The sequence below is a fragment of the Lucilia cuprina genome, chromosome 2 (genome assembly GCF_022045245.1).
Source record: "Lucilia cuprina isolate Lc7/37 chromosome 2, ASM2204524v1, whole genome shotgun sequence".
NCBI classification, from domain to species: Eukaryota; Metazoa; Arthropoda; class Insecta; order Diptera; family Calliphoridae; genus Lucilia; species Lucilia cuprina.
Window position 1 is genome coordinate 58,958,575 of NC_060950.1, and position 72,089 is coordinate 59,030,663.

The 72,089-nt window shown below is 31.1% G+C and overlaps 5 protein-coding genes across 6 annotated transcripts; 3 read left to right on the forward strand and 2 right to left on the reverse strand.

Moving 5' to 3' along the window:
- Positions 1 to 9,801: 9,801 nt before the first annotated feature.
- LOC111681732 (heterogeneous nuclear ribonucleoprotein 27C) lies at positions 9,802 to 19,882 on the reverse strand. The gene is made up of 3 exons (XM_023443625.2): positions 19,688 to 19,882; positions 13,732 to 14,376; positions 9,802 to 12,186 (listed from the first exon to the last, which is right to left on the reverse strand). Exons 2-3 carry the CDS (start codon positions 14,224 to 14,226, stop codon positions 11,413 to 11,415), a joined length of 1,269 nt encoding a protein of 422 aa, XP_023299393.1. The 5' UTR covers positions 14,227 to 14,376; positions 19,688 to 19,882; the 3' UTR covers positions 9,802 to 11,412.
- A 63-nt stretch (positions 19,883 to 19,945) lies between these two features.
- Positions 19,946 to 23,799, forward strand: LOC111681721 (putative RNA polymerase II subunit B1 CTD phosphatase RPAP2 homolog). Its single transcript, XM_023443612.2, has 4 exons — positions 19,946 to 20,283; positions 20,337 to 20,451; positions 20,527 to 20,624; positions 23,534 to 23,799. Exons 1-4 carry the CDS (start codon positions 20,240 to 20,242, stop codon positions 23,763 to 23,765), a joined length of 489 nt encoding a protein of 162 aa, XP_023299380.2. The 5' UTR covers positions 19,946 to 20,239; the 3' UTR covers positions 23,766 to 23,799.
- A 173-nt stretch (positions 23,800 to 23,972) lies between these two features.
- On the reverse strand, positions 23,973 to 28,035 carry LOC111681719 (FK506-binding protein 59). 2 transcript variants are annotated; one of them, XM_023443611.2, is made up of 8 exons: positions 27,750 to 28,035; positions 27,546 to 27,688; positions 27,365 to 27,485; positions 25,093 to 25,231; positions 24,765 to 25,024; positions 24,600 to 24,694; positions 24,284 to 24,532; positions 23,973 to 24,103 (listed from the first exon to the last, which is right to left on the reverse strand). In XM_023443611.2, exons 1-8 carry the CDS (start codon positions 27,946 to 27,948, stop codon positions 23,990 to 23,992), a joined length of 1,320 nt encoding a protein of 439 aa, XP_023299379.1. In that variant the 5' UTR covers positions 27,949 to 28,035; the 3' UTR covers positions 23,973 to 23,989. The 2 variants fall into 2 exon arrangements, with proteins under 2 accessions (XP_023299379.1, XP_023299378.1); XM_023443610.2 differs by having other exon boundaries at positions 23,973 to 24,106; positions 27,750 to 28,034.
- An 844-nt stretch (positions 28,036 to 28,879) lies between these two features.
- On the forward strand, positions 28,880 to 40,676 carry LOC111681724 (zinc finger CCHC domain-containing protein 2). Its single transcript, XM_023443616.2, has 3 exons — positions 28,880 to 30,861; positions 38,424 to 38,903; positions 38,966 to 40,676. Exons 1-3 carry the CDS (start codon positions 30,100 to 30,102, stop codon positions 40,637 to 40,639), a joined length of 2,916 nt encoding a protein of 971 aa, XP_023299384.2. The 5' UTR covers positions 28,880 to 30,099; the 3' UTR covers positions 40,640 to 40,676.
- Positions 40,677 to 60,381: 19,705 nt separating this feature from the next.
- On the forward strand, positions 60,382 to 66,522 carry LOC111688669 (protein phosphatase PHLPP-like protein). The gene is made up of 3 exons (XM_046956717.1): positions 60,382 to 61,152; positions 62,718 to 62,871; positions 63,662 to 66,522. Exons 1-3 carry the CDS (start codon positions 60,949 to 60,951, stop codon positions 66,205 to 66,207), a joined length of 2,904 nt encoding a protein of 967 aa, XP_046812673.1. The 5' UTR covers positions 60,382 to 60,948; the 3' UTR covers positions 66,208 to 66,522.
- The last annotated feature ends 5,567 nt before the right edge of the window (positions 66,523 to 72,089 follow it).

Sequence of the window (72,089 nt, forward strand, 5' to 3'; positions counted from 1 at the left end):
TCTCAAAGCAATGCAAGTCTTTATCAACCGTTACCTACGCCGAATTCTGAAAATATTTTGGCCAAACACTATCAGCAACACGCAACTCTGGGAACTAACCACACAGACACCAGTTGAACATGATATAAAAAGAGGAAAATGGCGCTGGATTGGGCACGCTCTGCGAAGAACATAATCCGACATCACCAGATACGCAATAGACTGGAATCCGCAGAAAAGGTCGTCCAAGTTACACATGGCGCAGACAACTGGACATGGAGATAATAAAGGCCAACAAGTCGTGGAGCGAGTTAAAGAATGCGGCGACAGATAAACGAGAATGGAACGCAATCGTTGAGGCCCTAGCAGCAACAAGCACAAGCCTGACCGTCCTTAAGAAACAAAAACGATGAAGTGAGAGTTGTTCCCCAACTCAAACCTGAATTACAACTGAAACGTCCGGTTTAATACTGTATACAAGTCTATGTGTAACAAATTGTAAACAATGATCAGCTGGGTTAGTAATGTCACCTTATATTCAGTACACCATGCTTTTAAAGAACGAATCCGTTCTCAAAATACTTAATTTCATTATTCGTATTGTTCTTTTTTATTGCTTTGTGTTTATAAACAAGCAAGTACCATATTATTATATGTCTGTTCCCGTATTATTATATGTCGTTTGGGTTGCAAGTTTTTACAATAAGTCCTTTCCGTACTAAAATTTCAATGTATTTTGCTGTTTTTCTGAATGTTTTTGACTAAAAACTGAAAACTTGACTAGTGCAGGAACAGGCATTATGTGTTTGTTGCTTGTTTATAATTTCTGTCTCAGTATGCACCTGAAATGTTTGATGAAATTTCAAAGGTTATTTCGGATTCTTGCCCGTTAACTATGGACAGATTTTGCTGATTTTATGTCGGAGAGAATTCAGATCTTGCAGTTTTCTGGGGTTTTCAACTTATACACAGAAAGACAGACAAACATAGTTGTATCGAATCCGATAACTTTTCGCGTTTAAAAACCAAATATATCCTTCAAATGAAAATGAGGAAAGAGATGTAGAAAAGTCATTACAAACAACATATTCGAAGTATTAGAAGTAGATCAAACTTGTTAAAAATGAACAACATCCCTCCAGTGACACGCTAATGTAAAATTCATGAGTTTTTCATCCGAATTTAAAGCACTTCAGGTTACTAGTTGTGATGAAAATACTACATCTTTTTCTGCTTTTTTTTGCTGGGTAACAAATGTGAAGGGGTATAATAATAAAGGCAAGGATTTGTAATCCTGTATACAATTACATGTACTTCCCACAAGGACATCAATCGGCATTTCATAGTTTGTATACAAACAGAGAGCTAGTACAAAGATGTTTAACTTTGTTTCTTAAGTACTTACTCTCTAAATTATTCTGGACGAAGCAGAAATTGTCTTCAATCTAGTTTACAAATACATTCATTATTCATAGCCAATCAGCTGGTTAGACGTTATTGGAAATTACTCTCTTTTTCGCATTAAGTTCTTGTCGAATTGCTGAGTGTTATTAAAAATTTAACACAGTGACACTTACAAAGAGGGAATTTCCACTTAAAGTAAATACGAATAAAGTTATTTGTAAGCCATTTTCATACAAATGGTATATAAGCAGTAGTCATTGAGAAGTAAGTTGTTGGGTAAGTACAAGTCATTAGCAAGTTTTTTCTGACATTTTTTTCAATTCGTTTGGTAAGAAGATAATAAGGATTGAATTCATTTGTAATTGAGTTGAGTTGTGGCTGCAGTCCTGTTGGGACAAGCAATATGATACATCAGCTGGTATTTGTATTATCTTTAATACTACTGTTATAATTCCAAGTGGAATTATTTCAACCAACTTTACGTCAACTTGTAGAATTTCCTAAGGATCCTGACATTTTGGTTATGTGCCTAATATAAAAATAATAAATCAACTACTTTAAATGAAATGTTAGCGGAATCGTATTTGTGTGAATGGACACTGAGATTCAATGTCGTCATTGATGGAAAAACGCACAGAAACAACATTATAGTCATTACTGGGCATAATAATCTTTAAAGAATCATATTTTTTTAAATTTTGTAATATTTAATAACTTTTAGATTTTAACACACACTTCATTTTATCACTTAAATTAATGTAACATACAATTGAAAAAAAATAGTTCCGGTTTTAAAATTCAAATAAGTTTATAGAAAATTAAAATAAAATTTTATATAAAACTTTTTTCATTTTTTAATACGAATTGTTTTATATTTATAAGTTAGTATTATATAGTAAGATATTATTATGCCTAAAGTATTAACAAGGAAATTTATTATATGTATATATTTCAAGGGTCTACTGAACGATTAACTCAATTACTTTGATTGTAAAGCACAAAAGAAAATTAAAAAAAAATCGGTATGTGATAGAATTTTATCGATTTCGATCAAACATTGTATTATTATTTTCATTCAAAATTCTGTAACTTTTATTGAAAAGAATTTATTAAAAAAATGTTGAAAAATTGCATGCCATGAACAAAAGTATAAATTTCTTAAGAATTCGGCAGCGCTGAATCCGAATCTGAGAATTTATCCATCACAGTTTTTTTATAAAGTCCACAGGCTAATCTATAAGGGCCAATCTTTAGATGAAGAATTAGGGATTAATTTAAAATTAATCCTTGAAAGTTGTTTTGAGTACTCAATTAGTAAATTTTGTTTGCTAGTTTAAGCGCCCAATGGAGGTGGTTTAAACTTGAGCAAGAAATGCAAAAGTGTAAACAGCTAATGCAAAAATATTAATAAAATTTTTTTAAAAATAAACATTAAAATGTTTAATTTATTGATTAGTATAAATTATGGAGACACCAAAATATATTTTTTTGTTTTAAATTTAAGTTTTCATTAATTTTTTTTATTACAATTACAATTGTCTTCTTCTTTTTTATAAAACATGCATCGTTTTGATAACAAACAGTGGGGTTTTTCTGTTGTTTTGTATGGCAACACTGCGAATTTTAATCTTATGCTCAAAAACATCAGATGGAATAAACATCAGATTAAATTTATTTTTAGATTAACTAATCTGATAATTAATTGGCATTTGATTGCCAACTTAAAAACCCGCTCTAAGACGACATGTTGTATATTCTTAAATATGCCAAAAGATGAAGGTTTTTCAATTTTATAACACAATAACTGTAAAATCTGATGTGATGGATAAGATTAAATTCGGATTAAGCGCAACTTAATCTTTAGTAAAAACAAACTATACCTTGGTCTATGGGTTACAATATTGTTGGTCTATGTTTTAAAAAAAAGTTGTTTTTATCGATTCGTTTAAACTAATAGTCAAAATACTTGGCTAATAGTCCAATAGTTCCAATTATTTCACTTATTATCGCTTACTATGGATAATTAATAATAAATTGGGTGTCCAGTGTATTTTTGAAAGTATTGTACCTAAACTGGGAGATTTTGTTTATTTGTTTGTTTGTTTCATTCCTTACTTGTTTGTTAAGACTGTATGTATGTATAGCTCGTTTGGTAAAAAAGTACTTAAAATATATTCGATAATTCATTAATAAAAATCAGTCCATATCATTAAAACTTAGAAACAAAATGATTTTTTTTATACTCTTTACGCAGTTAATTAAATATTCTTGTTAGTTTTTTACTTATACTGTTGTTAGAATAATTATGTTCCTTTTTTGTAATTAAATGACTTACAGATTATTATTTTTGTTTACATTATTTTAATTATTTATATTATTATAATTATTTAATAAATTAACATTCATTATGTTGCTCAGCATCAGATTTTGTTAAATTTACATTACAGTTGGAAAAACAGTGGAAAAATAAAATATTTTATATAAAAAAACTAAAAATTAAAGAAAATATATCGTAAATATGATCTCATCATTAACTGAATTATATTTTAGAAGAAATTATCTAATAAAGAACTACCACAGATTAAATTTTCTTAATACTTTTAAGAAAAGTAAATACACTTCTGATTGGAATGGAATTCTATGACTGGTACCATAATTTACCCTTGATTTACCTTTGAAGAAAGAATCAAAACAAACCGTAACCATTTTTGAGTTATATTTGTATTTTTTTGAAAAAATCTTAATTTTCTAGTTTTAATAACTGCCAAGCAGTTAGGAATTTGCCACCGAAGTGTGCTACAAGTGCGAAAAAGATAAAATATAATCACACCAGAAGTTAAGAAAGGTCGATCATGCTTGCTTTCGGAGTGAGATGCCAGAACTATGGAGTGTTTATTGACATCTAAACAGGTAAAAACACCAAGAATAGGCTCCTGTAGGCATAAATAGGACCTTAAGTGAATGGGCAGACCATGAAACTTTTTGTAGAATTGGCCTTATATTATCAGAAAAAAATGTGAAGGATGGTCTCGAATTTTGCAAGAAGCACAAAAATTGGAGTGTTAATGACTGGAAAAGGGTCCGATGAAACGAAGACTTATCGTTTTCAGTCGGATGGCAAGAAATATTACTGGCACCGCCCTGGTTTCACTTGATAGAATCTTGGTTCTTTAGTAAAATTAGATGCTGATTTTGTGGAAGAATGTGCATATACAGAATCAGAGGTTATACTCTAACAGGAAAAACGTAAAAGTTAGCTTTCAGCGCAGAATCAATGCCCGGATATCTGTCCAATTGAAAATTTATAAGCTTTGTTAAAAAAACGTCTTGCGCAATTCGATAATGCACCAAGAAATCTTAAAGAATTTTGATCGAAAGTACAAAAGGAGTGGTCTAGTATTCCGCACGCCTAAACGAATAAAAAGTGTCATAAAAGCAAAAGGACTTCGACTTCATTTATAAATAAGTTTTAATCTTTAGATTAATATTTAATTATCATGAATTTAATCTTGTTTTCTTTTTATATTGTTTTACTGAATATTTTAAATTGAAAACTCAATTATTTTTTCTTTATATCGGTCTTATTGGCTAAACATGTATCCAGTTTTGCTCGCCACTGTATATTAATTACATAAACCTAGAATGGATGTCTCGTAAACGCCGTAAGCTATTCATCGAGAAAGAAGGTTTAAATACTATGATGAAGGGCGTCCTTAGAAATCTCAATTTAAATTGCTCTAAATTGTCATAATTATCAACAAATATCTGTTCTTTAATGAGATGTCGTTGATATAAATCGGCTAGGGGACATTCCATAATGATTTCGAATGGTACATTTTCCCTTATGGGAATTTACACACAAGAAAGCAACATGGTCATCGTTACATTTCAGATCGATAAAGTATAGTGATTTTGTAGCGTAGTCAATGTAATCGATTCTAGTTTACATCTCTGATTTGAGTCACGATCAAAATTGTTTCACATTTACACATAACATAACCATCAAAAGTTTTCATGTGGACATTAGACCCAGTCACAAATAATGGCGATCGTTTTACCCCTCTCAAAATATTCGCTGTTGTGCAATACGATGTTACCCCAAAATAAATTTTAAATATTTTGGAATATGACAATTATGAGCAAACGGTTATTAATAATTAATAAACGCGGCTTTTAAACTCCTTTCAAACGATATCCCATATAGGATATTTTGTTTCAAAATAAAACAAAATTTTTAAAATAATTCCAAAATACCTTTTTTATTAATTTGATCCAGCTCACGGACGGTCATCGCTAGACTTAAAATATTTTGGGAATCATCATAAAACAAAACAAGGTAAATTTTGAAAGGGGTTACAAAAGCACATTTTTGCTTTCCATACAGAGTGATTCGGTCTAGTGGACATGCGTACATGTTCTATCAAGAAATCTTGAAAATCTTCTTAGACGTGTGGACGAGTTGTCGAAATTGTAATTCCACTTAACATGTGAATCTATATACATTGGTCCAGGTGTTCAACAGATGTGGGTCCGAGTTTAATAATCCTCATAATGAGTTGCCACATACATTGAGTAAAATTAATTTTTCAGATAATTGGATATCGAACAAGAAATTTGTTATATTTAAGCTAAATATTGATATTAAAATGTGTGTGAACCATTTAAACCTGGACATTTAAATTTTCCTGAGAACAATATAGAGCACCAAATAGCAAGAAAGGTTTTCTGTCAGTATTTGGGAAAAAAGTATACTATTGTTAGTGTTTCTCTAACATGCCGATATCAAGCTGCCGGAGGTCCACAATACGCGTCAAAGAATTTTTATACCTACTTCGCGTTCTACGCTTCAAGTTACATGCTACGCTTTTAAAGCGTAAAATTTTTGTTGTATTTTTAAAAGACTTGGTGTTTGTTCTACACCTTTTATTATTTTTTCATCATTGAACTTATTTTAATTTTTTCAAATTGATAAATACGCATTATTTGGGGGGTTTTAATTAGGATGGCGGTGCATTAAGCACTCATATTGCCAGGTTATCACACGTTTGTCCAAAGAAAACCCCACCAACCAACCTATATAGGAAGTTGGAGCATCCGGACTTGATTTTATCAAAAGTATCAATGATCTCCATCTGAAAAATGTTCCAGAGTTTTATTGGTCTCCACCAGTATATATTTGAGTTTAAATGGTCTCCACCACGTTATATCGTGAGTATTTTATGGTCTCCACCAATAAAACATAACCTCACTTGACGTGATACGAAAGCTCGAGGTTAATGTAGACAACATATAACTTTGAACAGTTATATGAAGTGATACACTGCACCAGTGCGAGCGAGACGCAAAACTGTCGAAAGTCTGGTAACAAACATAAGCCTGAACGCGTTTAAGAAATAATCGCGATGACGCGAGAGTTGTTCCCCAACTCAGACCTGAATTACGACTTTGAATATAAAATGTTAAAATCAGCTGATATGTTCGTGCGCCTCTTGTGACGCTTATAAAAGTAGAAAGTAGATCTACTTTAAGCATTCTACGCGTCAAGGCATTCTACGCTTTTGTGCTTGTAACTTTCAGTATATAAATACATTGATTCTACTTTTTTGACATACGCATAGAATGCGAGAATGCTTAGAATGCGACAACTGTAGATGTTATAATAACATGTGATAACATCACACATACGGACATGTAATGTCCTATGTATGAGACAGGTGTTTTCGGTTTGGACTAACACAATAACTCAAGCTTATTGTTTTTAGTGTGTAGGCATTTTGGGTCGACTTGTTGTTGTCTTTGGACTATAAGTCGGGTATTAGGACTATGACTTAGGACAATCCAGAACTTTTAATTGCGACAACTGTAGATGTTATAATAATGTGTGATAACAACACACATACGGACATGTATTAACCTATGTATGGTACAGGCCTTTTACGGTTTGGGTTCACACAATAAGTCAAGCTTATTGTTCTTATTGTGTAGGCATTTTGGGTCGACTTGTTGTTGTCTTTGGACTATAGGACTTAGGACAATCCAGTACTGCACAGTATAGCGGAACTATTTAGAATTGATAAAAATAAGAATCATATGGACATGTAATGTCCTATGTGCGAGACAAAGTGTGTTCTGGTTTGTACTAACACAACGGATCAAGCTTAAGGTCCCCAGTGTATGAACATTTTAGGTGGTCGACTCTTTATTTAGATAACCTTAACCATTCCGTTTACTATTTTATAAAAGTTCAGGAATTTTTAATAATGCAAAATTAAAACAAACACAAAATTAATATTGCTAAAGAAAACAATGAAAAAACAAAGATTTTTTGATTTAAAATGAATTGTTTCTTTATATATATATTTCTTAAAAAAAAATAAAGAGAAGAAATTAAGAAGGGGGGATTGTTTACAAAAAAAAATAATCCATATATTTATGAATTTCTTTTTTGCATATAAGTTGATAAATATTTATACGTGTAATAATGTATATGTATATATATAGTTTATGAAAGTTTTGTTTAAAGAAATGTTAGAATAAAAAAGAAAATTATAATATAAAATGAAATAATAATAAAACTTGGAACAATTAAAAGTAAATTTATAATATGGTTAAATTGGTTGTTGTTGTATTGGTTGTGGTATATTTAATAATTTGTTTTATGTATTTTTGTATATATATAGTACTTTTTTTTATATGTATGTATATTATATATTTCATTAAATTTTAACTTTAAATTTAAATCATATAGTTATATAGAATAAATTTTTTTTGTTTAATTAATTTAAAGAAATTGTTTTACAATTAACAGTCAGTGTTTTTGTTTTCATTTAAATTTAATTAATTCTGATTAATTTTAAAATTTAATTTAAACATTATGTTACTTTACGTTAATTTTATATTATTATTATTTTTTATTTTTTTGTAAGTTTGTATAGAAATTAATGCTAACTTTTTTTTGTTTTCCTTTACGTTACGTTACACACATGTTTTTGTGTTTTTTTTTTTTTGCTCTATAAAATATGATTTTTTTTGTGGTAATATTAAAATATTTAAAAAAATTTTAATTAAAAAAGTAATTAAATAAAAAAAATATATATGTATGTAAATTAAATAATTATGTATAAAAGAATTTTAGTTCTAATTATGCAGTTGTAAGAAATTAATGTTATTTGGAAAGAAAAAAATAAAAAAAAAGTATATTTTTTTATATTTATTACTTTAATATGAAATATATAACGATGTTTATCAGGTGTTGTGAGGTTAAAATTTTTTCATGATTTTTTTTAACTACTTTTATTTTATTTAATTTTAAAGGTTAGAATATAAGTATTGTATTTATGTTTTTTTTTTATATTTACTTAGAACTTTCAACATTTTATTTATTGATTTTTTTTTGTGGTATTTTTTTTTTTTATTAAAAACTTATTTCATTATTTGTTTTATATATAATATTTATATTGATCATATGTTTATATAGTAGCAATAGTACATATATAGATTAATACATATAATATGTATATAAACTATTTTTGTTTAGTTTCTTAATTAGAAAATAATTAAATGTTTTGTTTTTAGTTTTACATTTCCTACTGTGTGTGTTGTTGTTGTTGTTGTTTTTATTTTTTCTTAATGATGATGTTTGAAAAAAGTGCGCTGTTGCTGTAATTCCTTAAGGATTTTTTTTCTGTCTGTTTTGAAAGTTTCAAGATTAACTGCTTGTTGAACCGAAAAAGGCGTTTCGTTTATCTTTCATATCAAATTAAAGGAAAAATTGTTAATGAAAAAGTAACACACCTTATTCTTACATTGCCCTTATTATTAGCTTTTCTTTGTGGGATTTTAAAGTTTTAATAACTTTCTTTTGTTTTAATAACTTTTTAATGTTCTTTTCTTTTTTAATTTTAAATCTTTTTATTACCTTTTTTTTAAAAATTTATATTAAGGGCGTTTGTTGTTTTTGTTAATCTTTTGCTATATTTATGTTAAATTGTTTTGTATTAAAAAAAAAGAAATTCCTTTTTAAAAAAAACTTTATTTTTTATATATATTTATTTAAAAAAAAAAAGAAAACTATATACACACTTTTGTTGTTTTTTTGTATTTATTATAAAATTTATTGAAAATAAGTTGTTGTTGTTTTTTTTTTTAATTCGATTAATATATTTTCTTTTGCTTATTTTTTTTCTTTGTTTGTTGTGTTATAAACTAAAACGTTATGAAAACCAACTTTACTTATTGTTGTTGTTGTTCTTATTCGTATAGAGCTTTTTATAGTAAAAAGCTGCTTTTAACTAAAGTTTATTTTTAAAATAAAAATTAAAAACGACATTTACTTTTTAAAATTTACCAAAAAAAAAAAAATATTAAAAAAAAAGTGAAACATAAAAACTCATGCCTAAACTATTAATTCGCTATTTGTTTAAAGGTAAAAATGTTTCTTTTTATTAATTAATTAATGTTTATAATATATTTATTTATAAGCTACAATTCACCAAAATAGTTAACATTAAATTAAAAATGTAATAAATTTAAAATAATAAAAAAAAGTAAATGAAATTTATTTAAAAAAAATCCTTAAAAACAACTGAGAAAAAGAGTAGTAGTAGTAATAGTAGTAAAAGTAGAGGCTAAAAGTGAAAAACGTGCTTTTTTTTTTTGATTTTTTTCTTTTATCTCGTTTAATGCTATTTGTAGTTTTCTTTCTTTTATATTAAGTTATATAAATATTTAATTTTAAATATTAACGTTTTAACTATATATGCAAATGTCTAACTGTAGGTTTTAACTATATAATGAATATGTCTGTAGTAGTTTAATTTTAAATTTTAATTTAATTTGTTTTAAATGTAATCCATTGTGGTATGCTAGAAATCTAATAGTTTTACATGCAGACACATTTGTTTTCTTTGCTTTAACATTAAAAGTTACCTTGTAATTAAAAAATAAATAAAGAACATTTTTAGCTAAAAAAGTAATTTTGAAATTATTTTAATCATTAAAAAAAAAATTCATATATAAACTTATACACGTCGTCTTTACCAAAAAAACGAAAATATCTGCTCCGTCTAAAAACTTCTCTAGAAATAATACAAACCAAAGACAACTAACAACTACTAGTTAATCTTTTTCGTTTGAAAAAATCTCCCTTTGAAGCTTAAGACATTTGTCCTGCAGAGATTTTCCCTTTCAAGCTTTGACGTGTTTATATAAAGTATAGTAGTAATGTTATTCTAAAAAAAATGTTTTTTTATAACTTTTTAAACCCCTATTTTTAATGTGTTTTTTTGTGTGTGTGTGTTTCTTTATCCTAAAACATGTTTGTTGTGTTTCTTTTTTTAGTTTTTTTCTTTTCCTTTTTTTTTCTATAACTTTAGTTTTTTTTTTAGCAGTTGGTTTACATCATAATTAACTAATTTTGTATTTTTTTGTTTTTCGTATTGTTAATTATATATTAATGTTTTCATTAAATTACTCTCCGTTTTTGCAACTGTTGTGTTTTAGTGGTAGTATATAGTAGTAATATAGTAAAGTTTATGTATATATATATAAAAAATTTTACTCTTTTTTTTTGATGTTCTTAAAAAATCTTCAATTTTCCTTTCAAGTTCTTTTACTATTTATATATAAGTATGTTATATAAACTTTGTTTTTGAAGAGTTTCATCTACATATATATATAGTTTCATATTTTTTGTTTGTTTTATAAGATCTTTTTTTATAATTAATTATTAATTAGTTATTAATATTATAATAATAATAATATATATAAAATTTAATATTTAACAACTGTACGAAACAGACGACGCTATAGCTTAGAATATGTTCACCTTGTTTAATTTTGTTGATGTTGTTCTTATTTAATCTTGTTTAGTTATTGTTGTAGTAGATGGATTTGCTTTTTTTTTGTTCTTTTATTATCTGTAGTTGTTTTACTGTCTATTACTTGTAGTGATTGATATTTTATTAGTTGAATAACAGCAGCAGCATTATTATTTAGCAGCAGGTATTAAACTTAGGCATAAAAATCTTTTTAGACTGCCTGAGAAGCAGCGTATGGTGGTTGTGTTGAACTATCATTGCCATACGCTGAACGGGGGCCGGCTCCATAGTTAGAGGCACCACCTTCTTGTTTAACATAATTTGAGTAGTCATAGTCATAACCAGAACCATAACCGCCATAATCATACTCAGAACCAGATTTCGAAGCAGAATTGCCAGGTCCTGTACGAGGCATACCGCCAACAGGTCCAGTTGTGGAGGGACCACCAGTAGCCCAAGTTTGAGCTCTACTATACATATCAGTAGCTGTGCCAGCACCGGCACCAGGTGCACCAGTTGGTCCAGCTGAATTAGGTGGCATATTCCAGGCATTCCAACTGCCACCACCAGAGGGTCCAGAAGGACCACCGGTTGAAGTGGAATTGTACATATCATAACCACCATAACCTTGTGTCTGTTGAGGTCCAGCATAATTGGACCATTGTGGTGGTGGTCCCTGGGGGCCGGGTGGAGCTCCCCATCCTTGATACGAACCAGGACCACTGTTGCCGTAGCCATAACCACCTTGTTGTGGAGATGTACCCCAACCTTGGTAACCAGGCATCATATTGGGAGCGCCTAGAGGCATATTCAATGGTGGTCCTCCCATTTGTCCATTTTGTCCTTGCATCATATTGATGGGTGCATGGGGTGGACCCCAGTGACTGCATTCATTGCCAAGTTTGCCATAGGCTCCACCAACAGTGCTGTTATTGGCATTCTGAGAGCTGGATCCGTCGCGTGGTTCAGCTTTTTTGATTTCCACCTTCAAAAGAAATGTATATAATAATTGAAATAATTAAAAATGTTTTCATTAAAATACGATTATGTATTTTAAAAGTAATTTCTAATTAAATGCATTAGTTTCGAGAGTTTTTCATTATAACTTTTCTTGCTTCTCTTTAGTGAGACCATTATTCTTTTCCACTGAGGGTTTTTTTTATTATCAAATTGTAAACTTTTGTTTTCTTTTGTCTTTTTTACAGTTGCTTAATACGCATTACATTTGTATTGTAAAGATAATAAAAACACTTTCAGCAAATGCAATTGTTTTAATTTTCTATAATTTTTCCATTATATCCGCTAACTATAAATCAACGAAAAGCAATGAGCTCTCAAATGAGCGCACTTGTAATCTCCTCTCTTCTTTTATGTATGCTCCACATATAGAAAAACAAGCAAAACAAGTTGGAGAACTATTTTTTACTCTCTGCCTTTCGCTCCTATAATTATTTTAGACTTCCGTTGCTGACTTATAACGGAGAGGAAATAAAATTGCTCGTTTCAGACTTAGAACTTATAGAGAGAAATAATAATTATGGATGTTTCTATATACCGGGCTCCAGTATATGCATTATAAAAAAAGTAATATAATGTAGACTTTATAAACATTTAGACTTGGTCCACACTAGGAAACTTTTTCTTAATTCTCTTTTAAAGTTTCTTTCAAGTCCACACATAGAAATTTTTGTTTCAGAAACTACGTGATAGACCTAGGTCACACTAGAAGAGAAAGAAATATCAACCATCTCTTTCTCTCATAGATAAAACCAAAAGTTTTTCAACAAAAGTTTCCCGGTATGAACTAGGTCTTAATTGCATTGATTTGTTTGACCTGGTTCACACTAGGAATCTTTTGATTTTTGTGTGTGAGAGAAAGAAAATGAAACGTCAACCATCTCTTTCTCTCACAAACAAAATGAAAAGTTTCTCAACAAAAGTTTCCCAGTGTGAACCAAGTCTTGTTGTTAGAATGAGAAGAATAAGACCTGGTCCAAACTAGGAAACTTTTGTTGAGAACCGTTTTCTTAATTCTCTTTTGAAGTTTCCTTAATGTCCGCACATTTAAACTTTTGTTTCAGAAACTACGTATTAATTGAATTGATTTGTAGAATAACAAAACAAGTTTTCGAGTTCAAGAAACTCGGTACCGCGAGAGAGATGAATGATATTCTTTCTCTCTCACGCAAAATCATAAGTTTCATAAATTAAGAAAAAGTTTCTCAACAAAGGTTGACTAGTGTGGACCGACAGTTACAAAACAAGTTTCCGAGTACGAGAAACTCCGTACCGCGAGAGAGATGAATGATATTCTTTCTCTCTCAGGCAAAATCAAACGTTTTTCAAAAAAGTTTCCTAGTGTGAACCTTAGATGTTTTAAATTTTTCCTAATACTAAGTTTTTAATGGAAAATCTAATCTAAAATGGAAAAATATCAAAATAAGCCTATGTATGAAACATATGAACAAACCTGCACATTATTTTAAAATTAATGTTATTTTTTATAAAATAAAATTATTTCAAAACTCACCTGTTTGCCATTAAGATTAATATAACGTTCATTTGTTACATGCTCAACAGACGATTCCTCTTCGAATGAAAGGAAACCAAAACCACGTGATTTCTTCTTTTCTTGATCGTACATTATAACAACCTCCGTTACCTTGCCATAGCGTCCAAAGAATGTACGCAAATCAGTTTCGGTAACGTTAGAGGGTAAACCACCAAGGAATACCTTGTAACCACCACCCTTTTTGGGTTTTTGCAAAGTACGTGGATTACATGGTTTAGGATCGATCGTACGACCATCTAATGTATGAGGTCCGCTTTGCAAAACATGTTGAACATTGGCTGGATCAGCGAATGTAACGAAACCGAAACCACGTGAACGGCCACTTTCATTATTTTTCATTACAACGCAATCGATAATTTCGCCAAAACGACAGAAATAACGTGATAGGTTCTCTTGAGTGGTTTCCCATGAAAGACCACCAACGAAAAGTTTGCCCCTCTCATCTTCCTCCATGATTTTCTGAGGATTTTGTTTAATTGACTTTAAATTATCCAAAACGAAGTGTTAATAAAAAACTGCCGCGCTTTTAATGCAACAACTGCTTCAGTAAAATTTGTTGATGTTTCTTTGTTTTGTTTATCTTATGGTTTGTTGGTTGGTGTCCTGTTATTCAAAGATGGAAAAATGGGAAAGACAAAAAAAAAAGAGAAATATGATTATTATTGTTTCTAATTGATATAACAATTTAATTTTTATCTCATGCAACATTTTACAAGTTAAGATTGCTTTTTTTTATCTATTGTGGTAACTTTTTGTTTGTTTTGCTGTTTATATTATAGTTATTAAATTGTTTGTTGGTTATTTGATGAAAACTAACGCCACGACAAAGTCGACACGTAACTTTCTAAATATAAAATTACCAAACACAAAAAAGAGAAATAACACAAAATATATTTAAAAAGAGAAGTAAGTATACGAAGAAATACAAGTAGCTAGTAGTAATGAATGAAAAAAGGAGGACAAAGTAACAAACATTTAAAGAAAAAAATATGCTTTTCGTTCGATTTGATAACTCGCTGTTGTAAAATTTTGCTGTGTTGGAAACGAATGGCGGTAAAATGTGAATAGTTGGAAAAAATAGAATCAATTGTGTAACAGTTATTTTTTAGAGTTCATTTACATATAAATTCTTTGTTTTTTTGTCTAATATAAAATTAGAATGAATCACATACAAACATACATATCTACATACTACATATGCATATATTTGCCAAAGAAGTTACCTACAATGGAACTTGTTATTTTGTCCGATTTTCTTTTTTTTGGTTAACCAAGAAGCAGAGAACAAAAAAAAAACATACAAATTTTTCTTTTGTCATATAGTGATAGTCCAAAAGTACTAACAACGAAAAAGAAATATGAGTAAAAAAAGAGCAGAGAAGAGAGGTATGTAAAAACGCCGGTTTAACAATATTCACCATCCACTGTCTTGTTGTTGTTGGTTGAATTGATGGGGAATTTAAACTCAACACACTTGTTAAACGTTGCCACTGTTTTTTTGTAAACAAACATGTATACCACACTACACAAGATTTGTTTGTAATCAAATGTATGTATTTTGTTTAATTACTCTTTCGTTTTTTACCAATACACGTGAATCTAGGTTAACAAGGTATTAAAAACATTCATATTAGATAGAAACCTACTACATAAATATGTATTATTATAGGTATGTGTTTGTATTTAGATGCATGTAATTCTTCAATACCATTAAATTATAAATTTTATGTCACGTTTCTACCGGCAAAATGTTTTCATATAACATTTTTTTAGGGACATTAATAACTTTTAAATACATAATTTTCTATCCACAACTATTATATTTACGAAACATCAGCATGTACCTAGATACATACATATGTACATATACATTAACTCTTTCGCTAAAAGGAGAGGTGTCAAAAGATGCTTTAACCACGATGTTCTTATTGAGATATGTACAAATATTAAGGTTCTACAAGTCCTAGTTTTGTCTGTTATTTGATGTTAAATTTTTAATCATAGCAGCTTATACTGAAGGACACAATAACTTTTTTGGCTTTATTGTTTATTTTTATATTTTTCCTTTTACAGTGAATCAATTAAGTAATTTGCCTTTGTAAAATTTTAAAAATTTTAAGAAGAAACTTTATCTAAAAAATAAAGCAATTTGTTTATTGTATTTTTTAAAGAATATCTTATAATTTAATTTTCTACCATAAAAAGTAAAATCGTTATATTAATTAACGAGATTTTTGATAAATGTATTGTTAATTTTTTGGGTCAATAAAGTATTTTGCTTTTTTTAGGTTTTTTGTTCATTTTTTAATATTGCTGCATTATTTTATAAAATTTAATATTTTTATTACTTCTATATATTAGAATAACATTTTTTAGATATTTTAGTAGTGGAACGACTAAAATATCTAAACCGATTTATTATCCTATATACCTATCAGAATTTATCAATATTTGACTTAACATGAAATCTGTCGTTTCTTTCATTAAATTTCGAAAATAATAAGTAATTTTGAATTGGATACATGATAAATGTTTTGTGAGGTATAAATCTATATATTGTAACAAAAATAATCTAGATTTTTGGTCATTTTGTGTTGATAAACAAAAACTACATTACGGAAACCCCATTATACTAGGGAGTACTGTGTAAATTTTATTTAGAATTGTATAATATTGATTCTTATTCGATAAATATAACACTAAGTACCATCCTAGCCACTCTAAGTATGGGGACATCACCATATACCACTATAGAACTATTACATGATAAAATCCTGATTTTCAACCTCAAATTTTAAATGCTTTATTTTATGAATAAGATACAGTAGGCGTATTAGGATCTTGATAGTTATTCTTGATTTGGGTTCTAAATATTTATAAGTGTATGTATTAGCTGAAAATTTTTGCTTTTGACCTTAGGGTATGATAACCACCTCTATTTTAAAATATCTAAATTAGGTATTTTTCCTGTACTACACGACAGTTTACTTTACATTGGTTCCAAGCATCCTAAGGTCTGTTTAGAGGTCTAAATTAAAACATAGTCAGGAGTCCAATGGTTTAAATAAATTTACTTTTTACATGTTTTTTTCAATTTTATTTATAAACAAAAATCTAAATTCTCTTAAAAAAGGTAGGCAAAAAACTTAGTTGATTCACTGTATGTATTTGTAAATGTCAAAAACCTTGAATGTAATTTTATAGATACAATATAGCAAAAGCGTTATCTTCCAGATTTGTTTTTAGAAAATAAAGATTAAAATGTTTGTTATTGTTTAGTATAAATTATGGAAACTTCAAATTTAGGTTTTCATTAATTTTCATAATACATTTACAATTATGGTATAAGTAATGTTTAATCTATATTTTTTTAAATCATGTTTACAATTGTTTTCTTTTTTATAAAACATTAATTGTATTGATAATATCGTTTTCTGCTGTTTTGTATGGTAACACTGCGAAAGTAAATCTTGTACTCAAAAATATCAAAGGGATTAAGATTAGATTAAATATATTTCAACTAATATGATTAATTGATTATTGGCAATTGTTTTCCAACACATTACCGACATGTTTTTCAACGTATAACCTACCTATGGATAATAATCAAGTAAATGAGGAATTCCTTAAAATTTTTAATACCATAAAAAAGTCGTTTTGGAAAGACCTGGTCCACACTAGAAAACTTTTGTTGAGAAACTTGTTCTAAACATATGTATAAACTTTTGTTTCAGAAACTACATATTAATTGCATTGATTTGTTGTACGAATGAGAAGATAAACAAAACAAGTTTCCGAGAACGGGAAACTTTGTACCGCGAGAGAGATGAACGATATTCTTCCTCTTTCTCTCACACAAAATCAAAAGTTTCCTAGTGTGAACCGATAGAAAGGATTTAAAAAAATTAAACTAGTGCCCGTCGAGAAAAAAAAAACATGGAAATATTAGATTCGATTATATTTCTAAATAGGTAGTTAGAAATTTAATTTTAACTGAAAAAATTTAATATATTTAATTATATATTATTGCATGTTTATATAAAAAAATCGAATGAATATTTAGAAATTATCTAAAAATTGTTCCCCGTATAAAAACAAAGATTCGGATTTTTTCCAATTCTTCTTTAACAATCTTCCAAAAGATCGTGAACGGTAACCCCAACTAATCGGTTATTTTAGGTTTATTACGCACATTTAACCCACGAAATTCTTACAATTAACCATCAATAACTTTATTGAGCATTTATGAATATGGAGGTATACTTTGAGTTTTTACATGCCATTATGCGTATGTTTAATTATATACCTAATCCGTTTATTTACATTTTCGTAATAAATATAAATTGAAATTTTTATCACAAAAACATTTAGTTTTATTAAGAAATAAGCCTTTTAGATTAGTAAAGTTATGCCAAGTTATCAATAATTTATAACAGACATTTTGCTTGTAGATCATAAATTATCCAAATATGCAAAAAACATGTTTTTTGCATAACATAAAATATGCACGTTGTTTTTTTTCCTTGTCACAGATAAATTAAAACTTGTTTATTATCAAGATACAAAACATGCATTTAGCAGATAATAAAATGCATCTGGCAACATTTAAGTAAAATTCACCACACTACCAATTCAAATAAAAAACAGAGGTAAAACTACAACAACAACACACGCAAACAAAAATAAGTACCGAAAAAAAAAACAAAATGGATGACAACCAAAGAATGCGAGCCGAAACATATAAATATAAATTGTATTAAAAAATTTAATGATGGAAATTTTTTTTGTTAAATTAATAATTTTGTAAATTGTTAACATTAAATTGTTAACATGTAAATTTCATTAAAGATACATAATAAAAACCTTACATTATGATATATAAAATATTTTAATAAAATTTAACAAAAGGTGAATTTGTTACAAAAGTAAAATAATGATGGCGAATATTTTTTTATATGACGTATGACTAGATACCACACTTTTGAACAAATAAAGTTTTTACGCAGTAGATATTTTTTTGTACCATCATATTTCACTTAAACACATTATTGACGGACGGACGGACTGAATGGGTCTATGCTTGTTGTCATAAAAATGTGAATGAACCAAAGGATGGATGATGACGACGATGAAGATAATTGGAAATGACAGACGAAATGAACGAGCGGACGGACGGGCAGTCCTATGGCAATTTTGGAGCGAGGCAACAATCTCTTTAAAAGTAGCAAACAGCAATACAAACGCGTGCGTTCAGCGCGCTTATAATAATGTTGCTGTCTGTCTGTATTCATGAATGTTTGTGCGCGTTTACACAAATGCTGTATTCGCCTCATTTTTCTTTTTAATTTGTATTTTTCAAACTAAAACGAAAAAGACTACGATACCGAAGACCAGAGTAGATGATTTCTTTTTGGCATGTATATGTATGTATGTAAACCAGTGTGGTTATACACAATACATAGCATTTTGTATGTATAAAATGTGAAAAATTTTCACTTTTTCACACACAAACCCAACAAATTTGGAGCTTTAGCCATAGAATTTTTATGTTTTCACCAACAAATTTAGCAAAAATTCCAAGGTATCAATGTTTATAGATTTCTTTGTTTCCTCGTTTATATTTTTGAGGTACCATATTTGTTTTTTTGTATAAAATTTTCTTGTTTTTTATATTTTTAACTAAAGCCGCATTTAGACTTTGTCATTTAATTTATTGCCAACACCACCACCATTTTTTCCATTATATATATGTATATAATCATATATAAAATATTAAAGAATCTTTGGATTTTCACTTGTATATGTAGTATGTACATGTAAATTTGACCCAACGACCGACCGCACGGTTGCAAGCAACGCGTTATGTAAATTAATATGTAGTTTTAATGAAAAATATAAAATATTTTAGGCTCACCGCTTTCGCCAAGTGTTCGTCTGAGGAAATCTCAAAAATTTTCGCACTGCAAATTCACTAAATTTAAGTTTTTCCTTAAAAAACTAGCTTATAAATAATTTTATGATTTGACGATATAACCTAACTTAACCATGATAAAATGAATTTCGACAAATGCTCTGAAACTGAAAAGGCTGTTTTTTCTACAGCGAATGGTGAATAAAAACCCGCTTATACACTGTGGTGAAAATTTATCTATTCTATATGAATAATGCAGCTAAAAGAGATAAAATGCTATTTAAAGTATATAGCTATCCTTGTCTAACTAATGAAAAGTGAAGGGAAAAATAAAGTATGCCACGTTAGATGAATTGACAGTGTTGCTTTATCATGCCAACACAGAGACGCTCAACACACAAGCATATGCTTGTATTAAACATTGAAATATGGCAATATTATTGTTTATAAGCTTCGAGTTAAAAATGACAGAAGTTAAAAGTTAATGACAAGTGATATATCTTTAGATCGTATTTTACTTTTGCAATTTGCTATTACAAATAATAATAATAAGAAATGAGTGACAAAAGCAATGCTAAATCAAAAACTAAACATTTAAGGTATGTTTAGTTTAAGTCATCTTATTCAATATATTGACTTTGTTTACATTTAGTAAAGAACAATTAATTGAAGCTATACGCAAGAAAAAAGAGTGCAATGCTCGTGCCCAGGCCATCGTAGAATCCCTGCTGGAACGTCATATAGCCGAAGAGGATTTCTTATTAAAGGTGCGCTTCTGTAAGTTTGTTTTGTTGTAAATGTAAATTTGTAATCCGTAATTTGTAAACATTTTGTAATTTTAGTTGAAACACATTAATCAGTGTCACTATGAAGATATAGTCGATGAAAGGCATATTCTACAGTTTTGCTCATATCCTTTGTGTGGTGTTATTGTGGCGAAGTAAGTTTTGAAAACGATTTATAAATCAAGTACTTATCAAAAGTTTTAACATATTGTTGTAAATCTATAGTTTTATAAAAGTCAACATACGAACAATCGACTTTTTTTGAAACAAAAACAATTTCATTTGTTGGGCATGGACGGACATTTTGTTACAAAAGTAAATAATTTTGTTACAAAAGTAAATAATAATGCAATGAAATTAAATTTCATTGCAATAGTTTTAAAAACGAATGTTTAACGTAAATGTTAAAAAAGTGAGAAATTATAGTCGGGCGAGGTCGACCTTATAATATAACCCTACAACTGTTACAAAAATGAAATGTGATTTAGTTTTCATTATAAAACATTTAATTTTGAGGGGGTAATTTTAAAGGGTCTAGGGTCAAATGAGGTCCTATAATTAAAGACTTCATGATGGTCATCAAGGCTACTATAGAACTTTGTTTTGCAGGTTTTTGTCGAGATACGAGTATATTAAACATAATTATGAATTTATGGGGGCTTGGTGAAATAATGAACCGATATTAACCATTTTTAATAGGCTTCGTCTACGGTACCGTTAAGGATTATGTGCCATATTACATTAAATTATCTCCAAAATTGCGAGCTGTATGATTACAAGGATTACATTGACGGACGCGCAGACGGACGGGCATAGCTTAATCGACTCAGAAAATGATTCTGATCCGATTATTATACTTTAAGGTGGGTATAATAGGACCTACATCATTGTGCGTCTTGCAAAAAACAGGAGATCTATGGATGCGGTTGATTACACAATGAATTCCGCAATCTATATTTCATAATTTAAAAACAATATCTTAGCGAGATTCCAATAGGTACTTTTAGTGATTTCGTAACTGTGTCTCGATCTCTGTGTGTACACATTGACTTTTATTAAACTGTGTGTGCACTTGTATTTCTCGGGGGCATGTTACCTTGATGAAAGATCCCATCTTGGAGTTATTGCAATCCCGTTGAAAAGAAGTGCTTTCAGTACATCTAATCTGCCAGGACTATGAACTGGTGATGATCAAATGTATCCTCAACCTTTCCTTGGAATGATTAGACATAGGTCGAACCAAAGAATATAATCTGTTACCGCGGGAACTGGTAGACCGCAGGGCAGAGTTTCTGACTTTGTTTTGTCCCGGTTATTAAAGAGGTACCTTCGGGGAGCCCGTGGTGACTGTGATTTAAACCCAAATTCGAGGGAAAAGAATGTCGATTAAAAAAAAGACTGATGCACAGTAAATTCTATAATTCGTGATAAATTCGGTGCTTTTGCCGAAGACAGATATACCACAGAGAAGTGGCTGTGAGACTAAATGTTGGAAATGAAAAGGTGTTAAGTGTATATGATACGGGATTGCAGGTGTTCACTTAAAGCACTTTGACATCTTGTGCACTTGAACCCCTCGTGGTTTAAAGTCCTGCGAAATAGTATTTGTACTAACAACTTCATCCGTACATGTTTAGCCAGATAGACGGTTTTAACATTTTTTACTTTTTTTTTGCATAAAATCACAAATTTTTGTTTTTAAACGAAAATAATTTAAAACTAACAAGTAAGAGTTCTATATTCGGCAGCGCCGAATCTTATATACCCTTCACCATGGTGTGTTAAAAAAACATTCAGTACCAAAAAGTCCTCTTTTACATCACATTCTTCGTGCTCAACATGCTTAAATTCATGTTTCTAGATTCAATATTATAGAAAATTCAAAAAAGTACCTTTTGAAAAAAGAAAAAGTACCCAAAAGATCCCCATTGATTTGTTCTCGTCTAATCCGGGCTCTACATACTTAATTTCATGTTTCTGGGTGAATTATTATAGAAAACTCAAAAAGTACCTTTTGAAAAACAAAAAAGTACCAAAAAGTTCCATATTATATGTTCTCACCTAATTCCGAATCTACATACTTAATTTTATGTTCCTAGGTTCAATATCATATAATACTCAAAAAGTACCTTTTGAAAAATGAAAAAGTACCAAAAAATTCTGTTTTATGGGTTCTGGTTCTTATGTAATTCCGAATCTACATACTTATTTTTATATTCCTAGGTTCAATTTTATAGATTAATCTAAAAGTACCCTTTGAAAAACGAAAGAGTACAAAAAAGTTCCTTTTTATGAATTCTCACCTAATTTACACTCTACATACTTAATTTCATATTTCTAGGTTCAATATTATATGAAATTCAAAAAGTACCATTTAAAAAACGAAAATGTACCAAAATGTTTTCTTCTATGGTTCTTACTTAAGCCAGGCTCCACATACATAATTCCATGTTTCTAGCCAATAACAACACACTAGTGCTGCTTTCGCTCTGCTACTCTTACTTTGCTGCTCTCGCTCTGCCTTGTTTTTATAAACAAGAGTACAATAAAAAAATTTACCGTATGATTGTGTATTTTGTTTTTGTTTTTTGCAATTTCTGTTTGAGCATGAATAAAAAATCTCATTTTTTGATGAAATTTTCAGAGGTTGTCTCGGTTTTTTGCTTATATCTCCGATATTTATGGACCGATTTTGCTGATTTTAAATAGCGTTCTTCTCGAAAGCATATCTAACAAAATTATTGAAGATTCGGATATCGCCGATATCTGGGTTCCTCTAAAAAACTGATTTCAACAAACACATAGACGGACAGACGTACAAGCCTTAATCAACTGCCCTACCTATAAGGATCCAGAATATATATAGGTACTTTATGGGGTTGGGAAATTATATTATAGAAATTACAAACGGAATGACAAACTTATATATACTCCTCTCACGAAAGTGAAGGGTATAAAAATACTGTAAAACATTTTAAAAATATTAAAAATTTTCTATAAAATGAAAAAAAATACTAAAAATTCTTTTGAAATTCTAATATATATATATCTTCTTTTTTTTCAGTGTCCCCACTAAACAATATCAAATTTCCACAACAAACAATAAGGTCTATGATATAACAGATCGTAAAAAATTCTGCAGTACCCAGTGCTTTAAGGCCTCCGAATATATAAAATCACAAATGTTAACCAGTCCATTGTGGTTGAGGCATCAAGAAATTATACCACAATTCAAATTGTTAAAAATCAAAGAAAATGAAACTTTAACAGAATTTGAAGCGTTAAAAATTAACTAAATAAATATAAAATCAAGAGTATTTTTTTTAATTATTTAATATTAGTTTTATTTTTTTTATACTACATTGCAATAATTCATTTCGAAATAAAAAATAATAATTAAATATTGATGTTTTAAAAACTAACTTATACCATTAAGAAGTTCTTAAATGGAATCCCAATAATGTAGGTTATTATAAGGGTATTACACTTGAAAATAAAATTTGTATACAAAAATAAATATTTAAATCATAACAATATTGTTATCACGTTCAAATGCACGATCAACTTCGCGTTTTGTATCCTCATCCGTCCATTCGCCACATTTAGAAAGAACATCAGTTTCGGCGGGTATGTCCTGCTAATATTTGTAAAGAGCAGAAAAACGAAAATAACAATCAACAGCATAGTTTCTTTTAAATTTTTTTTCAATTTATTAAGTAAAACCCAAATTAAATAATTTAAACTAATGATTTTTGCAACTAAAACAAATACATATAAAACTTTGTAAATGTTAAATGAAATCTACGGTTTATACCTCTTTATCGGCAGCTGCCAATTTGGTAAACATATTGGCATATATTTTCTTTTCCTTGTCATTAGCTTCTTTAATCTTATGCTTGCATATTTGTATTTGATTTTGAGCAGCCTTATTTGTGGGTTCCAATTCCAAGACCTTTTGGAAGTCTACCAAAGCCTCTTTGTATTCATTTGTTGCCAAATTACATTGACCGCGACGATAGAGAGCCTTGATATTGTTTGGTTCCAATTTTAAAGCTTCGTCACACTAGTTAAGTAATTAATTGCATAATTTACTCAAGTTTTTTTTTTTTTGGAAAATAATTATCACTTACCGCATGTTTGCCTTCGAATTGTTCATTAGTCTTTTGATAGCACAAAGCCTGATTACTATAAGCCGCCACTCTTAATTTGTTACTTTCCTCATCATCTATATAATAAATTAATTTAACATTATTTATTACGTTTAAAAAAAATCTTATTTAATTTGCCAAACTTACTGTTTTCATCATTTAAAATATTAACAGATTTTTTGTACATTTTAATGGCCAATGGATAGTTTTCCTTTTTGAAATATTTGGTTCCTTTTTCTTTATAAATCTTGGCATGTTCAAATCGTTCTTCTTTTGTATATTTCCAATCGTCTACCACTCTTTCACAATCATTTAATTTAATTGTATATTCTACATTGGCATTTGGTGGTATATTAAATTGTTCATTACCCTTTGTACCAAAGGCATATTTTGATTTAATTTTAAATCTATTTTTAATAAATTGAAATTTTTTTTTTTAAATTCTTATTCAAAAGAAAATTTTCCTTCATCTTACCTAGAAACTTCACCAACAACCATTTTTTCTATGGCTTTTTCAACACCCTCTATGAGACCAATGTCACTACCTTCGCCCAAATCAAATTCGACATCGCGGTCTTCGAACACTCTCTCTTCATATTTGCCAGTAATGTGTGCTATACGAAAAAGACAAAGAAATTATAACATTTATCGTTTAAGAGTGCTATATTCGGCTGTGCCGAATCTTATATACCCTTCACCATGATCTGTCAAAAAAAAAACAGTCATTACGAATATTATTACAAAAAATAAAATAATACCAATTATAGCCCATTTTATACGATCTAAATTTATCCGGTCTCTACATGCTTAACTTCATATTTCTAGGTTCAATATTATAGAAATTTTAAAAAGTACCTTTTGAAGAACGTAAAAGTACCAAAAACTTCGCTTTTATGGGTTCCCACTAAATACAGGCTCTACATAATGTTTCTAGGTTCAATATTATAGAAAATTCAAAAAGTACCTTTTGTAGAACGAAAATGTACCAAAAAGTCTCCTTTTATGTATTCCGGACTAATCCGGGCTCTACATACTTAATATCATGTTTCTAGGTTCAATATTGTAGAAAATTCAAAAAGTACCTTTTGTGGAACGAAAAAGTACCAAAAAGTCTCTTTTTGCAAGTTCTTGCCTAGTCAAGGCTCAACATGCTAAATTTCATGCTTCTAGGTTCAATATTATAGAAATTTCAAAAAGTACCTCTTGAAGAACGAAAAAGTACCATATGTCCCCTTTTATGTGTTCTGGGCTAATCCGGGCTCTACATACTTAATTTCATGTTTCTCGGTTCAATATTGTAGAAATTTCAAAAAGTACCTTTTGTAGAACGAAAAAGTACCAAAAAGTCCCTTTTATAGGTTCTTACCTAGTCAAGGTCCTACATTCGAATTTTCATGTTTCTAGATTCCATATTATAGAAAATTCAAAAAAGTACCTTTTGTAGAACGAAAAAGTACCAAAAAGTCCCTTTTTATAGGTTCTTACCTAGTCAAGGTCCAACATTCTTAATTTCATATTTCTAGGTTCAATTTTATAGAAAATTCAAAAAATTACCTTTTGTAGAACGAAAAAGTACCAAAAAGACCCTTTTTATATGTTCTTACCTAGTCAAGATCCTACATTCTAAATTTCATGTTTCTAGGTTCAATACTATAGAAAATTCAAAAAAGTACCTTATGTAGAACGAAAAAGTACCCAAAAGTCCCCTTTAATGTGTTCTCGTCTAATCCGGGCTCTACGTACTTAATTTCATGTTTCTAGCCAATAACAACGTAACGTAACGTCATATTCATTCTTTGATTTGTGTTTATAAACAAGAAACCACAATAACAAAAAATTTACCGTTTGATACTGAGTTTTGTTTTTGTTTGTTTATTGTTTTGTACAAGCATGCACGAAAAATGTAAATTTTTCATGAAATTTTCAGAGGTGGTCTCGGATTTTTACTCATATCTTCGTTATTTTTTAGACCGATTGGACTGATTTTAAATAGCGTTCTATTCGATAGTATTTCCAATAGAATTATTGAAAATTCGGGTCTAGCAGATATCTGGGGTCTTCTGAAAACTGATTTCAACATACACACAGACAGACAGACGGACATGGCTAAATCGACTCCGCTATCTATAAGGATCCAGAATATATATACTTTATAGGGTCGGAAAATTATATTATAGAAATTATTTTCTCACGAAGGTGAAGGATATAAAAATTAAATTAAGTTTAATATTTATATTATTTTAAATGAAGTTTTTTTAGTTTAATAAACCAATTAGTACCCCCTAAATATTTGTTTCACTTTCTCTAATTTGTCGAACAAAAGTGATGTGCGTTTATAGGAATATGCCCTAATGTATAACAAGTTCTTCTTATTTTGTGTAACATCTAACATATAATCATTAAAAAAAGGACCGACTAACAAAATAATTACAACTTTCTAATTCTTTCTTTGATATTTTTTATAAAAATTAAAAAAAAAAATTAAAAATTATACTGCCAAAATATGTACAAATGTAAAATTTGTTTATACGAGAACTATTCCATGTCATCGATAACACTTATAACATAAACACATATTTATCATCACTAACCAAAAAAAGTTTCTAGAACTCTCTTACCGACAAAAAATACCACAAAAAATTAATTAAAAATACAGAAAAAACCGCATGATAACACAAAACCAAAAGGAATGCTACAATTTTTAGAAAACTTTAAAAAAATATTTAATGAATGAAAAATACTCTTACCTTTAACAAATGCACCTTCATTTGGTGTACGTTTTTTCTCACTGCTTTCCACAATAAAACGTTCAATGCTGCCATCACTGTTAGGACTTATATCTTCGCCCATCCAACCCAACATTTCAAGCTTTTTTTGGAAAAAAGGAAATTATAAACTAAGACAACTTATATTATCTTTATTAATTACCTCAAATATTAATGTGGAATTTGGTGGTATACTGGGTGGACTTCCCGCTTCGCCATAAGCATAATTAGGAGCACAAATTAAGTTACATTTTTCACCTAATTTCATAGTAGCCACCCCTAAATCAAAGGCCTTAATAACACTACCTGTAAAATTATTGATATTTTTAGTAACGAAAAATATATTATTATTAATTTTAAAACCTACCTTTGCCCAAATTAAATTCAAATGGTTGTCCACGATCAACGCTAGAATCAAATATTGTACCATCGGTCAATTTGCCGGTGTAATGGAGTGACACTTTACAACCATTTCCTGGGGTCTCTGTACCGGTACCTTCTTTAAGAATTTCTTTTTTCACACCACCATCACCAGAAATATCCACAATTACCACTTCAGCGGTCATTTTAACTTGTTTTATTTTATATTTGGCTGTTTTGACAAAAAACGATGTAATCACTTGCACTTTTTGAACACAATTGATTATTGCACGAAGTGGGATTGAAAAAAATAATTTTTTTCTAAAGATGTAAAAGAAACGATAGCTAAAGTTTGTGGTTAGTGATGGAAAGTAATTTATACAGGGTTGTATAAAAAGGGAACAACTTGTAATATATGGATATTTTATAAAAAATAAAATTAAAATCGACATTTTTGTATTTTGTTGCAATAACGCAATACAAATAAATTTTGTGTTCAAACTACTCGATCGTTATTTTGAAACATCACATAAATAATCAAATTATTAAATTGAAACTGTTGGAAAGATCAAAATTTTCGACTTATCGACTTTTCAATTTCTTTTTACTTTTATTTACAAAGTCGACTTTTCATGGGCGATTGTCGGGTTATCGACATTTTTTGGAACAAAACAGTATGGTTCTTCAAATCGACATTCGAAAAATCAAACAATCATGCACACAAAGAAAACAACCCGACGAAAAATAAAACAAATCTTTTTAACTTGATTTGTATATTATTCGACTTTTCCACATTTTTCATAAAAGAAAGTCGAGTTATCGACCCTTTTAATAAAAAAGTTCTTGTTCGATTATTGAAAAGGTTGTATTTTAATACAACCCTGTTTATAATCAATCTGTGGAAAAATGTGCAATGTTGCTTGTTTGTGGCAACATCTTACAATTGACATCTACTAGGTGTTATCAGTTACCATTCATTGAACGGCGATATGTCAAATCACACATGTAAAAAATGTGACATATCGTCAAAGCTCTATACAAAAAAATTGACGAGATTGTCCATGCATTAACCTCCATAAATTCACCTTACTAACATCTGGCTGTTTATCTGAAGAGTGGTTTGAAGGACACATAAACATGCGTAATTCTTCATATAAGTTTGAATTGGTTTGAAGAACCCGTATTCATACTGATAAAGCACTTCATATAAAAAATGATGATGGCTTATCATGCCGCTTGGTGAGCCACTTGTTTAAAAGAAACTGAAACAGTGGGAACATCACCATGGTAAATAGAAAAAACAGTGGCAACATCATCATCTAACTGGCGAATGTCGAGTGAAATAAATTTTTACGATTTTCACGACGGAACAAATTAATTTAATAGAGAAAAAAAGTGCAGCTTCAAAAAAAAATTATTTGAACAAATAGAACGCATTAAAAAGTTAATGAAAATTGATTAGACAAAGTTTTCTGCAAATCTAAAACTGTAATAAACAAGAAATTAAAACCGCATACCACACACACAGCATAGGAAAAAATTCAACGAGAAAAAAATTGCAAAAAGAAAAAAAGTAGAAAAAGAAGTATAAACGAACACACAAGTTTTGGATCAACCATAAAAAAGAAGTCAGTGACAGCACAAAGGCAAATACAACAAAAAACATAGACCGCTGTCGCAGCATAGACAGCAGCTGAGCAGAGCAGAACTATACATAACAACGAGTAAACACGAGTGGCGAGTAGCAATTTTTTCCTTTTTCTCTTATTGCTCTTCGTACGACTTTTTGTGATTATTTTATTTTTTATTTTTTTTGTGTGAAAACCTCTATATTACACGATACGGTATCGAAAGAAAAATACAAAAAAAAAGGCCAATGTGGTTATCAACCTGTTTATATAGTGACTGTTTACAAGATTTGAGAATATAAAAAATAATTTATATGAAAAATTTTAAATATCAAACCAACTTTTTAGGTTGGTTTTTAATGTGAAAAAGAAGAAAAAAAAATACCAAAAAACAAACGGGGCTGAATTGAAAGTAACAGAAAGAAGTAAGAAGTACACGTAACGCCTCCGCCGTTGTCACTTTGACGCCAACGGTCATTTGCAACATAAGGCGTAATAGTGCGTCACAGTGATGCGGCATTGGTCAAAACAAACCAAATCCAAGCCCAGGAATATAATAAAAACCAACGCCACTACTAAACATTTATTAAACAATTGTATTCGTCGTTTCATTCGTGCAAAAAAAGTTACCATTTGTCGTTGAATTCTTTTATTGTTGTAATTTGCTTTTTTTTTGTTTTTTTTGCAAAACCTTAACACCCGGTTGCAGTGTTGTGTCCAACTATAGCAATGATTAGCAAAAGCGATGTGATAATGTGGTTTAAAGCCCTAGAGAGCTATAAGAGAATCGACACCATGTGTACTCTACTAAATATGTGTCTACCCTTTGAGTTGCGCTTCCTGGGCACGTGTCTGGAAGAGTTGGGACGTCGCGACTCACAGGAATTGCGTGGCATGGAACTGAGAGCTAACAATCCGCAAGATCTGGCTACTGACATGATTGCGTGCCAGAAAGGTGAACCAACAGATATTAAGGTGCGGCGAAAAATGGCCTTGTATTTGGCTTTAATACGAGCTTGTAATCGTACCAATGTTACGGAAATATTCCGTACGCTTGAATCATGGGGTGAACTTGATTTCTCCACCATGACTGACATTGACACTTTAAAGGAACTGCTGCTTGTTTATACTATGGCTGCCAATCATCCGGTTTTCGAATTTGAGCAACATTTAAAGTTTATGAAAATTTTCGAAAAAATTAAAGAGAATAAACTGGTGGCAGATAGTCCTTCGACAACGGCCTCACCGCCGCCACATTCACATACTTCGACACATCAGAGTGGTCATTTGGAACAGACGCTGCATATGACTCAACAACAGATGCAACAACATGTTGCACCACCGTCCCAACAGGATTTTATCCAACAACATGCTCTGCATGCTGCCATGCATCCCAGTGGCCAACATCATCAATTGTTGGCTCCAACATCAATGCAAATGTTTCCACAGGGTACCATACCCTTAAACTATCCACAGAGTCATTTGGCAAAGGTAATATAAAAAAAAATCGTTATTTTAATATTTTTTTAAAAGTCATAATGACCGTTCATTAGCTGAACCTTATGAGGAGTTCCTTTTTGTAATGTTAACATTTCTTCTACCAATCAAAAGGAAGATCATTTAAAAAACTTTCTTATCTATATTAGTAAAATAAAAAACGGACCTGCTATTATTAGATCCAAAATTTTTGGGAATAAAACAATATTTTTATGGGTATCAAAATCTTGTTTTGCTCTACATTTGATGTATATATGTATATGTTTATACATATTTTCGTTTATTTTTATTTTCAAGAAAAACACCTGTTTCGATCTCCAGATCTTATTGTATAGTTTCATAATTGTTATATGTATTCCTAAACAATGTTTAAGAGTAATTTGTTATCATTTGATTGCTATCATTCTCTTTCGTTTTTGAACTCTCTTTATATTGTTATTATTTCTTTAAAGACAATATTGAAAAGTATTTCGCATGGAAAATTGTCCGACAACTTAATGGGATGACGTTTTATGAGATCTTAAAATATATATTGCGGCTAGTCATAATAAAGAAAACTATCTTTTGATTGTCACAAGAATTTTTATTTTTTTAACAAATAAACTATGAGACAAAGATAAATACCTGGGAAGTAATACTATTTTTCTGAAAAGTACAACAAGAACCTGATTTTAAAATTTGACAAACACTTTCAATATATAGAGATACGGGTAAATACCGGATTTTTCGTACCTTAAAGATCTTATATGCCTTTAACTTAGATGAATCTAAACCTCTCTTAAGATTCTCGGATTTAGAAAGAAGAAACCATGAAAAACCCAATAAAAATTCATACAATTTAAGAACTTATTCTTAAATATTATTAACTTTTGTCAATGAAAGCAGAGATTGGCTTGTATCCGATAGACTGTTTGGTGGGTGTGTAGTTTTCACTGACGGGTCAAAGATGGATGCCGGTGTCTATATCGCTGATATCAACACAAAACGGTTATACATACTCTCTGACGAATGTAGTGTCTTCCAGGCAGAGATCCTAGCGATCTGGGAAGCGACGGAACTAATAAGAAAACATATCGATCCGGGCTTGGTTGTGACAATTTATGTTGATAGTCAAGTTGCTCTTAGAGCATTTGATTGTCACACGGTACACTCGCACCTAGTTGGAGATTATTAAAATGTTTGTCATTATATTGTGTTGGGTGCCAGGACACTGTAATGTGCATGGTAATGAGGTTTCGTACGAACTAACTAGATTAGGTTCGAACCTTGATATAGATGACAGGGAAAGGATGGTAAAAATACCCATTTGTCACTATTATATGTTTGATATTCGAAAAAAATTCGCGACATCATTAACCAGTCCTGGAATAGTACATTGGATTGCAAAATATCAAAGGCCCTGTGGCCAAAACTTCATATTGGTGCTATCAAAAAACTTGTAGGACTGGACAGACGCAGTCTAAGGGCACTGATATGGATTCTAACTGGACACTACTCAGTTGGAACCTTTGTCAGTAAATGGGACAGTAGTGTACCGGACTATTGCAGTTTGTGCGAAGATGAGGAGGAAGTAGAGTTGATCGAGCATATCATTTGCCTATGTCCTAGGATACAGAACCTCAGGCTGAAATGGCTAGGGAAAAGGTTCCATGGCGAACTGTGGGAAATTGTGGGACTTAACCCTCGCAGTCTACTAGATTTGGTCAAGGGAATTAGTAGTTTCTTTGACTGGGTTTTGTAGGGGAATATGAACTTCCTTTATTATTTTAAAGTAATTATATATCGTACATAATTATGCGTAGTTTTCATTCTTGTGTTGTGGTAGTATTTTGGTTTCTCTGTTTTCTGAATCTCAACTTTATTGAAGGGAATCACAATGGACCTTATGGTCTCCGAGTGGACATACATCGTTTTTCTACGGTGTATAACCCTTCTTAACCTAACCTAAAACCTTACCTATACCCCATATAAATACCTCTTAAGAGAAATCTTAAAACAGGCTTAATAATAACAGCATTGTGATAAAATTCGACATAAACAAATGTATAAGAACACAAATATCTGTATTAAATTAAATAAGGATGGATTCAAAATTGACGCTACCCCACATATAAAGTAAACTTTCGAAAACGAAGTTTCGACATAAAACAGACTAAAATACAAGTATAGTGACGAAAATGTTGTAAGGATGGGTCCATAATACGCTTTATAGCAAAACATTTTATGTTAAAAATATATCTTTCTTTCATATATCACTGTCATCAATTTGAATTCTTTTTTTGAATTTTTTGGCACCTTTTTATAGAAATCGTGTAAAAATTACAAAATTCTTAATAAAAAAGATTAAAGTTTTCAAATAGACCAAGTTTTGAGTATTTTAAATTTCCAAAAAAAATGTAGGTTCGTATGTCTTTAGAAAGTTTGGATCATAACATGTTGTTTAAAGTTCCAAAAATTACTCTAAATTTTCATTTGTTAGTTAGCTTACTTTCTCATGGTTTCAAAGAAGTGTATAACTCATCTTGTCAAGATAGTAAGTGTGATATGTGTCTGAAAATCCTTCTTCATTCTATCATGACATAGATGATACGCTTGTTATTCGATTTGGCTCTTTGAACAGTAAAGGCTTTATAGTTAGACATAGCGCTATATATGCACTTTTAAGGTCAATGTGAATGGTAGCAGTGCCGAGGGCCTGGATAGCTGATCGACTTTTTGGGGAAAGACAATCCGGATGTCACGGTCAACGAGGATAATGGGGAATTGGACAGGTGAAGTTACGCTAACTGAACTCCACCAGAATTGTTGAGCATGAAAGACCAATACTGACAGACTTAGACGTGAAAATTTCAAGAACAGATTCCTGTTTTACTTGGAACAAACATTTAGGTATTTCTCAGGTATTGAAATTTTCGTTTATTTTATCTCACTGTGTAATCAGAACTAAACACAAATAAAAATTGTTCTTTTAGTCTGGAAACGTGCAACTTCCTTTTATATTGGAAGGCATTTAATTTTGTAAATTTTAAATATTTTGGAACGTAAATACACATTTTCTTTCTAATTAGTTTAACAAATTATAAATAAAAAGATCAAGGCATTGGCGCTAAGTTTAATGCTTTCTATTTCAAGTTGGGACGAAATTTAAATAAAATAACATAATAATCCAATACACTTGTGGCCGTTCATAAACGTTTACCACAGACTAGCGGAACAGGATCGTTCCCACTACAATTGGATATGAGTCCTACAGAGTCATAGATTGTCAACTCAGCGACAGCTATATTAACCGAAAGTTTTTGACCCCAAGAAAAAACTATAGTCTAATAGTTACAACAACAGAACTGACTATCGAACTTTACATTTTTGAATACAATTTTTTTTGAGATACGAAAAAGGTACAGCACTTCTTACATTACACAAACTACATTTTTAATATAAGATATTACACATCAAGCTTACAAGCGGACACTAAATTGATGATTGTCTTCACCCTCGTTTGCAAAGACTACATCCGTAACTAAAGATAAAATAGAGTCAACCAAATGGTTAAGTTTAGGTTTAGAAGGGTACGTATCCACTTGGTGACTATAAGGCCCATTGTAAAAATATAAAAAATTGAAATCATTGTCTTTTTTTTTGGATGCATTGACACTTTGTCGAACTGCTGCTGGGCAACTTGAGCAGAGTTGTGAGTTCGCTAAACTTCTAGCCAGTATTGCCAGATTTTTTCAGTCCTCATCCCCAAATATTTACTTTTAAAGGAGTTTTTTCCCTTTTGTATGGTTTAGGTATAGGACAGGTAACATGCTCCAATGGAATTAATTGTACAGAATTGACCTTTATGTAATTTCGTATTAGGTATTTAGTATTGGCTGAAATTTTCCATGAATATTTGGTATTGTTTGGTCATGAAGTGGGCACCTCACAGTTTTTACAGTTTGACAACAAAAACCATACAACTGGCCTCTGTTGATTCGGCAACAACACCTAGAGACGTAACCGGTGGACCGAAGTAAGGAGTGAGATCGAAAAATTCTTAACATACATATATGTTTATAAAAAAAGAAACCACTAAACTTACTGCTTTATTTTTTTATTTGATTCAAATTATTATTACAATTTACAAAAAAAAAATTTATAGTTTTAATCATTAGTGATGGAATTTTGATCCCTTTTCGGAAACCCTTCCATTAACGTTTTTATAGTGCTTTCTGTCACTTTGCTCGAACATGTAGTCCATCTCCGTTTAAAATCTACCACACTTTTGGACACCTTTTTTGTACTCTTCAATTCTCTTTTAACAAGAGCCCAATATCTCTCCACTGGCCTTAGCTCCGGGCAGTTTGGAGGATTTGCCTCTCTTGGTACAAATACCACATTATTGTTCTTGTACCACTCAAGGGCTTGTTTACCATAGTGACAGGATGCCAAGTCAGGCCAAAAATAAGTGGACACATTATGAAGTCTTATGAATGGAAGCAGCCTTTTTTGTAAACATTCCTTGATGTAAATTTCGGTATTTATAGAGCCCGTTGTAACAAATGATTGGCTTCTTTTGCCGCAACTGCATATTGCTTGCCATACCAAGAACTTTCTGGGAAATTTTGTCTGCTTTTGGGTCCTAAACTTTTCTTCAACATTCCCTCGTGCATCAGCAACATAAAACTTTTGACCTGGAAGTTGGGAAAAATCTGCCAGAACATACGTTTCGTCATCCATTATGCAGCAAGAATATTTTTTTTATAAAACTTGACTTCAATTTCCGTGCTCTGTTTTTGGCCTCTAAATTTTTAGTAGCGTTCCTGTCAGGAACTTTTTGAGCCTTGTATGTTTTTAAACCTGCATTAGCTTTAACTTTTCGTACCAAATAGTCCGAGCACTGAGCTAACCGAGCTGCTTTCCTACCGGATGTGTTGGGAGCTCTTTTGAAAATGCGTTCTATTTTTTGGCTTTAGAAACATCATGTGGACCATTCCTTCTACCTGAACCAGGTTTTCTATCAACTGACAAGTTCTCCCGGTACTGTTTAATAACATTGGAAACAGTTTGACTGCAGACCTTTGTATGCTTGGCCAACTTTTTGTAAGATCAAGTTGGGTTTAGTTGAAAATATTTAATAATTTCAGTACGCACTTTTTTCTGGTCACTCATTTTAATCAGATTAACAAAAAAATTAATATAATTGACATTACACATAATAACTGACATGTTTTTCAAAGGTAACTTGATCAAAAAAAAAAAAAAAAAAAAAATCAAATAATACTTTGGTTGAAAAATGTAATTAAAAACGTGTGTTAAGAATTTTTCGATCTCACTCCTTAGGATCCATCAATAAGACGAAGACATTGTTCTTATTCACAGGGATACACTGTGGTAATTCTGATATGAACAGAATATACTCTGAACATATCTGGACAAGGAAGGAAAATTCAATGGTATCATATGTATATGATACCTTTCATCTATCATCATTCAACCCAGCACACATCTCATTCATACGACACATTCATTAGGTAGACAGGTGGGGTAAGGTCCGCCATCTCACATTCATTCCGTACAATATACAATTAATACCAACTCATTTCCAACGCTTAGTCACACAGTCAATCCTCTGTGGGGTATCTGTTGTTTTCGGCAACAGCACCGAACTTACATTATCATGTATCAGTCTTTTAACCGCCACTTACTCTTCCCGCGAATTTGGGTTTAAACCACAGCCACTACGTAGATCCCGAAGGAACCTCAACTAGTTGATCAGCCAAGACATAGTCTTGCGGGCAACTGGCCACCCGTAGTACCAGATTATGCGGTGCTCTGGTCTGACCTCTGGCAATCTATTCAAGGACTAAGCCAAACAGTAGACTGTAACCAATTTATCAGTCCCGGCCAGACTGGTGGTATTGACCACCTCTTTATACCCCGGGATTGCAATAACACCAAGGCGGAGGTCTCGCCAATGTAACATGTCCCTGGGGGGACGTGAGAAGGGTATATATAAGTTTGTCATTTCCTTTGTAATTTCTATAATATAATTTTCCGATCCTATAAGTCGGAAGGACCCAAGATATATGCGAGATTCAAATCTTCAATAATTCTGTTAGACATGCTTTCGGAAAGATCGCCATTTAAAATCAGCAAAATCTGTCCATAAATAACGAAGATATAAGCAAAAATCTCAGACAACCTCTGAAAATTTCATCAAAAATAGAGTTTTTTTTCATGCTCAAACAGAAATTGCAAAAACAAAAACAAAATAAATAATCATACGGTAAATTTTTGTTATTGTACTCTTGTTTATAAAACAAGGCAGAGCGAGAGCAGCAGAGCGAGAGCAGCAGTAGTGTGTTGTTATTGGCTAGAAACATGAAATGAAGTATGTGGAGCCTGGCTTAAGTAAGAAGCCATAAATGGGAACTTTTTGGTACTTTTTTCGTTTTGAAAAGGTCCTTTTTGAATTTTCTATAATATTGAACCAAGAAACATGAAATTATGTATGTAGAGTCGAAATTATGTGAAAACCGCAAAAAGTACTTTTTTTGTTTTTAAAAATGTACTTTTTGAATTTTCTATACTATTGTACCTAGAAATATGAAATTAAGTATAAAAAGTCTGAATTAGGTGAGAACACATAAAAGGGAACTTCTTGGTACTTTTTCGTTTTTCAAAAGGTACTTTTTGAGTTTTCTATAATAATGAACTTTGAAACATGAAATTAAGTATGTTGAGTCCGGATAAGACGAGAACACATCAAAGGGGAGTTTAGGTACTTTTTCGTTCTATAAAAGGTACTTTTTGAATTTTCTATAATATTGAACCAAGAAACATGAAATTGAGTATGTAAAGTCGGCATTAGGTGAGAACCGCAAAAAGTGAACTTTTTGGTACTTTTTTTGTTTTTTAAAAGGTACTTTTTGAATTTTCTATAATATTGTACCTAGAAATATGAAATTAAGTATATAGAGTCTGAATTAGGTGAGAACCCATAAAAGGGAACTATTTGGTACATTTTCGTTTTTCAAAAGGTACTCTTTTGAATTTTCCATAATATTGAATCTAGAAACATGAAATTAAGTATGTTGAGCGCGAAGTAAATTATGTAAAAGAAACCTTTTTGGTATTGACTGTTTTTTTGTAACACAACTAGGTGAAGAGTATATAAGAATATAGCACTCTTACTTGTTTATTCATACGATCGATCTATAAATAACAATTATTCAAGGATAAATGCAAGGTTAGGTTTCGTCATGCATATTAAAAATATGTAAACCGACTTGAAAAACAAACAAAATAAGCTTTTAATACAACTTAATATAGGCAACCGACGAATTGGTTTCATCCCTTGCTGCACTGCATACTGTTTGCTAATATGATTGTTTAACTGGAAATGCATTGATTTTTTGGTATACAAAAGATATCAAAAAATTTTGATGTGTAAAAATATAAAAAAATGTTTTTCAAAGAAAATGTTTCCTCTAAATTTGTAAATTTTTTAAATTTAAGCAAAAACACAAAAGTTTTTACTTTATTACTTTATTTTCTCTTTTTATTTACAGTTAATACCTACTGCTGATGGGCAATCCTTACAACATCAAATAACAACTGTCGATGGAATACCACATATGATTTCCTCAAACATCACCATTCCAGATACCAGCAATGCCGCCGCCGCCATACTAACACATCCCAATGCTGCCTCGTGGGCAATGCGTCAATATCATCAGCCACCACCACAAACAGCAGGCAATCAACAACAGATGATGGATCATCCACCACAGGCCTCATCGCCGATGTTAAGTCAACAATCGTCACCGGCTAGTAGTAGGGCAACAAGTCCAAATCGTACATCATCATGTGACAGTGGAATGCAGACAACACAGCAGCAGCAACAGAATAATACACAAGTTCGTAATATGCAAAGAATTGGACAGACATCGTTAAAGAATATAAGACGTCCATCGGCTGAAACAACGCCACCACCACCCATGATGGCCAATGAGTTGATAATGCCACAGAATATGAAACAAATACAAGAGGTAAGTTTAAAAATGCTTTAAATGAGTTTGTTTTTTTATTTTTCTATGGGATTTTCTTAAAGGTGGTTATGAATAACGATGGCAGTGGAAATCAATTACAAAATTTAATACGCAATGGCTATACAAGATCTGGTAATCATCCACGGATAAAGTCCGGTACCTATATACCACCACATCAACAGCAGCAGCAGCAACAACAACAGCAGTCGCCAGTTAATCAACAACATTATCAAGGTTCATTTGCCGTTAACACCGGCCTCTCATATGCCATGCAAAATATGTCAATGTCATCATCCGATATGTCTTCATCTGGACACCATAGTATGGATGGTAGTGGAGGTACTATGATGAGCATGAATTCTAATAAAAGTACTGGCAGTGATTCAGGTTCATCGATTGGCTCTTCTGGGGAAATATCACCACCCGAAACTCCCACTCTAATGATGAATAATATGACAAATTCCGCTATGAGAATGTCGGCCAGCAGTGGTGATATCCAACAAACACAACAGCAACAGCAGCCAACACAAAAACATCACCAGCCTTCCCAACTGAGCTATAACAAGCAATTGGGTCTAACCCGTTTGAATGGCCGTTCCGATAAATTGTTGTCTTCAAATGCGGCCGGAGGAGGCGGTGGTAACAATGTAATGACCACTAGCACGCTTATTTATGCTCAGCCCCAGCAGCAGCAACAACAGCAACAGCAGCCATCAAATCAACAAGCCATTTATGCTAATGAAATGTTAATGGGCGGCGGTGGCTCCACAAATGTCATGCAAACCTCTTTGACCAACAATAACGCAGCTGGCAGTCCAGCCAATGTGGTCTCGAGCAATAATAACATGGTGGGCAACAATACCGTACTCATAAGTTCCCCCAGTGCTGGCGGTGCTACATTGGGAAATGTCATTTCAACAAACTCGGTGATACTACAACCTCACCAGCAACAATACAATGCCAATCCTTATCATGCCGCCGCAGCGGCTGCTGCTGCTCAACATTTAGCCGCCACCTCAGCCAGACCACCCCTAATGACACATAATCCCGGAATGGCTCCACCACCACACAACACTTTCCGCCTGCCGGGTTTTCAGTTGCCGCCCAATGGTGGTGAGCTCTTGTATCCAGCTTATCATCCGGCCGGCGGCATAACATTTCTATCGGGTGCAGCACCGCCCGGAGCTCCCCCCGTAGCGCTGAGAACCACCAACAGTGGAGCAGCTGTTGTTAGTACACAGGCGGTAAGTCAACCGCCAACACCCCAACAAGTACCACCGCCACCACAGCAACTGCAGCAAAGCACACCGGCAGCGACAGTCATTGCTTCTCCCTACACATCGCTAACGACGGTGGGTTTGGCTAACAAACCGCTGTCCTGCTACAATTGTGGCTCGCAAACTCACAGTGGCCGTGAATGTCAGGAGGCCTCTATGGAGGATGTAACACGTAGCGCCATTTACAAATTAGACTATTCACAAGCGGCCACGGGAGCGGGCGCGGGGACACCAACAGCTGCCACTACACCTGCCAATCAACAACAACAGCCACCACAACAGCAACTAGCTGGCAACAATAGTGCGTCTGACTCAACGATAACCAACGCACACAGCCAACAACAGAAAACACACGACAGCAGTGCTGTACAATCAATTTCAGCGGTAACAGCCTCAGCAGTTGTGGCGTCATCGTCAGCGACGTCCATGGCTGCTACAGCGACAGCGGGCGCAAAATGAAGCATAAAACGAGAATAGTAGTGAGTTTCATTCATTTTAAAAAAATTAAACAAAGCAAAAAAACAAACAAACAAAAATAAAAGTCGTGTTCAACGATCAGAAGACGTAAGACTATATAATATTATATATATATAAATAATTGTTGTTAGGTTTAAACTGGGTTTAAGCGTAAGGTGTTGTAAGTTTAACAAGAAAACAAAAAATCAAAAAACAAAAAATACAAAAAAAAAAAAAAAGAAAATTATATACATAACATATAAAATAATTAGAAACAACTGTGTTTATTAAGGTAAATTTATTGACAATGTTTTTGTTTTTTCCTATTATAGTTTCATTTAAAGAATTTTAAATTTCTTATGATAAAAACATAATTTCAAAAACTTCTTTACATACATACACACACACACATTTTAATTTATTATTAGTTTTTCATTATTATTATTATTTTTTAATTTTGGCAAAATGTTTTCCTATTTTTTTTTTGTATAGAAAAAAAATTGTAAATTTTTTTATAATAAAGTATAGAACTTTAAAAAAAAACAAAAAATACCCTAATGTGGCTAAAAAAAAACAAAACAAAATATACAAGTCAATTTTAAAGGCTATAACTAAATTAACAAAATGTTCGTGTACAACATATAAAACTACTGCAACTTTTTTCTTGCCCCCCCCCCCTTTTAGAAAACAAAACACCTCCTTATTAGTTTGTATAGCAGTGTCTGTTTATTGAAGTTTTCATTAAGTAGAAGTTTAAATATATTTATATATTGCAGTAGTTAAAGGGATTTTTTGTTTATTTTGTATTTTTTTTTAACAGTTATTAGAACAAATCCTTAAAAAAATTATTGACATTATATCGTTTTATTTGTATTTTAATTAGTACTTTAATTAAAAGTAATTTCAAAATTGAAATTATTTGTATAAAAAAAAAAACAAATTATTTTATTTAAAACTTTTTTTCTTCTTAGAATTGTGTGGCTTATGTTAATGTCATATTTTCATCTATACTTTATATAACAAAAATATTTCCAAAATTTGATGTATATTAAGTATAAATAAAAAGATTATATAAACATTTTTTTGAAAAAAAATTCCAAAACAAATTACAAAACTCCAAAAAGAAAAGCGCTTGTTTTTTGAAGCATTAAACAAAAAATTTTTAAAAAAATATCTAATATCAAAAGAAAGGATTGAAATAAGTCTCCTTGAAAGAGGTATAGTTTAACAATCATTCTGTCAAACACCGGCTATTGTTTATCGGCTAGATATATAACAAGATTTGTATGAAAACGGTGTCAATTATTTTAAAGTATATTTAGTACTGTTGTTTTAAATTCAAAAACAAATTTGAAATTAAAATGATTTAGGGCGGGTTTTTCAGATAAAGATAATCTACATTCTTTGTTTAAACCTGGTTTAATATATGTTTTGTGTTTTTCAGTAAACATTAAATTTAGTTATTATTTTAGTTTAACTGAGGGCGAGTTTTTCTGATAAAGATAATCTTCATTCTTTGGTTAAATCTGGTTTAATATATGTTTCGTGTTTTTCAGTTATCAGTAAAGTTACTTAGGGCGAGTTTTTCTGCTAAAGAAAATCTTCATTCTTTGGTTAAACCTGATTTAATATATGTTTTGTGTTTTTCAGTTATCAGTAAAGTTATTTATTATCTTAGTTATTGGCCAATTAAACTCAAGTTATAAGTGAGAAAACACAATTAACAAAAACAATAAAACAATGATTTCGGAAGAACAAAAACTTCATGTTTTAAGTAAATTGCAAATTTCAGATTTTTTTGTTTTATTTATTCTTGTTTTAAATGTTTATTTAAGATTTTTCCAAAATTTTCCATTTTACAACAGTAATGTTTGCAAAAAAACAGCTGTTCATTGTTTATGTTTTTGAGTGAAAACTTGGTAATACTATCAAAGTTGACTGAGCTTAAATCTAAAACTGAAAAACACACAATCATTGGTTAAAGTCCGCCTAAATTTGTTTCGAGTTTAATCTAAAAGCGAGTTAAGCCAATTTAACTGAGGACTAAGAAACCCGGCCTAAGTGAGTGTTATTGGCCAATTAAACTTAAGTTAAAGACAAAAAACAATAAAACTATGATTTCGGAAGAACAAAAACTTCATGTTTTAAGTAAATTGCAATTTTCTGATTTGATTTTGTTTTATTCTTGTTTTAAATGTTTTTAATTAAGATTTTTCCAAAATTTTCCATTTTACAAAAGTAATGTTTGCAAAAAACAGCTGTTCATTGTTTATGTTTTTGAGTGAAAACTTGGCAATACTAACAAAGTTAATTGAGCTTAAATCTAAAACTGAAAAACACACAATCATCGGTTAAAGTCCGCCTAAATTTGTTCCGAGTTTAATCTAAAAGCAAGTTAAGCCTAGTTTAACTGGTGAGTAAGAAACCCGACCTAAGTGAGTGTTATTGGCCAATTAAACTTAAGTTAAACACAACAAAAACAATAAAACTATGATTTCGGAAGAACAAAAATGTTTAATGTTTTAAGTAAATTGCAATTTTCTCATTTGTTTCGTTTTATTTATTCTTGTTTTAAATGTTTATTTAATATTTTTCCAAAATTTTTCATTTTACAAAAGTATTGTTTGCAAAAAACAGCTGTTCATTGTTTATGTTTTTGAGTGAAAAGTTGGCAATACTAATAAAGTTAACAGAACTTAAATCTAAAACTGAAAAACACAATCAACGGTTAAAGTCCGCATAAATTTGTTCCGAGTTTAATCTAAAAGCGAGTTAAGCCTAGTTTAACTGAGTAGTAAGAAACCCGCCCTAAGAAATCTAGAAACAATAATAACGGCATTTTTGACATCGCAGCATACGAAAAGGTAGAGCATTATCCGCGCTATTTAAATAGGGAAACGTAATCGATCTCCTTGTTATACGAAAAAGCATTTGTTTTACTTTTTCAGAAGAAGCAAAATGCGCAAATAATTTCACTTTCGAACGGAATCGAAATATGTTTAACATTTGTTCAAATATATTTCTCACAAGCAAATTTATATTACGCGGAGCTTATGAGAGAGTTCGAATTGAATTTTGACACTTACATTCATGGATAGAAGGGCATCTTGACCAAAGTAATATTGGATCTTAAAAATAATTTAAAATAATTTCGAATTTTTGAAGAATTTCAAATGACGTCTATAGATGTCATATAGTGTTATATTTTTCAATATATATTTCACTATAAATCGGTGTATAATATATTTTTTTTGAAATCCTTTAACAATAAAATAATATAGTTTTATTGTATTAACAACATTTTTTTATTAAAATTTATATACGAGCCGTATTCGTGGAATTTAACGAATTACTCAAATTTTGGTAGATTCATGGATTTTTAAGAAGTTTCAGTTCAAGCTTTTGGAATATTTATGTTTAAAAATTTGAAATCGAATTCGAACATTCAAAGTTATTTTAGAAAAAAAATTTTAAATAATCTCTAAAAATCTCTAAAGAAATTTAGTTTCATTTAGTGGCTAATATTTTACAATTTTTAATTTCAAACTTAAAAACATGTTTAAAAATATTGGAAAAACGTAATTGTATGAAGTTAGTTTTTTTCTCTTTATGAGAAAATAATCGTTTTATGTGTTATTTCTAGATAATGTGTGATTAGTTTTTGTACAAATTTGTGCTCAAACTGATCGTTTGTTATCTAGAAACAATTTCTAGCAAAAATTGTATTAGTTCCACAACTAGTTCTACAACTCGTTCTACTTTGTCGTTGAGATCATTGAATTTTGTTCTAAATTGTCACCTTCGGAACTGGTTCTGAGGTAGCCTTATGAAGTCGACACTTATTCTTTGGAACGGTTCTGGAACTAGTTCTTAAAATGAATAATTTTTGTTTAAATTTATTAAAATACTTACTTACATAATAATGTCTTATTTTTTTTAAATTTATGATTATTTTACCAGGTATAATATAAACTATTTCTTCTACAGGATATACACAATCAGCATATTTTTAAAGCCTTATAATTCAGTTGAAAATGTTTTTTGGCATTTTTTTCAACTGATTCCAAGAAGTTATTTCATAACTAGTACGCATTCTATTGAACTAGTGTAGTATCAATGTAAAATTAGTGTCAAAGAACTAGTTTAGAAGTATTTTAGAACCATAACAATGTTCCCAAGAACGGATTCCAGAAGTAATAGCGACATCATTAGTTCCAAGTTCGTTGTTTAAGAATCTGAAGTGGTTCTATTTGCACACGTTCTTGAACTAGTTGTTTTTAGAACATGTTCTGAGATTTTTCCTGGGAATACATTAATTAAAATAGAAAAAGTTAAATATATTTTTATTTTATATTAAAATTTTAAAGAATCTTAAAAAAAAAACAAAACATTTTATAAATGTGTTATGTTTTGATTCGAAAATTTCTCAAAATATCATTTGAAATCTTAATTTCAACAAAATTCAAAAAAACATATGTAAAACTATGCAAATAAACAGTTAAATATGCTTTAAAAATTCGAAAATCATACGATCGCATGTAGTTATTTAATTTGGTCTATAACTCGGTAAATATTGTGTTCTTAGTTGTCAATAGCGTCTTGTCTCTTGGGTTTAAATTGAATAGAAAAAAGCTTAAATCCTGCACTTATCAAAAATTGATTTAATTAAATCACTTGAATGATGTCAGCTGAAGACATATTCTTCTCTAAAAATGATATAAAACTGTTTTTAAGATATGAGTTTATATCTCGTTTGTTGTAATGTTTTGTTAAGTTTAAAATGTTAGTGAACATGTTTCTGTGGGAAGTTTTCAATACGTCTATAATTCTATTACTCATCTAGTTTTTAGTAGAATATTGAAAATAATGACATTAGTAAAATAAAGTCAATGTAATAGATAAAATATGAAATTTTCAATAATTATTGATAAGCTTTAACAGTTTTTGGATTTGTTTTGAAATTACAATTTTTAGAGTGATTTTAAATGTTTAATTTTATGTTTTTTTTTTTTATTTTCAAGTTTAGTTTTTGGTGTAAATTTTATATATATTTTCATTAATGAAACGAACAAATATATTCAATTATATTACTTTAAGGTTATGTAGTTTTGGATGTACTTTTGTTTAATTAAACTTTTAAATTTTAGTTTAAAATTCAAAACAAAAAATCTCAATACTTTCAATAGATTAACATTAATCACAATCCTCGAATGTAGTGAACAGCATAAAAGTAAATCTTTCTAAGATATTTAATAGGACTTATTAAAAACCTCATCAATGCAAGCTTGTATTATAGTTATTTAGCATGTGATGCTCTTTTTCAGCACTTCACTGTAAATTCTATATAGTTTTTGCTTCTTTAGTAGTTTTTTCACTTCTGTTATCTCAGACATCCGCTAAAGTTTTTGAAATGAAGGAATTAAAAAAAATTATGTCTGTTTTAAAGTCATTACAATCTGTGGCACTTTTGCTATACCTCCATATAAACTTCAATTCTTTTTTTGCTTCTTTAGAAGTCCTTCTATTACTAGGTAAAGGGAAAATGTTAATTTTGTTGCTGTAGTCATTTGCTAAAGTTACTGACATTAAGGAGTTATTCACCCCTATTCTGCATTTCGATTACGTTTACGCATTTAGTTATGTAATGATCGAAACAAGTATTCCAACAAAAAAAAAAAAAAAAAACTGAATAGTAAGAGAGGAAGAAGCAATTCCATTTCGTTTCAATGCGTGTATTATGCATTTCGATCGTTATTACATTTTTGTATGTTGTTGTTTATGTTGTCGAGAGTCGAATCGAAATACAGAATACCAAAGTTGCCAAACGAAGAAAATTTCGATTCAAATTGAAATGTAGAATAGGGGTTTTTATAAAAGAGTTACTTACCTCTAATGGCAAGTCTTATTCACTGGGGTTATTCGTGTAACTCGATTCGAAAGAAAACAATTCCGAGTTTGTATGTTAAATTTTTTGTGTTTCAAAAGCTTTTTCTTTTGAATCCGAATACGGAGTAAATTTTACTTCTTTTTTGATTCTTTGGAGGTTTCTTATATGCTTTAGAAGTTATAAACTCGTTGAAGTTAATCATTAAATAACTACCTCTTATGTTAAATGTTATTGCAGCTCTTTTTTAACCCTTTTATTGAAAAATTAGACTTTTTTTCGATTCTTTGAATGTGTTTCTTTTGCCTTCTGCTGCTGTTTTCAGCATTTTCCTACAAATTTCACTTCGCTTCTTTAAAGCGAATTTAGGCCCGTATTCAGAAAGAAGGATGTAAAACAATATTTGAAATTTTGTGTAAAAAAAAACACTAACAAAAACTGAGTAGTTTTAATACAAAATTTTAAAAATAGTTTTCTTTTCTTCTTTCTTAATTCGGTCATTAGTAAAGGAATAATTAAAAAATTCCTCAGATGACAAGTCAGTGTTAAAGTCAAAAACAATTGATGCAGCACTTTCGTGTAAATTCTTCTTTGTTTTTGTTTCTTTTAAAGTTCTTCTTTATCTTTCTTACCTTTCGTTGTCACTGACAGCTGATGAAGTTACTGAAGTAATGGAATCATTAAAGAATTACTTTTCATGTCAAGATCTTATCAGAAAGTTGAACTTCATTTTAATAATAATGGAAACGTTTTAAATCGGTGTTTTCCCCAAGTTTTTTGTGTAGTTAAAAAGATAAAATTTTCGAATATTGCCTTCCAAGTTGTCAATCTTGTTTGGCTTTAAGATCGAGTTGAAAAATGTTCGTTGATATTAGTTGAAAAACGAGAGACAGTGTTGAAATCTTAGACACTATTTACGACATCAAGGCATCTTAATTCTTGAAATAAGAACGATGATTTGAAGACAGAAATTCATACATACACATTACGTTGCCCAAATGGTTTCTTCGAATGAAATTAGTTTAAAATCTTGTAAATAAATTAAGTTTTCATTAAAATTTTATTTAAAACTTATAATCACCAGCAATTTCGTTACAATCTTTGGTCACTCATCTCAATCTTTGGAAAAGTTAAGTCTCTGGTTTAAAAATTGGGTGGCCTGTGTTAATTTAAACAATATTGTCCAATTAACAATCGGTGTTGTACGGTTGTATTGTAGTATGTCGTAATTATAACCTACACCACTTTAGTGGGGAGGGTATATTGGTTTTGTGCTGATGATTGTAAAGCACAATGGTATTGGTTCTATACCCACCTTAAAGTATACCAATCGGCTCAGAATCATTTTCGAGTCGATTTAGCTATGTCCGTCTGTCCGTCCGTCCGTCCGTCCATGTAAACTTTTTAATCAAACTACAGGTCGCAATTTTCAAGATAATTCAATGAAATTTGATACATGATATTCTATTGCCTCAGGGACGAACCCTATTGAAAATGGGTTAAGATCGGTCCATTATTTCAGCTGGCCCCCATACAACCCCCGAATAGGGCTCTTAAACATTGTAATCAAACTACAGGTCGCAATTTTGGAGATAATTCAATAAAATTTGGCACATGATCTTCTTCTATTAATAATAGTTAAAATCGGTTCATTATTTCACCTAGCCCCCATACAACGGAAACCCCCAATAGAGCTTGTAAACTTTGTTATCAAACTACAGGTCGCAATTTTGGAGATAATACAGGGAAATTTGGCACATGATCTTTTATGGTACTGTAGACGAAGCCTATTAAAAAATTAGTTTTTTATTTCACTTAGGACCCATACAACTCAACACGCCAAATAGGGCTTTTAAGTTCATAATTACGTTTAATATACTCGTATCTCGACAAAAAGCTGCAAAACCAAGTTCTTTCTAGCCTTGATGACCCTGATGAACTTTATAATTATAGGGCCTCATTAGACCCTAGCCCCTACATAAAGTCCCCTTTAAAATTTTACATAAATATCCACAGTTTTATTAAACAATAACTGGCTTATGTTTTACTTGTTTTCTTTTATTATTGATTTGTTTTTGTTTCAAAAAAAAATTATTTAAAAAATTGTTTTGACATACAATGCTACAACGATACAACATCGATTGTGAATTGGACATATGTATATTACCAGAGTTAAAGTTCTAGTTGCAATGATGAAACATTTTGTTAAATTTAAAATAATACGTATGTCTCGTAACAGGGTGATGATAATATTAAAGTTAATTGTTATCAAATTATTTTATTGATTTAAAAATTTTTTGTTTTACTCTTAAACTAAACATTGTCAATTTATTTAAACTTTAAGAAATTATGTAGAAATTTTACACTTACAAACATACTTAACGTCAATAATATATTAAAGGCTTGATACCCTGAACATATAGCTTAAATCTATGTCTAACTAACAATTGCACCAAGCATTCTTGACACGTCCTTGAGCTGGGAGAAGATAAAAGAAAACAAAAGCATAACTATGCTAAATCCACACTCCCACTCATTTGGGGTAAAACAAAGAATACCCATAAAATTGTAGAATTTTTTTTTTAAATAATTATTTTCAATTTTATTTTATACATACATAATTTTAAAGATTTATTTTAATTAATAAAGAATACTGAGGATTAAGCGGAAATCAAATTTCACGCTTTTCTATTTTTTTTTTTCGTATATTTAGTAAGTAAGAATTAATTATTATTAAAGCGTAATGATAAAAAAACATAATTTTTATTAGTAAAAAAAGTGTATTTTTCTTAAATGTTTAAAGACTAAAAAATATTAAAAAAAATATAAATTTATTTAGAACAAAAATAAGATAAATTAGGTTTAACTTTATAAAGTATGAAATTAAAAAAAAAAAAATACAAACTCATTCTTAAACAGAAAGTACTCTGAAGTATATAAAAAAAGAAATATAACAGAATATATATAAATATATTATTAAACAATAGTTAATAAACGTTATTTTTTCCCCTCTAATTACACAAACTTAATTTTTTTGAAATTCTTTTATTAAGACATAAAAAAAAAGTTTATTAAATATTTTCCTAAAACATAAATATTTTAAAATGTTTGCAAAAAAGAAAATACATATTGGTTTTTATTTTTTAAATATTATATTCCTATAATTTTATTATTATTATTAATTTTATATTTGTTTCAATTTATTTTATATTATAATTTATATATTTATAAAAAACAAGAAAATGTTTTAAAAGATTTATTACTCCAACTATATTCTATAATATTGAGTATACAATACATATATAATAAACAAATACATACATAGTTATTTATATATATTGACAGCCATCCAACTAGATAAAAATACATCAAGAAATAAAACTATTTATCATTTACCACACTTAAAAAACCACCTTCACAAATCTATATAACTTTATTCCTACGTAACGTAACATGATTATTTTATTCCTTTTCAGTCCATTTTTAATTTTAAAGCTCAATTTTATAACAAAGAAACTGGAAACTTATTTGCTTTTTTTTTGTCAGTTTTGGTTACTGATTACATTCTTTTCATTCATTGGCTTTTATAACGCAGGCCAACCCAGAATATATTTCTATGCGGTAGAGTTGATCTGAACCCGAACCTGACCTCAAGTATTTAAGAAATGTATGAGCAGTTTCGGGTCAAGTGACCCAACTCAAAAAATCGATTTAAATGAAATTTTCACCAAGTTTAGTCTTATAGGATAGTAAGCGATATACACGACCAATGCTTAGGTTGTAGTCAGAACACCTTCTACATGAGGAAACGAAGGTCCCCCCCAGTCAAGGAGCATAATGTCATGCTGACCAAACAGTTCCTCCTGGGATGTCACCGGAGTAGTCATCCCAACTTTAACATCACACAGTTGGATGCTACCCCGAGGCATGACAGGAAGGACCTTCGTGTATACGAAGAGAGCATACGAAGTTATGTTCAGGATCCCTTAGATTCCTTTTCAGTCCATTTTTAATTTTAAAGCTCAATTTTATAACAAAGAAACTGGAAACTTATTTGCTTTTTTGGTCAGTTTTGGTTACTGATTACATTCTTTTCATTCATTGGCTTTTATAATGCAGGCCAACCCAGAATATATTTCTATGCGGTAGAGTTGGTCTGAACCCGAACCTGACCTCAAGTTTTTAAGAAATGTATGAGCAATTTCGGGTCAAGTGACCCAACTTAAAAAATCGATTTAAATGAAATTTTCACCAAGTTTAGTTTTAAAGGATAGTAAGCGATATACACGACCAATGCTTAACGTTCCCACGACAATTGCATCTTGGCTCCGGAACGACCCGAGTCGTACTCGGCCAAAGATTGTCAACCCAGCGACAGCTGTATCAACCGAAAGTTGTTTCCCCAGGAAAGAACTATCGGCCACAGTCTAGCTGTTACAACAACAAATGCTTAAGTTGTAGTCAGAACACCTTCTACATGAGGAAACGAAGGTCCCCCCAGTCAAGGAACATAATGTCATGCTGACCAAACAGTTCCTCCTTTAACATCACACAGTTGGATGCTACCCCGAGGCATGTCAGGAAGGACCTTCGTGTATACGAAGAGAGAATACGAAGTTATTTTCAGGATCCCTTAGATCGGACTTCGTATACAGCAGCTTTGAACGACATTCATAGAGACGCCATCAATTCCGAGGTTTCAGGTTACCGCATGAATGTCGTTCTTGGAGGTCGTCCACCGTCCATAGCAAAAATAAATAAGAACCTGCCGCGGAAAACAAGAGTTACTCAGGCACAACTGAGATCGGGATAGAGCAACAGGCTCAACGCCTACTGGTCCCACATATACCGTGCCGTCCCCAATATATGCCCAGCTTGTGGACAGGGTCCCCATGATAGCCACCACATATTCAACTGTCCAGCATACCCTACTTCACTTAGCCCAATGGATTTATGAACTAATCCTATAGAAGTAGCCCAATTTCAGAACCCCCGGATTAAAAATTGTATAGTTTAAGCTGTTACAACAACAACCAATGTTTAAGATTTGGATCCATTCATAGTTCCCCTTGTGATAGCGTTTTTCCCTAATTCAACTGGATTAAAGTGATGAAAATTCAACTTCTTTAGATGACAAGCCAGTGTTAAAGTCAAAACATTTGATGCACCTTTTCATCACGTAAAATTGTAAATTATACAACATTTCAGATGTTCTTGAATATGGCTCTCATACAGACGAAGATCTATCCAAACAAACGGAGTTAGTTTCTAACTCCGTTGATTGTTGATAGCATGAAAATATGTTCGTCTCGTCATGCAGATGATCTTTAGACGTCATTTGAATGTAGCCTATTACTGTTCTTGGACTGCATTTTGACAGTTTTGAAGCAACATTCACTAACTCTTGGAGTTCACACTGGTGCTGTATAGTTTACCGATTGACCGGCCAATCGTTTGGTAGGTAGTTAAAAATGTTTCTTTATTCATTCCTCAAGTGCTATCGGCTAGAGACTTCAGTACATTGTTTCTACTTCGCATTTTATTGCATATTGCAATGGTGTGAGCTGAGGTGATCTAGTTCTAGCCCTACTTCTTTTGACCAAGTGATAAAAAAAGTTGCAGAGGATTTTGTTGGTGATATTTTTAAATTCCGTGCCAAAAGGACTGTAAGTTGACATGGTCGGGCCTGAATAATTCCATGGCAAACTTGTGTGGTGATGACGTCTAAATCCGTTGTTGTGCTGTGCTTTAAACGGAATCCATGTTGATGAGCTGCTTTTGATGAATTGTTGTTGCAATTCCGGGAGGAGTAGGGCTTCAAAAGCCATGACAATAGTTGACAGGAGGGAGAGGTACCTGTAAGATTCTCCCTTGTTTGCACTTTACCCTGGTATTAGCAAGGGAACAGCCCTACTCATTTTCAATTTCAAAGTTGTTTCATCAGCTGATCTTTGTCAGAGAGAGCGAATATTTTGTTCATTGATAAACACTGTTCGGTAATAAAATTTGGCTATATTGGTCCAGGTGTTTGCTAGCGCCTATACAAGTGATACACTCGAGTACTGATTAAGCAGCTATTCATTAAATTAGGCAGAAATTGTAATAACATGTAATTTCATCTACTGAAAATTCAACCTGAAATGTTTGTTAACAATTAAGCATACATTAAAGCTTCCGTTTGGAAAATAACTTAAGCTAAGTTCACACCTATCAAATGTTTGACGAAAATGACGTGACCCCTAAAAAAATCTACATTTTGATTTTCTTAAAATATATAGTTATTTGCACAAACATAATATAACTTTGACGTCTTCAGTTCAAAACATCTTCATTATTTGTTTCGACAATATTTGCAATTACAAAAATCATGCAGAATCAAAAATAAATTTACCAATGTTAGTGGTTACGCCTTTTTCATCAGATGTTTGACAGGTCTGAACGTAGCTTTAAGCAACTTCATAATTGTGCCGGTCTTAACAGTGAAACTTTTTTGAGAAACTTTTGAGTTTGTGTTTGAGAGAAAGAAATTTCTCAAGCGGTATAAAGTTTTCCACTAGTTAAATACTTAACTCACTCCAACAAAGTCCTGAGACATAGCCGAATATAACATTCGAGAGAGAGAGCTTCTCCCTTATTAGTTGTTTGCCATTAGTAAGTGGCATCCGGTAGGTTAGTGGTTAGTGTTCTAGTCTGGTAGACCGGAGGTGGTAGGCCCGATTCCCACGGCAATCTTGAAGTGGTCTAATGGCAGCATTACTATCTTTAAGTAAATAGATATTTCCGCCCAATATTATTCGATACTGGATCTGTTCTGTTGCTATTGTAATTGTTTTGTTTCTCAAAGAAGAAAAGAATAGAATATCTAAAGTCCTTGGAACAATTTTTGCTAGGACCAATAGGACCATTAGAGAAAAAGTGTATATGATAAAAAATATCGAACATATACCCCTACTAATTTGTGACCTTGAAATTTCTGCTAAAGGCTAATCGACATTAGTGGCAAAATAATGTGCTCTAGTTCTTCGAAAACCTTAACTCAAAAGAGACAGCTTCTATAGAAGGTTTTAGGCAACTTTTATACTAGTACCTAAAATACAAGGATGCCGAGTATATAGCCAAGGAATAATGTCTTAAAGAAGAAGTTTTTGTATGTATCAAATATTCAAATGAGTTTTCAATCGAAACGAAATTTCAAATAAATACCTCGTCCTGAGAACATCCTAATGATTCCTGATATGTTATTGATTGAATGCTAATAAGTCAGATTCCCAATCATAAATGTCAGAAGCGGCAATTACGAGTTAATGCTGATACTGAAATCCTAAAGGTTAATCCAAGAAGGAAGTAACGATGTAACATTTTTGGGGGAGGAGCCTGATTGAGTAATAGTCGGTGTTAACTAACGCAGCTACGATCGCAATGTAGAGAACAGGGATGGCAAAATTGACCAAAATATGTTGACAAATGAATATATACCAGTGTTGAAGTTCGATGCAGTGGAATTATAAACATAAAGTGGAATTATTGAAATAAAGATCGTAAAAGCATTATCATAAGACTAATAATCGGTGTTTGGTTTCTAATTGAAAATTCGATCGTTTTGCATGAGAGTATAATTTTCGATGCGAGTCATGCTTAACTCATCGACAGCGGTATCAAAAGAACTCTCGACTTCTGTTATATAACACATTGGAAAAAACCTTGGGTTAGGTTGTTGAGGCAGTCGGCCATTCGATCGTCTCTCATGGGTCCGAATGGTCCTGTTGTGATACCCTGTAACGGATCCTGTGAAAGAGAAACAACCTATGGGACAATACATGTCATGGTTGCCATGATATTAAACCAGGCAGAGGTGCCAAGAAACTCAGTCTTGATATTTGACAAGGTAGGGCAGAGGCAGAGAAAGCGTTTAAAGGTTTCCTCTTCATCCTCACTTTGAGAACTCCTGCAATAGTCATTGCGTGAAAGATTTAGTTTTCTTGCATGCGCAGACCTGAGCAGACCCATAAAGTTCGTGCTCGATGATAAAAGCCTTTAATGAAATAACTTTTCAGATACTAAAAACTGATCAACAACTGATCAAGAGAGGTCAGGTCATTCTAGATATTGAGCAGTTGGTCAGTTATGACCATCTGGTCTGAGCAGACCCATAAAGTTCGTGCCCGATGATAAAAACCTTTAATGAAATGACTTTTCAGATACTAAAAACTGATCAACCAATAGTATATTGTTAAATGCATCGTAAACTATTAAGTTCGCACTCCATTTGTTATTAAACTTTTCTTTATTTAAAATATAATTTTTCTTAGTTTTATTTATTTTATATTATATAAAAAACAATAATGTGTTATTTATTATTCTTGTTAATCAATGCAAAATACTACAAATAAATAAAAAATATATATACAAAACAAACCTATCACAAGAAAGAAAAAAATCTAAAAAATATCAGAAAAATACAAAAAAGATATATTAATTTAAATATATATAAATATATATATTAAGTGCTATATTTACCATACATCTAGACAGAGACATAATGAAACGGTTATAATTATATAAAAAAATCTATATTAAGATAAATGAATTTATAAGAAAAAAAAAAGAAATAAAACTCACATTAAAATCTAGTTAAAAACATTAAGGGGTAAATTTTAATTTATAAAATAAAACTATTGTATAAATATTAATAATAAAAAAATGCTAGCTCTTTATTTAAATTTTGTTAAAAAATATATATTTTAAAATTATTATTTTTTTGCTTTACTGTGTTTATTATTTAAAAAAAAGTAGAAAATTTACAAATTATTGTAATAATTTTATCCTTCACTGTATATTTAAATATATTTGAAACTTTTGGTATTAAAATTTATGTGGTTTTTTTTTTATAATAAAATTGGGAACGAAGGGATTTTGTGGATTTGTTTTACTAAAATATAATTTTTAAGGTAATTTTGTCTATTTGTTCTCAAAAGTAAGAAAGTAAGTTTAGATGCCTAGATGTACTTATTAATTAATGGGTTAGTTTAGTCTGATCCTATTACATCAGATCCGTAGAAAAATATCTATGCCGCAGCTGTGTTTGTTGTTTCATTCTTGCCTAAGAACCATAAAAGTTGAAATATTTTGGGTCCTTTAGATTCTGAGACGATCCATGTCCGTTTGTCTGTCTGTTGAAGTCACGATAGGGACCATAAGCGATGAGTTAGACCTGAATTCGAAGTGCTTTACGTGAGTACTTGGCATGTGGCCCTATCTCACGGTGGTACTTTTATAACCACAGGGTGAGTAAAAAATAAACAACACTGCACCCTTGTGTATCTTACACGCAGGTTGCAATTTATGTACACTGATGATTCGGTCCATATTCAAGCACTCTGCTCAAGTACTCGAGCTATCTAATCTTTTGCCATAGTAGTCACGTTGGGGAAAGACAGGTGTCATTAGCAAGCTCAATCTACCATGACATAATGTCGCCCAACCACACAACTATGGCTCTTTTGTTTCGGCAGCAGCACCTAGAGGGACATAATTGGTATTCCGAAACACGGATCATATTAATTGACAAAACTTTATTTCAGTGGTCACAAAGACCCACTGTGATAAGTTGAGCATACAACCATGTAGGTAAATCGCTAATAAATTAAAGAAAGGGCAGACCTTGCCCCACGTTCATCCATCCCTTCCTTCTTGATTATATTTAAACACATCGTTACACCATCACTCCATCCATCTATTACATTTTCTCTATAGAATCAGAACACATCAGAAAACACCAGACCTCTTTCAATTCATCCAAGGTCAAGTCAAAGATTGAATTGTAAACATAAGTTTATAGTCCCGGCAGACTAGAGATATTGTTACACTCATCATGGAAACATGGCCCGATGGGAGGGAGAAGTTAGACAAATGAATGTCGAAAAGCTTTACATGAGTACCGGGTATATTGCAGTATCTCACGATGGTACTTTTTCAACTACTGGGCGAGTAAAAAGTAAACAACTCACCACTGCACCTTTGTGTTTCACGCAGGTTGCAATTTTTGTACATGGAACTTCCGGCTCAAGTACTCGAGCTATCAAATCTCTTTCCATAGTAGTCACACAACTATGGCTCTGTTGTTTTGGCAACAGCTCCTAGAAGGGACGTAATTGGTAGTCCGAAAAACGGATCACATTAATTGAAAAGACTTTATTTTAGTAGTCACAGAGACCCACTGTGATACACTCAACTCCTTCCACACAATCCTTTCACTTTCAAATCAATCAGTTACTCCATTTTCTCTATAGAGTGCAAGTAGATAACAGACAACAAATATCAGAAAAAGATCAAAAACTTTTTATTATTAGCTCAAATTTAACATTTTATTAATCCACAGTCATTCTCTGTAATTCGTATCGCTCTAGCATCTAGGAACAATAACAGAAATGTATCATGAAAATCATATTCAACGTGTATCAGTCTTTTAACCAAGCACCCTTTTCCCGCGATTTGGGGTTTAACCACAGCCACTACGTGGATCCCGAAGGAACCTCAAACAACTGACCAGCCAGGACATAGTCCTGCTGGCCACACGTAGTAGCAGATTATGTAGTTCTCTGGTTAGATCTCTTTTCAATCTAAGCAAGGACTATGCCAGGTAGTAGACTGTAAACACCAATTTGTAGTCCTGGCCGACTAGAGGTATTGGTAGCACCTACATAATCCCGGATTGTAATACACCAAGATGGGATTCCACCCCAGGGATAATATGCCAATTTGTAGTCCTGGCCGACTAGAGGTATTGGTAGCACCTACATAATCCCGGATTGTAATACACCAAGATGGGATCCCACCCCCAGGGATAATATGCCTAAGGGGTGGGGTGGGGTGGTGAGTAGTTAGGCAGTTGAAATTTTGCTTAAATATTATCTAATGTATCTTTTAGAAAAAGTCTTTAACGCTCATTACTGGCTTAGAAATACGAGTTCAGCGATGAAATGCGATATAAACCAGTATTGTTTATATCGCATTGGTCCTCTTCAGGAAATTACTTAGACGCTTATTACTGGCACATAAATCAGTTTTGTATGAGCACAAAATCTCTCTGCCAACTTTTGTATGGATCGTGATGGGGTCATGTTTTTAATTTGGTTCTCGTTGTGTCAAACGGATTTTGTATTCTATAGTATTCTTCAAGTTAACTTCCTAATGCTCCATGCCCTTTATGATAAGTAAAAACACTTTTTTATTACCGACTATAGAGATTCTAAGGCAACAAACTAATGTCATTACGAATCAGAATACCAATAAAAGAACATTGTCTTTCTACGCGACCGCAGTCTACGCTAACAGTAGAAATCAATTTAGAATTGGAGTCAAACTTAAGAACCTGACATGAAAGCAATAACTATTTCAAAAGATGTGATATGGATCCAGGAGTTTTTTATATGAAATTCTTTTTTTCTATGCGGAATATAAAAAACAACAACATAATTTCATTCTAATTCTTCTACTATTTTTTAAAGAGAACAAAAAATATTACAAATTGAGAGCCTGAAGGTTTTCGATCTTATGATAATGTGCTCTTATTTAAGTAACACTAAAAATAATAGTAAAATCGAAAGCTTGACTTTTTATTTGATTGCATCAAACAAACAGCAAAATGCAGAAAAAAATATAGTTTGTATATTAATTACGGAAATTAAAACTAAAGCCCCATAAACCTTGTTAAATATCTGTTATAAAAAAAACTTGCAGAGTTTCCCAACACTGCTTCAACTTAAAGCTAAAGTAAAGTAAATTTAAACAGAGATAATTGACAACTAGTACCTTGTAAAATTCATTGATAATCTCAACTCAATGTTATTTGAATGTACTCGTAATAACACAAAGAGTTATTTACTAGTATCTTAATGATTAAACAAGTGTAAGCAGATATTTAAAGGAGTAGTTTAATCGTTTTCAAATAATTGAATAAGACTGTAATATTCGGCTCTGCTGAATTCTTGGAAACTTCGGATCGTGCCTTTTGAAATATGTGGATTATTCTATTGATAGGATATAAACTAAATAATTGAGTTTTCGAAACCCCTATAGAACAGAGACTAGTTCAACACATACATATGTTCGTCAGCTAGTTTATTGAAAACCTATAAACTTGTCTGCTTAAAAACACCATGATGTGTTAAAAAAACAGTCAGTACGAATTTTATTACAGAAAAACAAAAAATACCAATCGCAAAACGCTAAGGTACCAAAAAGTCAAACTTAATTTCATGTTTCTAGGTTCTATATTATAGCAAATTCAAAAAATAACTTTTGTAGAACGAAAAAGTACTAAAAAGTCCTTTTTCGTAGGTTCTTACCTAGTCAAGGCCCTACATGCTAAATTTCATGTTTCTAAGTTCAATATTATAGAAAATGAAATTTAGCACGTCTAATCCAGACGCTACATAATTAATTTCATGTTTCTTAGTTTATTATTATAGAAAACTCAAAAAGTACCTTTTGAAAATCGAAAAAGCACCAAAAAGTTCCCTTTTATGGGTTCTCATCTAATTCCGAATCTACGTAATCAATTTCATGTCCCTTGGTTCAATATTATAAAATAGTCCAAAAATACCTTTTGAAATTCTCACCTAATTCAGACTCTACATACTTAATTCCATATTTCTAGGTTCAATAGTATCGAAAATTCAAAAAATAACTTTTGAAAAACGAAAAAGTACCAAAAAAGTTCCCTTTTATGGCTTTTAACGTAAGCAAGGCTCCACATACATAATTTCATGTTTCTAGCCAATAACAACTCACTAGTGCTGCTCTCGCTCTGTTTCTCTTGATCTGCCTTGTTTTTATAAACAAGAGTACAATAACAAAATTTAAAATTTGATAAAATTTTCAGACGTGGTCTCGGATTTTTACTCTTATCTTCGTTATTTATGGACCGATTGGACTGATTTAAAATAGCGTTCTATTCGATCGTATTTCCAATAGAATTATTGAAAGTTCGGATCTCGCAGATATCTGGGGTTTTCTGAAAACTGATTTCAACATACACACAGACAGACAGACGGACATGGCTAAGTACTTTCTATAAGTATCCAGAATATATATATACTTTATAGGGTCGAAAATTATATTATAGAATTAACAAACGGAATGACAAACTTATAGATACCCTTCTCACAAGGTTGAAGGGTATAAAAACTATGGACTTCTCTATTGACTAATCTATGAACTAGTATTTTGACAAGTCTATAAACTAGTATATTGACTAGTCTATGCTCCAGTCTATAGATATGTTTATGGATTAGTTTTTTGAAAAGTCAGTGAAAATATAAGATTTATTGACAAGTATATTGACTAGTCTATGATTTTGGATATTGACTATGATCCATGAACTAGTCCATTGACTATTTTATTGACTTGTTGATGCAGTATTCTTTGGGCTAGCATACGGAGAGGTTATTGACTTCTCTTTTAAAAAGTCTAATGACTAGACCATGAACTTGATTGACTTGCCTTTGAATTAGTCTATGCACAAGTATATTGACTATCGACTAGCCTATTGATTATTCTATTGTCATGTCTTAAGACTAGTCTGTTGGACTAGTCTATTGACTTGTATATGAACTAGTCTATGGACTTGCATATGACCTAGTCAACTGACTAGTAAATGGACTTAAACCAAATTTAAAATATATGTAATTGTAATACTTTTAAAACTCTGTTGCTATTAGACCATAAAACACTTGCTCAACACACGATCTCCTGTTTTACAAAGAAGAGAGGAATTTTTGAATACGCTGCTTAATAACAAACCAGTGGAATTGAGAATATCAAAGTACTGACGGCTACAACAGGTGTTAGGTACTTGTAAAGGTGGTAGCGGTAGAAATACAGCTCTTGGCAGTGGAAGTAGAGTTGTTGGAGTTGGTGGTGGTTTTTAAGTTAGCAGTAGATGGGCTAGAAGAAATAACTTCTTACCAACAAAATATACAAGTGACTGAAAAAATCTCTGAGGCGTAACATGTTGCTTTTGAAAATGTTTAGTTTTGAATTGACTGCGTAATGCTTAAGACGGTTTAATAAAAATTTAATAAAAGAAAAAAAGTGAAATATTAAAACGTTAATGAAAAAAGTATAAAAAAATCTGTTATTTTAAAGAAAGAATTTCCAAAAAGTGTTATAATTGCAAGGAAATTTTAAAAGAAATAAAATTAATAACAAAAAATTTTCAATTTCTCAATTTAAAAAAATATATATTTAAAAATTGTGTTAAATCTACATTTAGTATAATTAAAAATGCATAAAGTTCACTTATATATGGCTAAATTGTTCATGCATGACAAAGATCTTGCGCAAAACACTTTATAACCGTTAAAAAATAGAAGAGACGTCCAACAAGTAACAATCCAATCCATCAACAACAACATCAATCCACAATATGATTAAAGCTACGAAAATTTTAAAAAAACCTTCAGCTGATTTTTATAAATCAAAATTAAAAATGAAAACTAATGAAAAACTTGATCAACAGCAACAACCTGTAAATGGATCCAGTGATTCTTCTGATCAACAGCAACCTTTGAAAAGTTTTAGTTTAAAAGGAAATCAATTAAGTGGCAGTATATTAATTGGAAATTATAATGTAAGATTTAAGAAAGAAAAAAAAAAACAAAACTATAAAATATTTTCATACACATAAGTATTAGAGAAGTTTATAAACAAATTGGGAAAAAGTAAATATAATATTCTATTAACTGAACTAAATAAACGTTTTTTTTTAAGATTTTTATCATTTAAAAACGTTATATACTATTGTTTCAATGTTGCCAGATTGCTTTCTTATGAAAAGTCGGATACATACATATGCTTGGTGTTGAAAATTGGATTAGATCATAGAACAGAAAAAACAACCGTATCACATACATAAATAGTTGGAAACGGTAAAAAAATCGTCTTGAACTATTGGCGATATCGCAAAGAATTTTACATAGCTGAGATATTTTGGACTTGATTCACAATTACCTGATTTCTAGATAGTACCCTATCGGGTCTATAAAATCGATAAAAATATATGTATTTAGGATCCGAACAACTATGTGTGAAGGTATATATTTATCTATTGACAGGTCAATAGACTAGTATACTGGCTAGGCTATGGACTTGCCAATAGTTCTCCAATATATAGACTAGTCTATGTACAAGTCTACGGTCTACTCTATAGAAAAGTCTGTGAAATAGGCTATTGACTAGTTAATAGACTAGGGTCTGTTGATAAACTAGCCTAAACTAGTCTAATGACTAATCTATGGAGTAGTCTTGTGACTAGTATATGATTTAGACTATTGACCAATCTATGGACTATTGACTACTTTATTAACTGGTCTATGCACTAATCTGCCGAATGGTCTATGAACTGTTTGGATTTGAAAATGAATTTATGTGGGGATTGAATGTACCGATGAAAAATAAATATACACGTCTGGTACCAAATTGACACGTTGTCAAGTACATACAGACGTACGACAACCCTATGCATTGTTAACGTCGTAATATAAATTTTATGCACATTCGTAGCTTACAACGTTTTTTAACTTTCAGACTATGGATGTGTAAAGCATTTAGATTGCGACAACGAACTGTTGCAATATTGATAACTTTGCGTTGTCAATATTACATAGTATTGTCGTAAGTATGTATACACTTGACAACGAATGTTTTAAAACATTTTTGTGTTGATATGGAACCAGGCGTGTATATATTTTTTTACTCATTGAGAAATATTTCTCTGACACCCAACAAAGTATATGTAAATATTTTTATTCCTTATGAAATTCTGAGTCGATTTAACTACATATGTATGTCCGTCCATCAAGTATTTGAAAGGTGTGAACTAATTTTAAAAAAATCCCATAAAATGTTTGCAAATTCTATTGGTCCATCTATATGTGGCAACGCCATCGTTTTCGTTTCCCTTAAAAAAAACTCTATTATGTAATTTTTATTGTGCGCAAGCGTATAGACAGACGTTTTTCTGTAAACTCATAAGTACCTTCAAAAGCTCTCTCCATAAGAGTACATTTTTTGTAATTTTTAATAGAAGTATGCAATGTATGATCATAACTACTTCTGTTATTATCATACATTTATGATTTATTACTATTGTTGTTTGTTCTTTAAATTTTTTTCTTCTTCTTCTCTTTAACGAAGTATTTGACCCAATTGGAGGTGAGTGAAAACGAAATGGAAGTTTTGGATTTAAGTTCTTTGGCACAATTGGAGACCTTAAAGTGCAGTCATAATAAATTGTTGGAATTAATGTTGAATGGCAGTAATATAACATCATTGATTGCCGATTCTAATTGTAAGTATTGTTAAGTGTTTAAATGGAACGTGATAGAATTTTGTGTTTTAATGTGGAACTTAAAAGTTGTGCAAATTAAATATATATATATTAGAATATAGACTAGACTAGTCTATATAGACAATACATGTTAGACCATTGACTAGACTAAAGTCTAAACTATAGACTAGACTATAGATTAGACTACAGACTAGACTATAGATTAGAATATAGACTAGACTATAGACTAGACTATAGACTAGACTATAGACTAGACTATAGACTAGACTATAAACTAGACTATAGACTAGACTATAAACTAGACTATAGACTAGACTATAGACTAGACTATAGACTAGACTATAGACTAGACTATAGACTAGACTATAGACTAGACTATAGACTAGACTATAGACTAGACTATAGACAACACTATAAAGTAGACTATAGACTAGACTATAGACTAGACTATAGACTACACTATAGACTAGAATATAGACTAGACTATAGACTAGACTTTAACCTAGACTATAGACTAGACTATAACCTAGACTATAGACTAGACTATAGATTACACTATAGACTACAATATATACTAGACTATAGACTACACTATAGACTACACTATAAACTAGATTATAGATTAGACTATAGACTACACTATAGACTAGAATATAGACTAGAATATAGACTAGACTATAGGCTAGATTATAGACAAGATTGCAGACTAGACTACATACTAGACTTTAGATTAGTCTATATTATTATTCTTTAATAAATCGTTTTAATACCAATTCCTACCTCTTTTCAGGTCTTCATTCCATTAAAATATCACCTATTCCCAGTAAAATATATCATGTCGATATATCAAACAACTATTTCACCGAATTACCCAAATGGCTCAATGAGTGTGAAATGTTGGAAACGCTCAATGCTTCTCACAATCAATTACAAAAAGTAACTGAATTTCTGCTCACAAGTAAAACGAAAAAATTACGTGATCTTAATTTCGCCTACAACAATTTGAGGATTGTTGAAAGATTACCGGAACGTTTTGAATTACTGGAGAAGCTACAGTTGCAAAGTAATGAAATACAACTATTAACCGACAATTTATTTGCCATAACACGACAATCGTTGAAATATTTAAATCTGTCCTGTAATAAATTACAAATTTTACCTCCGGTGGTAGAGGAGTGGACGGAACAAGAATTTGTGCTGGAAAGATTGTTTGTGACCAGTAACAATTTAGATGATCGCATATTTGAGGTTTTAAAACAAGCCAAGCATTTAAAGATTTTATATGCTGCTTACAATAAGATTACTGGAATAATGGATGACTGTTTAAAGGAATTAAAGGATCTGGAGGAGTTAATGTTGTCGGGCAATTTATTGCAACAATTGCCCGATAGTGTTTGCAATTTGAGACAATTGCAGGTTTTAAGGGTCCACTCAAATCTATTGCTGTTTACACCGCCCTTAAGCAAATTAACTTCTTTAAAGGTCTTGGACTTGGCACATAATCATTTAGATCATTTGGACTTGATAAGTGTAGTACCTCAAAATCTTAAATATTTGGATTTATCTTGTAATCTACAACTTCAGGTCGATGAAAGACAAGTGCAAATGTGTCGTACTCAAAGAAAATGGAGCTTGGTGGATGTATCGGGTAAAAATCGTATAAATTTACCCACGAGAAAAGCAGAGGGTCATCAAAAAGAAACTTGTGCTGCAAATCAGCAAACACATAAACCACCCTGGTTGTTGGGGTTTTCGGAGACTCCGGGAAAATGTCGTAAACTTTTGGTTACCCAACTGAGAGAATGTAAATTTCGTAATGATGAGGCTTTACTAGGCATGTTTGTTAGTACATCCTCACATGTCTCAGCAGCTTCGAAAATGGCACAAATGATGCCCAAATTACTGCAGCAAGAGAGATGTGTTAAAGAGAATATGGGAGAGTATATGAAATATACACTGTTGGCGGCTCAGCAAAAGTTAAGCGATCAACCTTTAGTGGCCGCCATATTATGTCATATTTCCAGAGAAAATACTCGACTCAAAGATATGGTGAGACCCCAGAAAACAAAACGTTATATACTGAGAGTAGCCAGCATAGGTAATGCGGGAGCTTATTTGATTAGAAGAACTAGTAATGTGGAACTGGTTTCAAAACAAAATAACTCCTATTTGAAAATGCCTTCATCTGCTCTTAGTCTTAAAGATCCTTGTATTGCCGAGTGTGTGCTGGGAAACGATGATGAATATTTGATTATTTGCAATCAAGGCATATGGTCCGTTTTAGATGTCGATCGTATGGCTCGTGAAATACGTAAAGAGGAAAATGTGGTTTTGGCCGCCAAGCGAGTGCAAGATATTGCCCAAAGTTTTGGTTCCAATGAAAATCTTAGTGTAATCGTTATAAGATTCAAAAATATTGGCACAGATGTGGACTATCTAATAAAAGAACTTAAACAGACTGTGCGCCGAAAACCTCAAACATTGACAAGTAATTCGGCTTTACTGCCGAATGTCTGCAAACGGGCGTGTTGTGATCGTAATACAAATTGTCGTCATCGTTTGGGTTCTACACGTCAATTTGCTGCTATAGCAGCTCGAGGAAGTGATCGTTCTTCGCCCAGTGGTCAAAGTGATCAAGCTTTAAGTCTAGTAAATCATAAGACAGACACTGACAATGAATATATTTTAGCTCATGCCAGAGTTTTAGAAGAAACCACCGAAATGGAAATGTTAGATGAAACCGATTCAGTTTTATCCGAGGAACAATTTAAATGTTGGGAATATATGTTGGAACAAAATACCCAATTACTTTTTGACAAAGAACTGAATACCATATCTAAATCGTTTACCAAAAATCGTAATTCTGAACGTAAATCTACAAATCGTTCTCCGGTCGAACGTTATGATTACAAATCGAATTTATTGAAATCGAATACTCAAAAATTCATTTCCACCAGTTCTCCACAATTACTCTATTCGGAAGTTAAGAAACCCTCTATAACACACAATCACAACCATCAGCCCACCTCTCAGCAGCAACAAGTTTCGTTTCTTTCAAAACATTTCGGTAGTTCACGTTCATTCGGTGCTGCTTATAATTTATTTTCCGATGCTAAAAGTCGTGACTCCTTGGCCAGTGCTGTGGGCTATTCAAAATTGGGTGGCGGTCCAAATGCTGCATATTTCGGCTCATTGCAACGTTTAATGCCATACAATTTGGAATATGATTTTGCTGTTACCCAGGAACGTTCATTTTTGGATGAGGACGATGATGACTTGGATGAGCATGAGCATCGTATGCGTAAATATTGGGGTGTTGCCACTACAGAGTTGTAATTATTATTAGTAGGGATTCTTTTGTGTAAATAAAAAATTTAATGTTCGTTTAATATAACTTTAAGGAAGATGTTAAAATTAAATTTGAAAACAATCAACAAATTCATAAAATAGAAGAATGTAAAACAATATTTAACAAAAATTAAGTAGCTTTCATAAAAATTTTAAAAATTGATTGCTTTTCTTCTTTTTGAATTCGGGCATTAAACTAAAAGTAGATGTTTATTTTACAAAAACAAATTTTGTTTTTCATCATTAATATGTAATTTATATATGAGTAAGATTAAAATAAGAATAAATATGTAAGAAAATAATCTTCAATTCAATAATTTAATTCTCTTTATTTCTTCTTACCACCAGATTAAAGCAAGTATTCGATCGACCATTGATTATCCATTAAAATATAATTACAAATTATATTCTAATCTGATTTACGATGACCATACGCCCGCTATAGTGTAGCAGATCATAGTCTCTGTTCGGAATCCAATACTCAACCTCCAGACTGACAAGTTAATACAATACTATTTAGTCTACAGGGGCAACTTTATATAAAATTTGTATTTCTTTCTATTATGAATATTTGAGTCAAAATTTGCCCTTAATGGCTGGTAATATTTTATCCTAAGGTTAAATTTGCCGTTTTTTTTTCAAAAATTTTAACCGAGAGAATATCTACTGGTTCAAGTATCATTAAATCCTACACCACTATAATGGGGAGGGTATTATGTGTTTGTGCTGATGTGTGTAACACCAAAACATATTGGTCCTACACCTACCTTAAAGCTCAGCTCAGAATCAATTTGCGATCTGTAGCATGCACACTCATTGTTTTGGCTCTATCTCCTCCAGTTTTAAAATGAAAGGACTTTTATGTTTTCACTCAAAACATGGATATTTGATGGCAATAAAAGTGATCACAGATTATCGCTGTTTTGGTTCTATCTGTTTTAGTTTCCAAAATAAATAGACATTTATGTTTTCACTCAAAACTCGGATATTTGGTGGAAATAAAAGTGATCACAGATTATCGTTGTTTTGGCTCTATCTCTTCTAGTTTTCAAAATAAATGGACTTTTATGTTTTCACTCAAAACTCGGATATTTGGTGGAAATAAAAGTGATAACAGATTATCATTGTTTTGGCTCTTTCTTTTCTAGTTTCCAAAATAAATGGACTTTTATGTTTTCACTCAAAATATGGATATTTGGTGGAAATAAAACTGATCACAGATTATCGTTATTGGGGCTATATCTCTTCTAGTTTCCACAATAAACGGACTTTTATGTTTTCACTCAAAATATGGATATTTGGTGGAAATAATAGTGATCACAGATTATCGTTGTTTTGGCTCTATCTCTTCTAGTTTTCAAAATAAATGGACTTTTATGTTTTCACTCAAAACATGGATATTTGGTGGAAATAATAGTGATCACAGATTATCGTTGTTTTGGCTCTATCTCTTCTAGTTTCCAAGATAAATGGACTTTTATATTTTCACTCAAAACATGGATATTTGGTGGAAATAAAAGTGATCACAGATTATAGCTGTTTTGGCTTTTCTTCTACTTTTCAAAATAAATAGATTTTTGTGTTTTCACTCAAAATATGGATATTTGGTGGAAATAAAACTGATCACAGATTATCGTTGTTTTGGCTCTTTCTCTTCTAGTTTCCAAAATAAATGGACTTTTATATATTCACTCAAAACACGGATATTTGGTGGAATTAATAATGATCACGGATTGTCGTTGTTTTGGCTCTATCTCTTCTAGTTTCCAAAATAAATAGACTTTTATATTTTCACTCAAAACATGGATATTTGGTGGAAATAAAAGTGATCACAGATTATAGCTGTTTTGGCTTTTCTTCTACTTTTCAAAATAAATAGATTTTTGTGTTTTCACTCAAAACATGGATATTTGGTGGATATAATAGTTTTGGCTCTATCTCTTCTAGTTTCCAAGATAAATGGACTTTTATATTTTCACTCAAAACATGGATATTTGGTGGTAATATTAGTTATCACAGATTATCGTTGTTTTGGCTCTATCTCTTCTAGTTTCCAAAATAAATGGACTTTTATGTTTTCACTCAAAACATGGATATCTGGTGGAAGTAAAAGTGATCACAGATTATCGCTGTTTTGGCTCTATCTCTTCTAGTTTCAAAAATAAATGGACTTTTATGTTTTCACCCAAAACATGGATATTTGGTGGAAATAATAGTGATCACAGATTATCGTTGTTTTAGCTCTATCTCTTCTAGTTTCCAAAATAAATGGACTTTTATATTTTCACTTCACATGGATATTTGGTGGAAATAATAGTGATCACAGATTATCGTTGTTTTGGCTCTATCTCTTCTAGTTTCCAAAATAAATAGACTTTTATGTTTTCCCTCAAAAAATGGATATTTGATGAAAATAAATGTGATTACGTATTATCGTTGTTTTGGCTCTATCTCTTCTAGTTTCCAAAATAAATGGACTTTTATGTTTTCACTCAAAATATGGATATTTGGTGGAAATAATAGTGATCACAGATTACCGTTGTTTTGGCTCTATCTTTTCTAGTTTTCAAAATAAATGGACTTTTATGTTTTCACTTAAAATATGGATATTTGGTGGAAATAAAACTGATCACAGATTATCGTTGTTTGGGCTCTATCTCTTCTAGTTTCCAAAATAAATGGACTTTTATGTTTTCACTCAAAACATGGATATTTGGTGGAAATAATAGTGATCGCAGATTATCGTTGTTTTGGCTCTATCTCCTCTAGTTTCCAAAATAAATGGACTTTTATGTTTTCACTCATAACATACATATTTGGTGGAAATAATAGTGATCACGGATTATCCTTGTTTTGGCTCTATCTCTTCTAGATTTCAAAATAAATGGACTTTTATGTTTTCACTCAAAACATGGATATTTGGTGGAAATGATAGTGATCACAGATTATCGTTGTTTTGGCTCTATCTCTTCTAGTTTCCAAAATAAATGGACTTTTATATTTTCACTCAAAACGTGAATATTTGGTGGAAATAATAGTGATCACAGATTATCGTTGTTTTGGCTCTATCTCTTCTAGTTTACAAAATAAATGGACTTTTATATTTTCACTCAAAATATCGATATTTGGTGGAAATAATAGTGATTACAGATTATCGTTGTTTTGGCTCTATCTCTTCTAGTTTCCAAAATAAATGGACTTTTATATTTTCACTCAAAACATGGATGTTTGGTGAAAAAATAATAGTGATCACAGATTATCGTTTTTTTGGCTCTATCTCTTCTAGTTTTCAAAATAAATGGACTTTTATATTTTCACTCAAAACATGGATATTTGGTGGAAATAATAGTGATCACGGATTATCGTTGTTTTAGCTCTATCTCTTCTAGTTTCCAAAATAAATGGACTTTTATGTTTTCACTCAAAATATCGATATTTGGTGGAAATAATAGTGATCACAGATTATCGTTGTTTTGGCTCTGTCTCTTCTAGTTTCCAAAATAAATGGACTTTTATATTTTCACTCAAAACATGGATATTTGGTGGAAATAAAACTGATCACAGATTATCGTTGTTTTGGCTCATCTCTTCTAGTTTCTAAAATAAAAGGACTTTTATATTTTCACTCAAAACTTGGATGTTTGTTGGAAATAATAGTGATCACAGATTATCGTTGTTTTGGCTCTATCTCTTCTAGTTTTCAAAATAAATGGACTTTTATGTTTTCACTCAAAATATCGATATTTGGTTTAAATAAAAGTGATCACGGTTTATCGTTGTTTTTGCTCTATCTCTTCTAGTTTCCAAAATAAATTACTTTAATGTTTTCGCTCAAAACATGGGTATTTGGTGAAAATAATAATGATCACAGATTATCGTTGTTTTGGCTCTATCTCTTCTAGTTTCCAAAATAAATGGACTTTTATGTTTTCGCTCAAAACATGGATGTTTTGTGGAAATAATAGCGATCACAGATTATCGTTGTTTTGGCTCTATCTCTTCTAGTTTCCAAAATAAATGGACTTTTATGTTTTCACTCAAAACATGGATATTTGGTGGAAATAATAGTGATCACGGATTAACCTTGTTTTGGCTCTATCTCTTCTAGTTTCCAAAATAAATAGGCTTTTATGTTTTCACACAAAACTCGGTTATTTGATGGAAATAATAGTGATCACAGATTATCGTTGTTTTGGCTCTATCTCTTCTAGTTTCCAAGATAAATGGACTTTTATATTTTCACTCAAAACATGGATGTTTGTTGGAAATAATAGTGATCACGGATTATCGTTTTTTTGGCTCTATATCTTCTAATTTCCAAAATAAATGGACTTTTATATTTTCACTCAAAACATGGATATTTGGTGGAATTAATAATGATCACGGATTATCGTTGTTTTGGCTCTATCTCTTCTAGTTTCCAAAATAAATGGACTTTTATATTTTCACTCAAAATATGGATGTTTGGTGGAAATAATAGTGATTACAGATTATCGCTGTTTTGGCTCTATATCTTCTAGTTTCCAAAATCAATGGACATTTATATTTTCTTTCAAAACATGGATATTTGGTGGAAATAATAGTGATCACGGATTATCGTTGTTTTGGCTCTATCTCTTCTAGTTTCCAAAATCAATGGACATTTATATTTTCTTTCAAAACATGGATATTTGGTGAAAATAATAGTGATCACAGATTATCGCTGTTTTGGCTCTATATCTTCTAATTTCCAAAATAAATGGACTTTTATATTTTCACACAAAACTCGGATATTTGGTGGAAATAAAAGTGATCACGGATTATCGCTGTTTTGGCTCTATCTCTTCTAGTTTCCAAAATAAATGGACTTTTATGTTTTCACTCAAAACATGAATATTTAGTGGAAATAATAGTGATCACAGATTATCGTTGTTTTGGCTCTATCTCTTCTAGTTTCCAAAATAAATGGACTTTTATGTTTTCGCTCAAAATATGGATATTTGGTGGAAATAAAAGTGATTACAGTTTATCGTTGTTTTGGCTCTATCTCTTCTAATTTCCAAAATAAATTGACTTTTACGTTTTCACTCAAAACATTTGGGATCTATTTCTTCTAGTTTTCAAAATAAATGGACTTTTATGTTTTCACTCAAAACATGGATATTTGGTATAAATAAAAGTGATCACGTGTTATCGCTGTTTTGGCTCTATCACTTCCAGTTTTCAAAATAAATGGACTTTTATGTTTTCACTCATTGTTTTGGCTCTATCTGTTCTAATTTCCAAAATAAATATACTTTTATGTTTTCACTCAAAATATGGATATTTGGTGGAAATAAAAGTGAACACAGATTATCGTTGTTTTGGCTCTATCTCTTCTAGTTTCCAAAATTAATGGACTTTTATGTTTTCACTCAAAATATCGATATTTGGTGGAAATAAAAGTGATCACAGATTATCGTTGTTTTGGCTCTATCTCTTCGTTTACTAAAAACATGGATGAAATAAAAGTGATCGCGGATTATCATTGTTTTGGCTCTATCTCTTCTAGTTTCAAAAATAAATAGACTTTTATGTTTTCACCCAAAACATGGATATTTGGTGGAAATAAAGGAGATCACAGATTATCGTTGTTTTGGCTCTATCTCTTCTAGTTTCTAAAATAAATGGACTTTTATATTTTCACTCAAAACATGGATATTTGATGGAAATAAAAGTGATCACAGATTATGGTTGTTTTGACTCTATCTCTTTAAGAGTGATCACAGATTGTCGTTATTTTGGCTCTATCTCTTCTAGTTTCCAAAATAAACGGACTTTTATGTTTTCACTCAAAACATGGATATTTGGTGGAAATAAAAGTAATCACAGATTATCGTTGTTTTGGTTCT

What these genes read in the sequence shown, in the direction of transcription:
- LOC111681719 (XM_023443610.2), bottom strand. Translation starts at nt 27,948, where the DNA reads ATGACCGCTGAAGTGGTAATTGTGGATATTTCTGGTGATGGTGGTGTG. An exon ending in TGAATTTAATTTGGGCAAAG is followed by an intron (nt 27,689 to 27,749) that starts GTAGGTTTTAAA and finishes ATAATTTTACAG; the next exon opens with GTAGTGTTATTAAGGCCTTT. An exon ending in ATTCCACATTAATATTTGAG is followed by an intron (nt 27,486 to 27,545) that starts GTAATTAATAAA and finishes TTCCAAAAAAAG; the next exon opens with CTTGAAATGTTGGGTTGGAT.
- LOC111688669 (XM_046956717.1), top strand. Translation starts at nt 60,949, where the DNA reads ATGATTAAAGCTACGAAAATTTTAAAAAAACCTTCAGCTGATTTTTAT. An exon ending in TATTAATTGGAAATTATAAT is followed by an intron (nt 61,153 to 62,717) that starts GTAAGATTTAAG and finishes TCTTTAACGAAG; the next exon opens with TATTTGACCCAATTGGAGGT. An exon ending in ATTGATTGCCGATTCTAATT is followed by an intron (nt 62,872 to 63,661) that starts GTAAGTATTGTT and finishes ACCTCTTTTCAG; the next exon opens with GTCTTCATTCCATTAAAATA.
- LOC111681724 (XM_023443616.2), top strand. Translation starts at nt 30,100, where the DNA reads ATGATTAGCAAAAGCGATGTGATAATGTGGTTTAAAGCCCTAGAGAGC. An exon ending in CACAGAGTCATTTGGCAAAG is followed by an intron (nt 30,862 to 38,423) that starts GTAATATAAAAA and finishes TTTTATTTACAG; the next exon opens with TTAATACCTACTGCTGATGG. An exon ending in ATATGAAACAAATACAAGAG is followed by an intron (nt 38,904 to 38,965) that starts GTAAGTTTAAAA and finishes ATTTTCTTAAAG; the next exon opens with GTGGTTATGAATAACGATGG.
- LOC111681732 (XM_023443625.2), bottom strand. Translation starts at nt 14,226, where the DNA reads ATGGAGGAAGATGAGAGGGGCAAACTTTTCGTTGGTGGTCTTTCATGG. An exon ending in TTAATCTTAATGGCAAACAG is followed by an intron (nt 12,187 to 13,731) that starts GTGAGTTTTGAA and finishes TTTCTTTTGAAG; the next exon opens with GTGGAAATCAAAAAAGCTGA.
- LOC111681721 (XM_023443612.2), top strand. Translation starts at nt 20,240, where the DNA reads ATGAGTGACAAAAGCAATGCTAAATCAAAAACTAAACATTTAAG. An exon ending in AAGAGGATTTCTTATTAAAG is followed by an intron (nt 20,452 to 20,526) that starts GTGCGCTTCTGT and finishes TTGTAATTTTAG; the next exon opens with TTGAAACACATTAATCAGTG. An exon ending in TGTGGTGTTATTGTGGCGAA is followed by an intron (nt 20,625 to 23,533) that starts GTAAGTTTTGAA and finishes CTTTTTTTTCAG; the next exon opens with TGTCCCCACTAAACAATATC.